Raw genomic sequence first — 72,089 nt, 5'->3', positions numbered from 1 at the left:
GAAACTAACTCTATATGCCAATTTCAAGGTTAAATAGACGATGGTGTAATTTGGTTGCTTTAAGTTTGGAGTTTCATTGGTGTATAAATAAGGTATATTCCATACATGTTAAAGATTTTTAAATTAAATTATACTTGTTAGTTAGTGGTATTTTTGTCATAAAAGTTTGTTAAATTACTCTATTATTTAATTTATGACAGATAGTTATTTCAATAAAAATGTTGAATATTTATTGTATGTTAATGGAGAGTCGCAGGACCATTTAATTAACTCAGATGCTCTCATTGTTCCTTGGAATTGTGATTGGAGAACAACAAAAGTTTTGTAAATTTCAGGTCATTTGCTTAGAATAAAAAAAAGAGTTGTGGTTGGTGTGAGAAGTGATTACATATTATCTAATGTATAGGTGAAGAAAATGAAATTGATTGATAAATTGAGGTGACAAAGAAAGGAATTTAGGGTGAAGGATTTTGTTGTATGTCTTTTTTTTTGGTGAGACAAACATTATCTTTTTTTTATGTTATATTGTTAAACTCATTTAAGTTTAAGTCTTTTGCCTCATACAACAATTCAAACTACTTCACATAATAAAAAAAAATAACTCTTAAATTCAATTCAAAAAAATCTAATTATGTTTAAAATGTAAGTAAATATTGAGTATACGTTTGTCTACTTACAAATATTTGATTTAATTAAAATTTAGTTAGCAAAATTATTGAAATATTGTTAAAATATTCAATGGTTAAATAAAAAAATATATAACTAAAATTATTAAATGAGTGACTCTTTCTGAAATACGTACATTATATATAATTTTATTGATCAAAATTTAAATTAATGTGGTGGATCTGGTATTCACATTTTTTAAATATTATTATAAATTTATACGGTAATTTTTTTTAAAAAATATAATCATATAATTATAATCATAATAATATACACTACAAGTTTATTATCCACACTTTTTATTTTTATCATTAATATATGTGTATCCACATTTTTCAATTAAAATCAAACTATATGCATATCATTACAAGAAAAAATGGTTTTAACGAAAGTTTTTTTTACGCTACACAAGGTTAAAACTTTCATTAAGTCATTTATCCAGGGTTACAGTTTTCCTAGCTAAATCATCCTGAGGAATGTGTTTCCCGGGTTTCTTTAAACCACAGGAAAGGTCTTTTAAAACCCATGTTAATTATCATGGGTTTAAGAACCTCCGTAAGATACCGTAGGTTTCAAAACCTCCGTAAAATATCATGGGTTTCAAAACCTTCATACAATACCGCAGGTTTTAGAACTTCCATAAAATATCATGGGTTTCAAAACCTCCGTAAAATATTTTAGGTTTCAAAACCTTTGTAAAATCTTTCAGAACCTCCGTGAAATATCACAGTTTCCAGAACTTTCGTGAAAAAAAAACCATAGGTTTCAAAACTATGAAAATTTGTTATTTTTATTCATTTATCATTTAGGCATTCATGTGTTTTTTAAACCATAATTATTTATCTTCTATTGTATTTATTTATCTATGTTTGTTAACAAATAAAACAAATAAATGGATATAACATTCATCAATTGACAAAATATTGATAAAAATATACCAAAATATATCAAATAAATACATTGAAATTCAAACTCAAACACAAAATATGAGTTAAAAAAATTACGAGAAAGCGATATAAGACGAATAGTACTATGAAGTACTACAAATGAAAACATAACAAAACACAAAATAGGTCAAAAATCATTTCCATATTATACTATATTCTTCAACAATCACATATCTCTCGATGTCCAGAATTTGTTGGCACACTTTCTTATTCAGAAAACTACAATATAAACATGCATCACACTTAGAAACGTAAATATGAAAAATAAACAAGTTATTTAACGTTTTAACATTATCGATGAAGGATTGAACATAGTCAACTCAGGAGACAATTGACCTTGAAAATTTTGAAAGAAATAATTCATCATTGCCTCAAATATTTTTTTAGTTCTTCATATATTTTATTTTGTTCATCCAATTGTGAATTTAATATAATAACATATATTAAAACACAATTTATCATGAAAATGAGTGAAAAAACCATAGACATTAAAAAATAACCAATCTATCAACAAAAGTTATACTACATTTGCTATAATTTTTAATGTTGACCAAATAATATTCAACATAACATTTCCAATATTGGCATGATAATCTAAAGTAAACAACACCAAATTGCTACATAAAAAATGCATGTTCAATAGCCTGATTGTCCAATTCTCTATAAGAAGAAGTTGAAGATATCCCAATGCGAGAATTCTTAATTAGTATATCCAAACACGAGAAGGGCAAGGTTCCAATCCCATCCCTTGAACACGACCACAATGTTCTTGACTTTCAAAAGCATGAGCTAGTGAATCTTCAATTGATATATCTTGTGAGAGGGGATATGTATTTGACTCATATGCTTGATTTTTTTCCTACAAATAATGAAAAAAAGTTATAAATGAAGCTCACATCCAATTTGATTGAGTTTTCATCTTTACAAAAATTATACTTACCCTAGTCTCTCTTATCACAAATTCTCCATTAACATGTTTATGTGTTGCTACCCAAACTTCTCCCCTACTAACTTTGTGACCAAGCTCTTTCTCCTATAAAATATAACAAGGTATATGAATGATATATGATATAACAAAAATTATTAGAGAATCAAGTTACCTCATATTTTTTTCATGCAATGATCTTGAATCCACTAATATGAAGAATTGTTTGCTTCTTTTTATTATCCTGGTTAATTTTGACAATTTCCTAAGCATAGTAAAATAATTAAATATGAGTAAATCAACACTTCAAAGAATAAATTAATTTTGACAACAATGTTCTTTCCAACAAAACAAAAGACCACAAGCAGGTGGTTTATATTCAATATGGTGTATTCAATATGGTGTTGGTATAGGTGTTGATAATGTTCATGAGCATCGAAAGTGTGACAATAAAGCTGCAACTCTTGGTGAATGACTAAATTTTTTTTTATGTTGTATTGTTGAATTCATTCAAGTTAAAGTCTTTTGCTTCACACAACTCCCTCGTGTCGCTCGCATAACGAATGGAGAGCGAAACGCGAGCGAGATTATCAGAGATGTGAGCGCGATGACGTGAGTGGTGGAGACCGGAGCCATGAACGATGAAGATGTGAGACGCGAGCGACACGAGTTGCAGAGACCGGAGTTGTGAGCAGCGCAAATCACCCTGAATGTTGTGAGCGAATGAATTTTGTAAATGAGAGGGAAGAGGAAATAGGGAAATGGTAGGTTTATGGAAAAGAAAAGAAGAAAGAAATAAAAGATGAGAAAAAAATTAAATATAAAATAAAATTTAAAAATAATTTAGTTATTAAATATATTAAATTATTATTTTTAAAAAAATTGAAATATTGTTAAAATGTAATACATAATGAATATTTTTTTATACGTACAATATATATATATATATATATATATAACTAGCAAAAACACATACGTGACACATATAGTTGGTTCGGGCCGAAATTGAGTCAAGTTGGCTCGGGCTAATGTCGAGTTGAGGCGGTTCGAGTCGATGTCGAACTGAGTCAGTCCGAGTCGATGTCGAATCGAGTCGGTCCGGGCCGATGTCGAGCTCACATCGGTAGCCAAGGCTCTTGTCAAGCCGAGTTGGTCCCAACTGATGTTGAGCCATTATCGTGCTTAGTCAGTCCTGATTGATGTCGAACCGAGTCAGTTCGGGACGAAGTCGAGCTGAGTTAGTTCGAGTCCATGTCAAGATGAGGCGACCTGGGCCCATATCCAACCGAGACGGTCCTAGCCAATATCGAACCGAATCGGTCCTGATTGATGTCGAGTTGAGTGAGTCCGAGTTTACGCACTTCTCATAATCAATTATGAACAAAAATTGAACCCTTTATTGTTCACTCTGACCACCAAATTATATTAACCATGCACATATACATCAAGATGAAAAATGTAAAAGTACCACTTTATCCCAACTTTCTACTCTCTTCTTCTCGGTTTAAGGAGGTGTTTCTTCCCTCTCCCTCTCCTTTCTTTTCATGCATTTCATAGTAAAAACACCCAACCAAACTTGAATAGTAGCACCAATATATATGAGCCTGAAAATCTAGTGCAAGAGTACATACACCCAACAAACATAGCACAAATAATAAGGGATTCAAAGGAGTTGTTGGTAGGCAATTAGTAGTGTCTAATGAGTAGCAGACAACCAACTTTTTTAGAAGGAGACTTTAAAGGGTAGGTTGTAAGGGAAATCTCCGGAATTGCGCCAAGAGTAGGTTAAGTGGGTCATGCCAAAAAGTCTCTTGAGTTGGCGCTGGACCTGTCTTCAAAGAAAAACAGACCTCATGAGGAATGCTTATTTTAATTTTCAGGAAAGAGGACATTCACACACACTAAACTTTATCACACTCTCAAGCTTTTAATTTGTCCTCTTCAGTTTTCTATTCTCTTAACATGAATCAAATGACTAATAGTGAAATCACTTCTTGATATTTCTTTAGTGTAAACCAACGGAAAAATGGGTGTCAGTAGAAACCATCTTCTATTTCTTCATACATATCCCTATTTAGCTTCCCAAGTAACGATGTGTTATGGTGGAAGTTTTAAATATCCAATGTTTTTCACAATCCATCATCATCAACTAAATCTTCAGTACTATTTCTTTAGGCTCCTGATTCCTAGGATTCCCGATTTTGACCAATTGTCCTGTGTACTTTCAAAAGGTACCTACCTGCTATGTGCTGCAGTTCTTTCTTCTTTCCTCTGAGAAATGCCCCATTTGGTCACTCTAGTATCCACTTTGTAAAGATTCACACCTTTGTTTTGTTACCTACGAGAGGTTTCAACTTTTTCAGGTATGTCATTGTGTTTTTATCAAAACAAATTCTTAAGTTTCAATCAACTTTTTCAGGTATGTCATTGTGCTTTTAGCAAAACAAATTCTTATTATCTGTTATGTTTTAAGTGAGATGGTAGACTTTCTTCTTCATATTTATAAAAAGAGTTAAAGATATTTCTAAAGTGTTTTTTTTTAAGTAAGTTATTTTTTATTGATAAAAAAAGTTTCTTTTTAAGTTTGTCATTCAAATTATTGGCACAACCACGTTCTCTAAGAAAATCACGTTCTTTTGTTGAACTGAGGCATAGTCTATTTTTGTGTAATGCAGAAGCTACCAAGTTTTATATTGGTTAGTTTTTTCTCTTTCAAGGAATTTATATAACACAAATTTTCATATATCTCAAAAGTATAGGTTCAAAGTAGGTAATAACGCATGAAATTGTAGATTTCATTTAAATTTTATGTGCACTATAAGTACACTTTATTGGAAGTTAATTTTAACAGAGTGTCAAGTTTTGTATATTATTAACGGATTAGAAATCATTTAAAATATGAATTTTAATGTAACTATAGTATAAATGTTTCTTTTATATCTAAGAGATCATTAAAAGGTAAACTAGTTTATGTTATTAATTAGGGTTAACTTCAAATGGTTAAAGAATATAAACAACACTATAATAAAAAGAAACGATAAAACTTTGCATGGAAATGATCACTTGAGGTAAGTTCTTTCTGCATCTTATAAATTTTGTGACCTGAATCCAATGCATCTCAAAATTAAAACATATATTCTGAAAAAATAAATCTAAAATAGATTTTTGTGTTATGAAAATGAAATTTCAAAATAAAATTGGAAAATCAAAATTTCATTCTAAAAAACAATTTTAAAATACAAAAATTACAATCCAAAAAAAAGTCAAAAAATTTCTTTTAAAAGTAAATTCAAAAAATTCTGAAAACTAGAAAAATATTCCGAAAATTAAAATCCAATGTTCCAAGAAGGAAATTCATAATGTATATTGGTTAGTATCCTTCTATTTAAGAGATTTTTGTAATTTCAAATCAAATTGGTTACAGAAAGAAGTAATTGTCTGATTGCGTTTGTAGCACCAAATATTGTGATTATTTTGGTTCCTTGATTGGTAAGTTGTTTGAATTCAGCTACAATGTTAAATTCATTCCAAACATTGAAGAAAAAAAAAGTCCTTTAAACAATTCACTTTAAATAAATAATTTTAATAGTTGACCAAAAAATTGCAATGACATGTGCATGTGTAATCACTCATTCATCAAACATAAAAAAAAAAACAATAAAATAATTAAAAACGGTTAATATATTGAATTCTAATTATTTAAACACGGCGGGAATTAATTTAATGCTTGATAAAAAATATTTTTTCTTTTATTCTTTACTTTTTTCATTAAGTCAAATTATTTTTGTACGAAATCTTAAAACATTATAGATGATGTTGGTAAAAAATAATATCAAAGAATGAAAGAAAAAGAAAGATAGTGTTATTAATTTTATAATAGGTTAAATAAAAAGAGAGAAATAGTAAAATAGTAGCTACCATTTCCCCATCTTTCTTCCTTATTAATAATAATGATAAATAAATGGGCATGTTCTTTCTTGTCCTCCATTCCCACTCATCTAATAATTTATTGTTTTTGAACTCTTATGGTTTGGGGAAATACAAACTCTTTTTCATGTCCATGACCATGATCATTAGTCTGACTTTTTAAAAAAGAAAAAAAAAATGTATTGCCAAACAGTTCTTAAGTATGGTGGTGTATATATAAGGTGATTCACAAACATTGAGTCCATTTAATCAGCAGTGAATTGTGTTAATAATTACAAGACCGACAATATAATGCAAGATTATTTGGCTTTTAAGGATGGTGAAGGTTGCTATCAAACAGCTAATGTTGTTGGAAAGAAGCTAGGCATAGTCTTTTTTGATAATGACACATATTGCTCCAACCATTAGAATTTTCCTTCATTATATATGCTTTTGCTTTATGTCCTCTATGTTTCATCCAAAACCTAATACAACATTTAATCAATGCCATACATGCATTGGAACCTCACTCATATTGTTTTCACTTACCTACCCATAAAAAAAAAATTGTTTTCACTTTCCCTTACAATTAAATTTGAAAAATATCATAACTTTTACCAAATTCCATATAAATTACTCAAATAATTTTTACTTCATTCAGTATATAATTTTAAGATTAAAAATATGAAATCACAATCATCGAATAAAAATCAATTTTAAAAACAAAAAATAATTAGTTGTTATATTGACTAAATTAGATACTATTTTAAAAAGTAAAAAAAAATATTGGTATCTAAATTAATTTTTATAATTGATAAATAGTTTCTAAATTAGTATCTAATTAGTTATCAAATATCTGATTAATTGGTAAAGAAAACTTTAGTAGCTAATTATATATCAATTTAGAAATATTTATCAATAATAAAAACTAATTTAGATAACAATAAAATTTTTAATCTCTAAAATAGTATCTAATATTTTTTATTTTTAAGATTGATTTCTATTTACAAATTTTCTAACATTGTATGTAATATTTTGTATAAGATTTGACACATTCTGGAGTATCTCTTTTTATTTAAATTGTTTATTATTGATAAAAAAAAACTAATTTAATTAATATAGTAATTATTATTATTTTTTAAATTAATTTTTATTTACTAATTTTTTTTGTAGTGGTTAGATCTATATATTAAAAGTATATATAAATACATAAAGTAATTATTAAAGGTGGTTGAGTAATTTCATTATTTCAAGCATTTTGTTTGGCACCTTGATTTGAGGTGAGTCAAGTGCATGTGAGAATTGAAACAAATAGAGGATGCATGAAGGCATGAAAAGCCCCACCATTATTTTACTTTCCATTTACCCTCATGAACATGAAGGAGCCCACAGTTTCGTTTTTGAGCACCATATATAGAAATTGAAGCTGTGTTCTGGTCCAGATTTAAACATCTTTGGATGAACAACAACGACAAAAACCTTATTGTTGGTGGAGACTTCCAAAGGGATCGCATTGATCTAATTCTTGCATTCCCATGCAGTTCTGGTTTTTTTAACCCTTTTTACTGCTTCACTGATTTGGATCATGCGATCCCTTAGGAATTTTCCATCACCCTTAAATTCTTTTTCTCCATCCAATCTATGCATGCATGTATCATCATCCACAACATAACATGCATCTTCCTCTCTCAATCTACTCCAGGTAATTTGTTCATCTTCTTCTCCTTCTCTATCAGTTGGAATTTTACTTCCTTATCTCTCTTCAGAGCAAGTTTTTAATGATGCTGTGTTTCAAATACTTTCATCTTATCTTTATCATTTAATTTCAAACAGTGTTAACTCTGAATTTCTTAAGATTCGTTTTGTGGTAAAAGTGAATGCTGGATTCGAATTAATTTAATTACCAACAAAAGTTAATATATGAACTATTAATATTTATCCATAAAAAATATATAATATTTACCCAGAAAAAATATGCATATACTTTAAGAGAAAAGATCTTTTAACAAATAATTTTTTTTGTGAGATTTGGAATCAATTATCCATTATTAGTTCTTTTTAGTTAAAGGAACAACGCTGTGTTTTTAACTTAAACCAAGTTAACATCTCATTTTCTTTGTGATCAATATTCTGATATAGTGTGTAAGATGATTAATTTGATTTGTGAAAATTAAATTGAAGAACAGTGTTGACTTTGTTAATTTGAAGAAATAAATAGATTTGAAAACACAGCATTGAAAAAATAACCGAGATGAAATTTGACAAGAAAAAATGAGAAAAAGAGCTTTTTTAGTAAATGGTGCATGAAGTTGACAAAAAGCTTTGAAAGTAAAGTTTGTAGAAACGTAATGACCTGAAATGTTGTGGGGAATGTAAATGGAAAACTTGAAAATATGCAATAGGTCAAAAGCAATTGAAAAGTAAAGTACAAAAAGTAAATGACTTAGATCATGAATCAAAAGTAAGTGTAAATGAAACCGAATAAAGTGTGTAAAATGTAGATTGTTGACAAAGTAAATCAAAATTTAAAGAAAAGATATAGAAAGAATTATTTTGGGATTTAAGAGAAGATAAGATAAACAAAAAAAATTGAAGAAAAAATCGAACATTTGAAAGAAAGTAGTTTAAAAGAAAACGGTAAAAATCGAAACACAGAGACGAAATGACAACAAAGTAAAGAAATTGTTTAAAAAGTGGGTTGAGAAATGTTAGTTTTTCTATGAGCAATCGACCTAATGAGTATGAATAAGATTTAGTGTAGTATCTTCTTTCAATGTATTTATTAAGTGTTTGGATAGCAAATTTATGACATTTATCCTGCCTTTTTTTTATAAACGTTTAATATAGGAATATTTTAGACATTTATTTTATTTTTGAGAAAGGCTACGGTATTTGTGTGAATAAAAAATAAAAAGACAAAGAAGAGGGTTAGATATTAGGTTTTTTACTTAAAATATCTCACATATTTAAGGGAAAAAAGGTATATACAAATTGTTATTTACTTCAAATCCTAAGCTATATAAGATTGTTGGGTGCATCAAAAAATAATATACACACTATACAAAAAAAAAAACATTTTGGCATTAGTTATTTTTTACATTCTATATCTTTAGAATATTCATATGAATCCCACCAATTTAAAAAGTAGGATATGGTGTATATCGGTTTAAAAATTGATTTAATTAGTGTAAATAATAACATGTTTGTGAATCATTACTAAAATCAATAAAATCAATAAATAGAGATCAATTTTAGAAAAAAAAATAATTAGTTACTATATTGATTAAATTAGATATTATTTTATAAATTAAAAAATTATTGGTATTTAAAGTGATTTTTAAATTGACATCTAATTAGTTAATTGGTATCTAAACTAAGATTTTAACTATCAATTTTAGAATTTAAAGTAATTGATAACTAAAGCCTTAATTAGATATCAATCTATAAACTAATTTATAAATTTTAATAATAATAGAAATTACTTTAGATACCAATAATTTGTTTAATGTATAAAAAAGTATCTAATTTATTCAATATAGTGACCAACTATTTTTGGTCTATAAATGTAGTTTCTATTTGATAGTTTTCTTGTAGTAAATGTTGATCGATGTTACAATCCTTTGATCAAAACTAAATGCAGGAAATGACTTATTTCATCGATTATAGACAATAATTGATATAATATGTTTATCTGTGCAACCAAAAAATGCAAAAATTGATGCAACATAAATTATTAACATAGAACCTGATGAGGTTGTTTGTTTCACAATGGCACGATCAACGACTGTGATGGAAAAACACGGTCTATACAAAGAGGATTGTTAGATGACATACGACATAGGAGATTTGCAACGACATGGAGAACAAAATTTGTTAGGCGCGAACACTAAAGAAGGAAAGCTTTCAAAGGAGTTGTGGAGGCGACGACACAACTTGTCGTGTTGCAGCACCCGGGACGTTATTCAAGTTGCTAAGTCAATAATTAGACTTCTTATAGCCCATAAAACATAAGAGCTCACATAGCACACCATCTCCTAACTCATAACACATGTAAGTCCATTAACAAAAAAAGTTTAAAACACATTATATAGCACAAATCTCATCAATATTGCAAATAAGAAATGTCTTTACACCCATCTAGTGTAACTAATGATCGAAATGTGTCACTAGGGTTATTATTGTCCCTTTTCCTGTGGATTTCCTTAATGACATACATTCTTGAGGAGGAAAAAAAATTCTGTTCAAACAACTTCCTTTATTGAAGGTTCTACATTTTCTTATTTTGTTGTATCTTGAACAAAGTGGGGGAAAATGATCACGAGTAATGTCAATAACACATGTGGAAATACATAATCCTCTTTAAAAGAAAAAAAAAATCTTAACTATATATCCCTTTTCAAAATCGACATCTTCAAAGAACCAAACATTTCTTGATTCAAAAATCAACTTAGTTATGGAATAAAAAATGTGTAGCCCCTAAAGCTCCACAAAAGAAACAACTATTGCCTTCTTATTCATTTTATTTCTTTTGTTGTTTCCTTTTATGTGCAATTGCAACTTCCTTATATTTTTTTAGTCTTTTGCCCTTATTAATGGAAGTAGATACAAATGAATATTTTCTATTCCATTTTTTTTCAATCTTTCCTCTTCCTCCTATACATAATGTGAGACGAGCTTTATGGAAATTATAACTCACCTTAAATTGGCCAAATTGTGTCAAAAGAGAAATCATGACTAAATGAACCAACAATTTCAATAAAGTTCTGCTTTAAGTGCATTTAGTTTTGAAGCAATATTATACATCTCCATGATGTACTTCCTGACATTGCTATTACATATATATTTATCTGAAAGTAGGCTTATCAAGAGTGTACTTATCTCAAACTTTTCATTCTTAACAAATCACTTTTCAATTTTTGCAAGGAACTCCTTAGTTGTATCTATGTTGTGCCCCAAAATGCTTATGGAGTGACCTTTTCCATAATCATTAGACTTATGCAATTTGACTTCTACCACAGTCCCATCTTCGTTTTATTTTCATATGTAGTCTCATGTGCAAGAGGTTGGATGAGTTAGTTTATCTTTAATACAAAATTAATATCCATTACTCCAAAAACTATTAAAACATTGTCTTTCGAGGATTCTAAATTAGGAATAAAGTTGATATTAGTAGTAATATTATCATAATCATTCATCACTGAATTGAGATTACCAAACACAAAATACATTTACCCTAAACTAAAAAACAAATAAATCTCAACTCAAAACATTGATAATGCTTTAATATTTTATCTTTAAATAAAAAATTTAATTATTCAATTATGTCTTGACATAATGATAAAATGTTACTGAATATTTTAATAAAAAATACATACAAATATTTAAATATCATTATATTACATCAAAATGTGTATGAAAAAACATGGTAATGCCCCAATTATAAAATGTTAATATATAGCAGACATTTATTATTAATATTTTTAATATGTAATATAATTATTTATTATTAATATATAGCGGACAAATGTTAGATTAAGGTTGTGTTTGCTTTTAGTCATGGTCTCTATACGCGGATTGATGAGTGGGTGGGTTGTCTGTTTGGATCAAGTAATTTGAAGGTGGATACATGAATGGACGAGTGAGTGAAATTACTTTTTTGTTCTTCTCTCATATGCATTGATTTAAGATGGTCTCGATGTAAATCGAAGTTATTTATTGGCATACCCTTAACTACATTACATTGAACCATAACTCTAAGACACTAAGGTTGCATGAGGAATAAAATTTGATTTTCATACATTAAACATAATCACAAAAATCGGTGTATGTTTGTTGGTACAAAATTGATTTGACCCCTTTTAAATTACATGCAAAATCGATTTTGGTGGATGTGAACTAAGAAATAAAATCGATTTTATTTCTCTTCATCAAACAAGCAAAATTGATTTTGCCCTAACCTTACTAACAACTAAAATAGATTTTCTTCCATGTTTATTAACAAGCAAAATCGATTTTTTTAGTAACTTGTTATGTTTAATATTTAAAAAGTTATTTTTGTTATGTTTTATTTCTCTTCCTGCAATGTTTTTTAAACTTGAAAAATATTGTGTTTTGTATTTATATAAAATTTTATTTATTTTGCAATTTTATATTATATGTTTTAAATTTTAACAAATTACTTGAACTTTTCTTTTTTATTTAATTTGTTGTTGAGTTTATATTAATATATTTTGTGTATAATTATTATGTTTAGAGTTATAATTTACTTTATTATATTTTTTTATTTTGTTTATATTTTATGGTTGTATATTATTTTGTACTGTTTGCATTTTTTTTATTGTTATGTTTAATATTTTAAAAAAATTAAAAAATACTGTTGTTATGTTTTATTTCCCTTACTACAATGTTTTTTAAACTTGAAAAATGTTGTGATTTGTATTTATATAAAATCTCATTTATTTTACAATTTTATATTATAAGTTTCAAACTTTAACATATTACTTGGAATTTTTTTATTTTTTTATTTATATAATATTAGATTTACTTTTCAATTTTATAGTATATGTTTAATATTTGAAAAAAATGCTTGATATTCTGTTTTTATGTATTTTATTGTTGTGATTATATTAATATATTTTTTATATAATTATTATGTTATGAGTTAAAATTTATTTGATAATATTTTTTTATGAAATTCTTTTCTAATGTTAGTTAGATTATATTTTTTATATTTTTTTTTATTATTACATGCTTTTTAGTATTAAAAAAATAATATTTTTATTTATTTTTCAATTTTATAATACATGTTTAATATTTTAATAAATTACTTGAATTTTTTATTTTATTTTATTGAATACATATTTTTTTTAATTATAATTTTTAAATTATACTTATTTATATTTAATATATATTTATTTTCTAATTATAATTTTTAAATCTACAAATATTTAAAATTTATTTATTTTTAAATAAAAATAACTCATTTTATTATTAAATATTTTTAAAATCCAAATTTAAATTTATAAAATAACATGAGTCACAAACTAAATTTAAATCCAAATTTAAAAAAAAAAAATTCTCTCACGATCATCACATCACTCACAAACCCTCATCAATTTTTCTCACACATCTAGTTTAACATATCTCAATCTAAATAACATGACTTTTCTTCGCACTTTCTTCTCACACAATCTAAATAACATGACTTTTTTCTCACACATCCACCCTATCAAATTCTTACGCATCCTTCCCAATCCAAACACACCATTATCATCAAAATTTATTAAAAGTAAATTTGTATTTTTACATTATCTTTTCATGTATGCATATGTAGGAAGGTGGAGATATACGTGTGTGACATCAATTTTTGAGCACGAGTTACCCATATGACATAGGTAAACCCATCAATCAAACATGTCGGTTAATCAGATTTTTGTTCGCACGGTTCTCTTCTGTTCATTCTTCATTATTATCCTGTCTCCACTCTCTACTTCACACTTGTACCTTTCAACCACAGAGACCATGCACGTGTGCTGCTGCCACTTAATTTCATGCCCCATAATTTCCACAACAAAAAAACAACGGAGAAGAAAGCTCGAAAAACTATTCCAATTCAATAATATACATTTTCCTGTTTGTTTTATTTTTATCACATTTTTTAGGATATTTATTATACTCTTTTTCTTTCTGACTACATTATCTCATTCTTATCTCAATGATGGGTAGGTGTTAAAAATTACATGCACGATGTGCTGGAACAGATATTGCACAGTGAGAAAGCATAGTTAAGCACAGTAGTAGGGCTCTGTGTGTGTGTGCAGTAACGTGAAAATCTACCTCATCTTTTTCTCCTCTCTCCTTCAATTTGTGCAATTTCACTTGTCATTTCTCTGATTTGTTTCCTTATGTAGTCACAGGTCAAATCCAACCCTAGCAAAAAGTAATCAAAATCTTTATTTTACAAATGTATGTTTATGTTTGGATTGAGTTTACAAAAGTAATCAAAATCTTTATTTTACAAAATATTTTTTGGAAAAGTGGTTAATAAATATCCTTTAGAAGTGGATTACAAAAGTTAAACATAGTTACATTAACATTTACTTTTAAAAGTTAAAGTTCAAAGTCTTTATTGTGGTGTGTGACTGGTAGGAATTTGATTGCAAAGGTCAGTTCACAGGTATATTACTGTGTGCTAAGTTTTATATTCAATGTAGTTAATTTGCATACATATAATTTTATTTGGTTTTATCCTGTTGTTTCTTATATTGAATAATAAAAGATATATAAGAAAAATTCACAGGCTAATTATAAATGGTTTGATTGGTGGAAACATTTTACAAGGGAGATTTAAAATAATAAAAAAATAAGTATTAATAACATTTTTTTTTTTATATTTAGTGTTTTTTTAACCCGGTTTATAATTTAAAAGAAAGAGGATAGAAGGTAGAGAAAAGGGAGAAACTATTGGTTGAGAACAATTATACATGGGAGAAGGAGACCAATAGTGGTGTGGAACCTACTTTTATGCAACCACCTGTTTGACTACTTTTGTGTTCTATCTTTTATATTATGAATGACTAAATATTTCCTAGCTATAGCTATAGTGTTTTAAATGAAATCATTTGATTTTTTTTGTTAATTTGATTGTTTTATCTATGTTATAATTGTTTATTTATTTATGAATATCACATTTGGAAAATTAGAGATTAATTTCACATTTGATTAGTTTTAATTTGAGATGATTATTGCTAATTAATTCTATCAAATTTATAAAATTATATAAAGGATTTATTACTTAGGGTTCAATAATAGTGTCTAAAAAATTATGAGTAAACAACTCTTGAAGGATATTTGGAATACTTGTACCAATTAACAATAATAAGAGCATATAATAAAAGAATACAAAATCAATTCTCTAACTCTTTATAGTATTTGAATTTGTTCTCTATAATTGTAGTTATTTTTAATTTTGTTAATTTTATGATTAATCATTCTTATTATGATTAATGTTACCAACAAACTAATACTCAATAATTTCAACTCTGAGTGAACAATATTTTTATTAAAGTTTAGGGTTTAAGATTTTTATTATTATTAAATATTTTTATTACTAAAAAGAAATTATTAGTACACTTGTCAGTCTCTAGTTAATTAGATAAAAAGAAAAATAATATTAGTTTGACTTTTCATGTTAACTCACATGTACATAACCCTCTAATATCGAGTCAATTTGAAGAAAATACTAAAATAGTATTGATCCCATCTCTTAGGTTAGTGCATGGTTTAATGCCTTTTTCTAATATAAATGTAATTTCATTTTAATAGTCAATATTTTATATTATTTTTTTATCATACATCATTATTCATTGTCATACACATACATATTTTCCAATAGAAAGAAAAGGAGGAGTTTCATTTATTTATTATCCTTCTCTTTCTCTATACTGCTAATACATTTATATTTGGAAGAACATGTTGATTAAATGATTGGTGTGGATCACGGGTGACAAATAAAAAAGTAACCACTATCATAAAAATAATTAAATAAAAAATATTTTTAAAAATAAAAAATAATTAATTATTATATTGATTAAATTATATTTTACTGTAAAGACAAAAAAAAATTATTAGTATTATCAATAAATTAAATATTAATAATGTTTTTAGTCTTTAAAATATTATTTAATTTAGTTAATATAGTAATTAATTATTTTTATTTTTAAAATTTGTTTTTATTTAATTTTTTTTTAGTGATATATGAAACAAAAGGAACAGTTAATGTCGGTGTCTAAAAAAAATTACCAAATAAATACTTAGAATGAATTTGGAAATTTTGGTACATCCATCTATTTAAATTGATATTTTTATCTAACATTAAAATTAAAACAATATTATATATATATATCACCTTTACAATTTTATCAATATATTCTATTTTATTATATATTTAAAATATTTAAATTAATTTTATAAAGACTAATTTGGATAAATGAGTTTTACTATAATTAATATAATAACACGAAATTATATCATCGAGTAATATCTCATTATTTAAATCTTCAATCTCAAGGTTAAACCTTACTACAATTTCAAATCTTAAATCTTTATTAAAAATAATTAGTAAGAAAATTGTATATGTAATAATTATTTTTATATAGATGAAAGTATAAAAAATAAGAAAACTATGAGAAGAATAAAATATTTATTTCCTTAGTATTGTTGCTTCTTTGGGGTTGGGAAAGAGAGACTATTGGAGGAGGTTATTATGGGTTCCTTCTCTTCTGTATTTCAGATGCTCATTGTTTTTTAAAAGTACACAAGCGTCTTAAGAAAGAAGAAGAAGTAATCTAATAAAATAAAATTTGACAACAAAAAATAGTGCAATTTTGCATTAGACTTCAACAAAAATGTGAATAAATAAACACCATTTCGTATATTGCAATTACAAACATATTGTAGGCCCGAGAATAGGTAATAAACAGACATCAAAGTGACTGAAGTGGCTAAAATCAAAACAAGTTATATAGTGTGAACATTATTAGTAGCCTTCTTATTATAAGGGATGAAAAAAATAATTGGTATTGACTGATAAAATTTGTAATGGATTAGTATTTTTAATGCATATATCGAGTAATGAATATGCGAGTTTTAATCATTTCTTTCACGATGATATGGATTTAAATATTATGGTGTTAAACTATCAAGCTATAGTTACTTTTATTTGGTTATTTTAAAAAAAATCGAATTAAAGTTATTGATGATAAAAATATTATTATTGAAGAAATTTTTAAAATTTAATATATATATATATATATATATATATATATATTCCATCATAGGGTCCATAACTAACACTATAAATAAAACCCTCTGCGGAGGTGTAAGATACGTTTTTCACATTCTACTATAATACACTTAAATTATAACACTGACTTGAGCGTCAGAGTGCAATCGCAAGTACCCCTTCAATCGACTGAGTATCAGCCTTAAAGAGAGGAGACTTGAAGTAAGAAACCAAAGGATTAACGACACGTTAGTAATTGTAAAACCAGTTTCAGGTACTATATGGACCCTCTTTGTCCATACAGGTACAAAACTTATTTAATTTTATTTTTTAAAGATTAAATTTATTTGTATTAATATTCTTCATGTAAGTTGATTTGAACTATACTTTATAATTATATTTACTTGAGTTTATATTTTTTTAAAAATTAAAATAATTTTAATTAAAAATTTAAAATAAATCTAGGAATATTTTTCAGGGATATAGGACGAGTTGCGAAAAAAGTAGGGAGAAGACTTTTTAAGACGGATTGGATAGTATATTCATCCCTATTTATTATCAATATTTGAAAGAAATATATTTAAATGTTTTTTTTCAAAATATTAAATATAAGAAAATAAAGTATTAAATAAAAATAAACACACAATAAAATACGTAAAGAAATTATCACGAATAATATGACTCCACTGAATAAGTAAATCAAATTATATATACAAACTTTCGGTTAATTGGAAAGCATGAATTTAAGTTTTGGATACAAATTTGGCTACAACAAAATTATCAAATAGAAAATTAATTTTTAAATACCAAAATAATTAGTTGAAATAATAACTAAATTAAAGATCATTTAAAAAAAATGGTTTCTAAATTAGTTTCTATTTTGTTAAATAATTTTTAAATTGATATCTAATTAGCTACCAAGGTTTTAACTACCAATTATTTATATTCTAAATTTGGTAGCAAAATTTTTTATTGTTAATTAGATACTAATTTAAAAATCATTTAACAATAATAGAAACTAATTTAGAAACCAAAAATTTATTTAGTCTCTAAAATGGATTCCAATTTAGTCATTATAGTAACTAATTATTTATTTTTCTAAAATTGATTTCTATTTCATGCATTTATCATGGAATATCCATACATAAATTTTATAAATCATATTTATTAAAATATATTTATAGAACATAATATTTTTATTTTAAAATATCAACAATTAAATAAAATATAAATTAAAATAAATAAAAGTTATAAGAAAAACTCAAAAATATAAATATCTAGAAACAAAGACTTTGTTTAGATTGGAAGAGAGAGTAGAGAGAAGAAGAAAAAAAAAGAAAAAAATGGAAAATGAGAATTTCTAGATAGAAAAAAATTAGTAAAATTAACTGAAAATTTTATAGATATTTGATTTACGAAAAAATTAAAAATTAAAAAATATTTTAATATAAAAAATAATTTTATAAATAAAATATTTTTTAAAATTTTATAAAATTTTAGTAAAAATTATAGTTAAAATAAATTTTACATAAAAAAATGTTATAAAATTTATATTTAATTGTTTATTTTAATTGTTTATTTAAAAAATGAAATTAGAATAAAATATTAAATATATAATCAATTATATTTATTTATAATTAATTATATACCCAATTGTTTGTAAACTGTGGAAAGTATAGACTGATTATAACTTAAAAAATACTCTTTCTTTTTGCTTGTTTTTTAGTTGTGGAAGAATCGTTATAATAAAGTTGGAGCATTCTAAAATATTTTATATTTTTTTAGTAATGATAAAAGAAATTATATACCTAATTCATCATAAATCTCCTCAACATTGAAAAAAAAAATAAAAAAAAGTTTCAAGCATGTTTATTCTCTCTTGATGTTCTTATAGTAAACCTCCTCCTTTGAACAACAAACACAGTGAAAGTGATAGTTCCACGTGTTGAGAAAGTGATAGTTCCACGTGTTGAGACTTGAGAGCATGGAGAAAGAGGAAGTTTGAAGAAGGTAGTTACAAGCACACTAATTTTTGTCTTAGTCAACTCATAACTATGCCATGTCTTCCAAATTCTTCCGCAGACAGCGCTGCCAAATTCATTTCAAAATTTTCTTATGTTTCAAACATCATCTATTCTCACCTTCATAACATCGCTTGCTTCATGAGTTATGATCCACTTTTACAACTTTAGTTAAGCCTCCTTAATTGCAACTAAATAAAATGTAACATACCCTATAATTTTAAGTTTACAGCATATAATGTTTGAGACACACATATTTTATAAGGATTATGTTGTCAGTATAATTAGTTTTTCATTATGGAAAGAAACAACAATGGAAATTTACTTGATGAAAATTTTTAAATTCAAGTATTAATTAAGTATATGGATGATTTATTTTTGTTTTGTTTTGAAAATTTTCTTTAATATTTTAATGTTGGTTGTTCTTTAAGTATATGAATAAATTATTTTTTAATGTTAAAAATACTTTACTTAAGTCATTTATATTTTGATACCCAAAAAACGTGTTTTGCAGTTGTTTCTTTAATCATAATAATTTTATATTAAAAGGGTTTTATAGTATTATATTAATGATACAAAATTATTTATGTATAATCATTTAGGTATAGAACTTATTTTGTGCATCGCAATGTTGAAAATATTTTTGTGTGATTATATTAATATTATAAATTATATCATTAATATACATTTATAATTCTTAAATTAAAAACATACTTGAGGAGGAAAGATTCTACTAAAACGTAGTGAATTAGATTTTCAATAAAAATTAATCATCTACAAAGTCATTAAATATATAATATCAATAACACAATTAGTATTAAAAAATATTAAAATTTTAATTTCTGTTAAATTAAATTAAGAAAATAATGAAAATAAATGGTAATATTCCACATTTTTCAATTAAGAAATAATATTTCTTTTAATGACCATGAATTCTACTTTATATTTTAGCATTAGTCTCGAGGATATATGCATGCGCACCATTTTTTAATTTTAAAAATAATCTCTTGATACTCAAACTATTACTTAAAAAATATGATAATTAAAAAAATAATTATAAAGAGAACTAGAAGAAGAATAAAATAGTATGTATTAATTGGTTGTATGAATTTGTTGAAGTATATACTACTAAGTTAAAATCGTAGTTGGTTATGAACAAGATCAAACAAACACACTGAGACTTAATACTTAAAATGATAAATTTTTCTATATTGCGGGACATCCACTAGTGCAGATATGTAAAACAAATGCGGCTATTTTCAATTTACAAATGCGGTTATAGAACCGCATTTGATCAGCACGCATTCGTAAATCTGGAATTTACAAATGCGGTCCTATGACCGCATTCATAAATCACATTTACAAATGCGGTCATTTCAGGTAACCGCATTTGTATATTATTCTGAATTAGGGAGTGGGTTTGGGGTTTAGGATTTATGAATGCGGTCTTGGTAAAAACCGCATTCATAAATCACTATTTACAAATGCGGTCATTTACCAAGACCGCATTTGTAAATAGTGATTTTTTTTTAAAATACACTATGTTTTGTGCAGAAACCATATATTTATATAACCTGCATAATGATCAAACCCAGTCAGACAAATACATAAATGTAGTGATCAATTGAAATCATCAAAATGTACATTTACAAGTGATCAAATTACATATAATAAAACCACTATTGTTTACCTATGCTAGAGTTATAAAAATTAATGAAATATGTGGACCAAGAATCTCTAACATATGAAATGCCTTCCTCACTCATTGGTGTTTCTTCTGTGAATAACTGCATTGCAAAGTTGACATAAATTAGTTTCTAGATATATATATGTTCAAGAATTATAAAAATGATTTAACATATACCTCTTTCCAACCAGTTTTAACACCTAGTCTTATAATGGTAATCATCCATTGCATAATGTAATAGCCACACTCATAGCTTCCTGGTTGTTTATTACACTATAATTCAATAAAAAGTAATATGTTAGTATATTGATAAACAATGATAATAGAGAAAGAAAAAAATTACAAACCTTTACTCTTATGTAGTTCAAATTATTTGAACTGGATCGACCTTTTAGGATGTTATATCCACGCCATGAACTGGTTAATACAAAAAACCTCGTTAGTAGATGGTTAATTAGTAACATACAAAGTTAAGTTTATACTATACTTACGTATCAATGATATCCTTAAATTTTGTGGGCATCTTCTTGTGTAGGGAACAAAACCACACAGCAGTCTTATCAATGGTTGATAAGACAAGTAACTGTCAATGATGCCTATATGATCATTGAAAAGAGTTAGTAAATATTTAAAACATGAAATAATAATAATTGATGACATATAATTAAACTTACTCATTAATATAAGGGCATAAATAAATTTGTTTTCCCTCTTTTTCCAGGATGTTAGTGATGTAGGCTTGAGTCTCAGTTGAGTTTGGTCCAACGGGATTAGTATATGCAGGATCTAAGAATCCATACATATTTTCCTTCCCCTCAGTGATACAGACTATATGCAAAAACCTACAAGTTTTTAGTTAAAGCATAATCAATAATAATTTAACATAAAGTAAATTGAATAATAGGTAAAGATACTTACATCATAAAAAATTGAATTATACTTATATTGAGCTCCTGTTTCCCAGATATAAATTCTGATAAATCTTTGTTGTAAATCATCAGTGGCAGTTCAGTGTTGATTTGAAAAAATGTATTATCCCACGGAACTGGAAAAGGATCATTGCCAATCTGACTAGCAATGAGACGTAGGGAAGCCATAGGATCGTCAACTGGAACCTCACGCTTCTTTTTCGGACTTGGTGGCTGAAAAGGTTTCTACAAGATAAACAACATTTGTATTAAATTATATGTAATATATAAATATAAATAAAAAATAATATAATGAAACGAAATTATTACATGAGGTTCGGGCATAGATCGAATGAGCTCTCTGGGCCAGGCAACGAATGTCTGAAATGCATCGGCCACAGTGGTTACCTCATCTGAAGGTTGTGGAACACGAGCATCAGGAAATCGTACTTTTTCAACTGTTACCTTCGCCACATCAGGGGAGAGAGGAACGTTATGTAAGGTGGTGGCGTTTTTATAGACTTTTCCAAGTGCCACCACCCGAGGAAGTTTGCCGCCCACTACCAGTAGCTCACAATCCTCTGTCTGCCCATTGATATCATCCCCTGATGTTGGAGGAGCCGCACAACTCCCCTTTGTGCTCTTGGGAGTGGGACTAACAAGGGGTTCAATCGGCTCAGCACAAACTTGTTGCGATAGAAACTCTTGTCGCATTCTATCATTCTCCTTTTTCATCTCCAGCCACATCAAATCAGTCTCCTTTCTCATCTCCTCCATTATTTCTTCACGTAACTTACTCTTCTTGGAGGAGGAGGATGGTTGTCGTTCTGAAACTCCAAAATAAAGTTTAATTCCGACCCCTTGTCCAGCGGCACGAACACGACCAGAGTGTTCAGGTCGTCCAATTGCTTCAACCAGGATATCGTGACGACCTTCAGCAACAAATTTACCGTCGGATTCCAAGGAATCCTGCAAGAGTACACAAAAACCATATTTTCAATCATTAATATAATTAATGCTTTAAAAAAATTGAAAATAACAAAAATAACTTACAATTTTTTCGATTATAACCCCGGATTGCTCAGAACTTGGTGCACCCGACTTCTTAATTCGGGTCCTCTTCCATTTTACATGGCGAAAAGGTGGTGATGGAGGAGAAGTGACCCCTGTTTCCACATTCTCAGACAACGTCCCCTGTTGAGATTTCTCCTTTTCCACCATCAGTGTTTGCTCAAGTTTTCTATACCCCGAACGAGACATAACGTGCGGGGTAAGATTCTTCAAAGCTATCTCTTGAGCTTTCTTCCGACGATCCTGTCATAATTGAAATAAACAAACTGAAGTAAATAAGATAAACTTATTAATGTTATATAAACAAAAAAGTTACTTCACTTACCATCAAAGCCTCATTTTCACGGCTTTCTCTAAAAAGACGCCATGTCTCTTCATCAATATGTTGGTACTTTAAACATGGATTTTCGTCTTTAAGGTCGCCAAAAATGTATCTCGAAGTCAGTCTTGACTTAAAGGTACGAAATTTAAGTGCGATATTGGATAATATCTTTGATTGAAGCGGTTCCACATCAGGAAAGTCAAAGTTTGCCTGGAAAATAACATCATCAAATTAAAATTAATTAATCAATATTAAAAAGCATTATATGATAACAATAATAATGTAAAGCTTACCAGAACATCCTCCCATAGCATGTTCCGATCAACCTCTGAAACCTCATCCCATGAATTAATCAAAATGGAGAGCCTCTCACGAGAAATAACTCCAAGATAGCTCATAAACTCATCTGCCTTAGGACCAAAAGCCACTCCAGTGTTGACATCAATGTCAACATGTGTCTTCTCACCAGCAGCACGTCTCAATGCAAGACGCTTCAATCTAGTAGGTCCTTTATTGCCTGATAAGTGTCTAATTTCAGTAATATTTCATATTAAAATATAGGCACTTATGAGGATTTATTGCTAATTTACATATAAAATAATCCCTAATTTATGAATTTATACCTTTTTACATTTTTTATGATCTTTATTTGAATAAGAGTATTTTATTTCCAAATTTGGTGTTAATTGCAGATTTCTAAGGAAGATTGGAGATTTGGATTAAAGATGAATGATTTGAGCCAAAAAGATAAAGATAGAAGGTCCCAGAATGAAAGAAAAAAAGAAAGAAAGAAAGATTGGGCCTTTTTATGTTTTATCATTTAGCCCATTAGCGCGACACAATAAACAACCTAACCCTAGAAAACTAGGATAAATAGAGGGCTAGAGGCTCAACCTTGGTGTGCCAGATTGAGAGGAAAACACCATAGAATGAATTGTAACCCAATTGGGAGAATGGAAGGTGATAGAAGTATGTGTGGCTAATTCTACCCTTTGGGATTGGGAGTAATCTGCTCAAACTCTTATGTATTGAGGTGATATTTTATATATTAATATTCAGTTCTTGATTGATTATTGGTATTGTTGTTTTACTTTTAATTCTCCGTGACAAATTGAGAATCTTAAATCTGACCGGGAGGTATTTTTAGGGTTCGGACCTAAACAACAATACTTAACATATTTGAGTGCTAGGAATAGACTTGAAATGTTAATTGCTATTAAACGTCTGAGCTTCGTTCTAAGTTGTTCTTATAAGTATGCGAGGGATCGATAGTTAGGGAACATTCTTAAGGATTTTATATGCGAGGAATCGATATAAATGATTTTTATACGGGCATCAATTTCAATTAAAGAACTTAATATTAACATGCTAATCAAAATACATGAGAGTGAGAGAGATGAAACTTAATCCCAATTTTTCCAATTGAAGCAACTAATTCTTTGTTTGTTTTCTTATTGATCAGTGCCAACATAATCACTTCAAACTCTTTTTTATTGTTCTGTTGTTATATTTAGCGAATATTGTACTCGATAATTCACTGTTCTTTGTGGGATCGATATCCGTCCTTAGGGACAATTATTACTTCTGACAAAAGCCACTCCAGTGTTGACGTCAATGTCAACATGTGTCTTCTCACCAGCAGCACGTCTCAATGCAAGACGCTTCAATCTAGTAGGTCCTTTATTGCCTCGTCCAGATCGAGGTCTGTTTGGAGTCTGGTCGTCATCCATGTCTCTGTTAAAAAAATTAGGTAACAAACATTAGTTAATGTGAATCAAATTAAAATCATATAAAAATAATACAAAAAATTCTAAATGTTTATTTACATGTTGCATGTGGGTTGAATGTTTATATGTAAATTCCTTCACTGTGGTCTTTACGGGTTGCATGTACATCATCAAGTACATCGTCATCTTTATTAGTTATCATTGGTGTGAATGAACGAGTTTCACCATATTCAATATCATCTATGGCTTCCCCTTGTTTTTTCCCGTGTAAAACGACATACCAATGTTCTGACGTAGGATCTTTCACATAGAAAACCTGAGATGCTTGTTGAACCATTGTAAATGGCTCATCTCGATACCCTATCTTTCGAAAGTCCACTAGTGTGAATCCTGATTCATCAATTTTAACCCCACTTTTATTGTCAACCCATTTACACTTGAAAACTGGAACGGAAAACTTAGTGTAGTCAATCTCCCATATCTCTTCTATAAACCCATAGTATGCCATTGATCCAAGTACTGGATTTGTATCTTTCGAAGTCGAAAACTGCATTGACTCGGCTTCAAGAGTAACACCAGAATTTTGAACTGTACTCTTTTCATCCATGGACTTCGTGTAAAATATACAATTATTCACTTCGTACGCTGTACATGAGATGACATCAAACTTCAATCCAGCAGCCAACCAAGTCAAGGTCTCTGATGCCGTTGAATCCTTGAACACCTCATCTTTAAACCAAGGCATGAAAGTTCTATTATGTTCCATCAAGACTCATTTCTCTGCTTGTCTTGGGTTATTTGCCTTCACAATGGCTTTATGAGCTTCTATGTAAGGTACAACTTCATCTGTGTTATTCAATATATACAAATGTGCTTGCAAGACTTTTGATCGAGATTTGCTTACAATATTCACACCACGTAAACATTTAGTTGTAGAACGCATGTGGTGCCATGAATTAGCTGGAACACCTATTGGATTTGCTTTTGTCATGTACTCTGAACAAAATTCAATACTTTCTTCAGCTATGTACCTTTCAATCATTGAAGCCTCTGGACGATAATGATTTTTCACATAACCTTTCAAAATTTTCATATACCGCTCAACAGGATACATCCATCTTAAGTACACTGGTCCACACAATCTAACCTCTCTTACCAGATGCACCACTAGATGAACCATGATGTCAAAAAAAGACGGAGGAAAAAACATTTCCAATTCACACAAGATAACAACAATTTCATTTTGAAGTTCATCTAGTTTTGAGGGATCAATGACTTTACAACAGATGGAAGAGAAGAATGAGCACAAACGGGTTATGGTGTGTCTAACATTTTTTGGTAAGATCCCACGGATAGCTACCGGCAACAACTGTTGCATCAAGATGTGACAATCATGAGACTTCAACCCAATTAACTTCAAATCTTGCATTGACACTAGGCTCTTCACATTTGAGGAATGTCCTTGTGGCACTTTCACACCCTTTAGACATTGACAAAAACTAATTTTTCATCTTTTGACATTGTGTAACAGGCTGGGGGCAAATATGTACGCTTACCCATTTCTATGGGTGCTAACTCGCCGCGTATGTTCATCTCAATCAAATCTAAACGAGCATTTAGACCATCCTTCGTCTTCCTGTTAATGTTAAGAAGTGTACCAATTAAGCTATCATACACATTCTTCTCAACATGCATTACATCTATACAATGTCTGACTTCTAACCTCGACCAGTACGGAAGATCAAAGAAGATTGATTTCTTCTTCCAAATATTTGTCACAGATGACTTTTTTTTGGACTTACCGAAGGTGTGGTCTATGTTATTTACCTTTTCGTAAACCTCAACACCGGTTAATCGAGTTGGTGGACCACTACCCTCTTGGTGTCCATTAAAGGCTTTTTTCAACCTCCGGTAAGGATGATGACTTTTAAGAAACCTCCGATGCCGAAGATATACTGTTTTCTTTCCTTGTTTCAATTGTTGAGAAGCAGTGTCTTCTTCGCATATTGGACACGCTTTGTGACCCTTAACACTATAACCTGATAAGTTACCATATGCCGGAAAGTCATTGATGGTGCAAAATAACATGGCATGAAGCTTGAAAGTTTCATTAGCAAATCCGTCAAATACTTCGACACCCTGGTCCCACATTAACTTCAAATCTTCAATTAGGGGACTTAGATAAACATCAATATCATTCCCTGGTTGTTTCGGACCGGATATCATCATAGACAACATCATGTATTTTCGCTTCATGCACAATCCAGGAGGTAAGTTGTAAATAACTAGTAATACAGGCCATGAACTGTGATTTGTACTCATATTACCAAACGGATTCATTCCGTCTGTAGCTAAACCAAGTCGGATATTTCTTGATTCTTTACCAAATTCTGGAAAGTCATCATCAAATTTCTTCCATTGAATAGAATCAGCTGGATGTCGGTACATGCCATCACATTTCCTCTCATCTGCATGCCATCTAAGATTCTTAGCATCGTCTGGGTTTGCAAACAAACGCTTCATCCTTGGAATGATGGGAAGATACCACATAACCTTCATTGGGGGTCCATGCTTTTCCATGTCATCAATAGAATCATCATCTTTTTGTTTCAACTTATAACGTGATAACCCACACCTCGGACAACTTTTCAACAATTCAAAATTTTTCCGGTATAATATACAATCATTAGGACATGCATGTATCTTTTTGTACTCCATACCCATTGGACAAAGAATCTTTTTGGCCTCGTAATTACGATTAGGTAGACTATTTCCCTCTGGAAGCATATCCTTCAACAGCTGGAGCAATTTCGTGAAGCTTTTATCAGTCCATCCGTTTATTGCCTTCAAATTCATCAATCTTAACACCGCCGACAACCGTGTGAAGTTAGTTGATCCAGGATACAAAGGAGTTTCTGCATCTTTTGACATACTTTCATATCCATGCGCTTTTGCAAAACACTCAGCTCCCACATCACGAATCATGTCCTCCAATCGATCATCATCTCCATCATCGTGTACTGCTTCATCCATGGTAGAACCCACATATTCCTCAGTTACGGAAACACGTGGTAAATTTAATAATTCACCATGCCATGTCCAAGTTGTATAAGATCGAAGAAATCCATCACACAGCAGGTGTTCCCTCATGATATTCACATCCAGTATCCTTCCATTCAAACAGTTAACGCACGGACACCTGATCTTTGCTCCATCATGACCACTAATAATCGCGTTACGCTGCGCAAATTGTATAAATTCCTCTACTCCCCTTTCGTACTCATCACTTATACGAACAACATTAATCCAACTTCGATCCATTATATATTCTGGAATATAGTTAGGATTTTCTAATAATTAGTATTCTATTCAATCTCACACATTTGCCGAGGGTCGAACACCCCCGGACTCAATCCAAACACGATATTTCTATTCTAAAAGTAACAATAACTAACATAACATAAAACTTTTATTAAAATGTAATTAACAACTAACTAAATATATAATATAAATTTAAGAAAATAGAAATTATATAATACAAAAATTCAAAATACACACAAATATATAAATTATTAGTTATTAGTTATAAATTTCAAGTTGTATTAGTTATTAATTAAATATATATTATAATACAGAAAAATAACAATTCAAAATATTAAATATAAATTCAAAATATTAAATATAAATTAAATACAACACCAACCTTTAGGTTGATGGTGATCGGAGTGGCAGAGGCACAAGACGAAGACGAAGACGAAGGCGCAGGCAGTGGCGGAAGTTTTCGACTATGACAGTGGCAGTGACGGAGCAGAAAAAACCGGCGAACCCAATAGAACAGTAACCACCTATATGACAAAAACGAGTTAGGAAACGAAATGACAATGCCAAGGAAATGAATAATGACAATGACAAAAACGAAAACAAACGTTGAAGCGGAGAGAGCTGAAACTTACAATGCAAAGGGAGAGCTGAAACAGAACGTTGAAACGAAGAGCGGAGAAGACGAAAGTGAAAGTGAAAACTAGTGGCGCGCTTCAATTCAGAATGATTTACAAATGCGGTCATAGTAAAGACCGCATTTGTAAATCATTCGAATTGATTTACAAATGCGGTCTTACCATAGAACCGCATTTGTAAATCAATTTAATTACAAAAATGCCACCGCATTTTTTACAAATGCGTTTAAGCGCAAAGCCGCACTAAATAAAGGGTCGTTGTTTCCATATTTTGTACTAGTGATCTAAGATTCTCTTGGTCAATTTCCTTCACATTATAGATTAAGTTAATAAATTAGATATTGTACTGTTTAATTTGATTTAATAAGAACTTCAAAATATATTTTTAATATAAATTATTTTTTCAAATTTATTTATATAATTAAAAAAAATCATTAAATAAAAACTATTTTTAAGAGACAAAAAGTAATTAATCATTATATTGAATAAATCATTAAATAAATAGAAACTTGTACTCCAAGATTAAAGAAAAGAGTTTTAGATTCCCATGAACGATGTCAATATTTCGACCTTAACTATGTTGAGATGACATTACTAGGATCAATTATCACATTCAAGATATTGTTTGTTGTAGAGCACTACAAGAAAATCATAAAATAGAAACTAATATTTAGAGACCAAAATAATTAGTTGCAATAGTAACTAAATTAGAGACCATTTTAGGGACTAAATAAATTTTCAATTTCTAAATTAGTTTTTATTATTGTTAAATGGTTTCTAAATTGATATCTAATTAGCAACTATTGGTAGCAAAAACCTTAGTTGCTAATTAGATATCAATTTAGAAACCATTTAACAATAATAGAAACTAATTTAGAAACCAGAAATTTATTTAGTCCCTAAAATGGTCTCTAGTTTAATCACTATAACAACTAATTATATTTGGTTTCTAAAATTAGTTTCGATTTCATGATTTTATTGTAGTGAGTTCGAAACTCTGTAATGGTTTTATCCTTAAAAGCGACTCGATGAATTAAAGAAGAAAGTGTATGTAAATTGTTATTAACCTTGAACTTCTAAGTAAGATGTGAGACTATATTGAACCAGAAAAAAATTAAAAAATTAAAAAAAAAATATATATATATATATATATATATATAAAATTTGTTGATATGTTTTTAATGTATTGATGACATATACATATGTTACCGAGAAGGTGGGGAAGGTGTTTTCTTTTGATGCAGGAAAAGGGAGGACAACAACTAATATCTTTAGATATTAGAGGAGCATGAGGAGTGGTAGTGATAAGTTAGTTGATGGAAGGTGGGGGCATTGGGAGAACAAGCTCTTATCAATTCTAATTGATGTATCCAGTGTGTGGTGTCCTGTGTGTGCTCATCGTTAGTTGTTAGATTTTTGGAAACCAAATCTACTTTGTGCAGTAGGCGAAGTTCCTTTTTATGTTGCATTGTAATGTCAGATTGTAATAGTGGTTTTAGGGGTGTGTTTTTTATGTTGTTGTATGATTCTAAGGTTGTGGGGTTGCATAGTTTTGTTAGCTTGCTGTCAGGTTTTTTATAAGTTGCTGTAAGAGGGCAAGTTCTCTTTTGTTTGTTTTTTCTTCTTTCTTTTTATAGCCCATTTTTAGTGGGTTTTGTATAAGGGTTGGGACACCCCTAAAGTGTTCCTTTAATTTATTAATTCTTTGCTGGAAAAAAAAACATATAATTAAAACAAGTGAAATGATAAAAGAAGGAGCAGAAGAAAATAAATAGTATATCAAACTTTCATTTATTTAGCAAGTATACTATGTCCGAATCAACATGCTAGTAATATATTTTTTAGTTAAGTGATAATATAGAAGAAGTGATATTGAAAGAAAAATTAGGTTAAAAAAGAGTGTGAACCGAATTACTAGAAAATTGTAATTTTGATGGTGATAGCGTTGATAGTTGGAAGGAAATAGTTGGAAGGAAGTTGTAGGTTAGATGTGATGTGACAGATGATGGTGGAAGAAGGTAATTGTGGAAGCTCCGCCACTGATGGCGCTATTCTTTGACTCTTCTTCAAACTTCATTCCTTCAAAATGAATCATTCATCAATATGCAAGAAGTTTAATGAGTTTTTAAACACTTGGAAACAAATTACTTTTCAAATTTCAGACATAGAATATAACTCTTACGTTTTTTTTACTTCATATCTGTATTTGGTAGGTTTTAGTCTTATAAAATTTCTGTTTCTAATTGTATTTTGAACTAAAAAACAAGAATGAAACAAAAACGATGGAAAGCATATAGATGCATCAGTGGTTTGAAAGTTTGAAAACAGTTAAAGTAGTCTTCATTTGATGGTTCCTTTCTTTCCGTCAAAACCCACAATTCCTATTAAAAAATCCGATAATTCCGGCACAAAACCCCATTATAAAATGCACTACCCATCAACCCTCATAATAACATTCCTCCAACCTTCATTTCCCACACAGTTTTGGCCACGCTTCTCCCTTAACCCATAATGGCCTCTAACTTCAGCTTCAGAACTTTCATGGTATTTTTCCTTGCATTTTCTCTCACCCTTGAAGCCACTCTTGGTAAGTGAATACCTTAATTCTCATATTTCTTTCCACGTGATTGTTTTTATCTACATGCATAGTATTGGGCAGAAACTTGATACTGTAGAGTATGTGATGGAAAAATGCAGGAGGAACAGAATGTGAGAATCTGAGCCATGAGACGTGCTCGTTTGCTGTGTCATCTGGTGGGAAACGGTGTGTGCTTGAGAAGCGCGTGAAGAGGAGTGGTGAGGAGGAATACACATGCAAGACATCAGATATTGAAGCTGAGAATCTGAAGGATCACATTGAAACAGACCAATGCATAAAGGCCTGTGGATTGGACAGAAACTCCCTTGGAATCTCATCAGATTCTCTTCTTGAGTCTACCTTCACACACAAACTCTGTTCCCCTCACTGCTACCACTTTTGCCCCAACGTTGTTGACTTGTACTTCAATCTTGCAGCTGGTGAAGGTATACAAATGAATATATAACATTATTCGTAAGGTTTTATAATGCTGTGGAAAATTACAATAAAATTATGTTACGATATATATGGTCACAAAACTAATGTCTGATGAGGTTGAGGAAATTTATGTTGTAGGTGTGTTTCTTCCGAAGTTGTGTGAGGTAGAAGGTGTGAATGCTCGTCGAGGAATGGCTGAACTGAGAAGCTCTGGCATTGTGGCACCAGGACCTGTGCACTCTGTGGAGTTAGCAGCTTCTCCTCCAATTAACCCTGTGGAACTCTCTGCGGTTGCCCCATCACCAAACTAAAAAGTGTAGTTTCTTGGAAGATGCAAAGAAATTGAGAGTAACTCAGGTTACTGTTGTAGTGTATGAATTGAGAATGTCACACTATGTTTTGATTGTAATAATGAAGTTGCACCTAAAAATGTAGGACTTTTCGAATGTAAGAGAAAAGTGATGGTGTTAAACTATCCCGTATTAATAAGGTGTAGCTTTCACTATATTATAAATTATTCATATAAATTATAAGCAGTTATGCATCAGTTTTACCCTTTAACGATCTCTGAATCAGAATTAAATAGAAAAGGGATGTGATCTTGTGTGGTTGGGGAAACGCGCTTTTGCAATTTTCAAATTTCTTAATTTTTAAAGGACTTTTGAAAATGTCACATATTCATGCTTGCATATCCTCCTCCACTTTCGTAAATTCTCGTGGCAAATCACAGTGAGGGAAAAAATATTTAATTTAAAAAATATATATATATATATTCTGAAAATTTTAGACTTTGTATTTATTTTTTTTCTACTCACACCCTTGATGACAGAATTTAAATTTTAAAACATATATATATTCCAAATTACAGAATTTGCAATATTTTAGAATACAAAAATACCTTATAGATTCTATAATAATAAAAAATTGGATCATTCATTCTAAAATGAAAAACATCAATAAAATAAATGATATCTTAAGAAGTATGGGTGTTACAAGAAATTATGGAAATGTAGAAAGAAGCAGTCTTGCACCCAATATGTTTCAGGCCCATTAGTGAAAGCCCTAAGTAATCAAAATAATTTATACATTAATAAAGTTAACTTTTGGGTATATGTTTTTTTATTTATATATCTTTTTTGTTAACAAGTCTTAAACGTATTGTATTTCATAAGTTAAAAAACTTATCATATTTAATATCTGTATCTATCATATCCTATTGGAATCATGTTGAGTATTGGGGCTTTACAGACAAATACTAAATTAAACCTTCGTATTGTTGACTGTAGTGTAACTTTTAGTATTCTTATAATTACTTGTTTAAAAATGTTACTGTGTATTCACAGCACGAAACAATTTAGAAGTGTACGAATTTTTGTACTACGAGGACGAAAAATATTTTAAAAGTTTCTAATTTCTATATAATTTTTTTTGATTAATCCTGTTTAACAACTTTTAGAAGATATTGAGTTTAGACGGTTGAATGATGCGTTTGATTGAAATGATAAAAGTAATACAAAGTTATTTATTTGATGAAAAAAAGTAGAGAATATGTAGTTTTTTAAAATGGTAAAATTGCATCCCAAATATTTTTATTTATCTTTTCTTTAAACTGATCTTCCGCAAAATACTGATAACTTTTACTTTATTTTTTACTATTTTTGTTTATTATTTTATTTTCAGCCAACTAATGATTTATCTTTTATATACTAATAAAAATTATTTGATCTCGCAACTTTTCGTTAAGAAGATAAATGAGGAGTACAAATAAAAATGTTGGCAAAGGCATAAGACTTCACATGTCATTTTTTCAATGGAGAAAATTTTACTCCAATGAAGGCATGCCACTTGTCACTCTCCCAATGAAGAGATTTGCACCAATAAAGTGGTGACACGTCACACTCTAATTGGAGAAGTTTTGATAGACTTTCACCTATAAATAAGAGTCTCATGCACATGATTTTTAACTTTAATTTGTGTAATTAAATGTCTAATTTGATACACTTTTACTTGCTCAAAGTTCTCTCTCAAGTTGTTTTCTTACTAGACAATTTTCTAGACTCCTTATATTAGTGTTGGCTCAACCTTACTCTAGAAACTAAGTGTTGACCTAATCTTACTTCAATTCACGTTCATAATTTTTATCTCTTTCAAATTTATACAATTTTTCATACTTTCACAATAGTGTTCATCATTCGTAAAAGATATTCAAATCAAAACAATAAAAAAGAAGACGTATAAATAAATATGTAGGTTAGGATTTGATCTTATACCGAAGACAGTAGAAGAATGAATTTATTAGTATTTTTTTGGCTTTGTTTAAAAAGGAATTTAATAAGTATGGAATCTATTTAAATGGTAAAAATAAGCCACTTCCTCTATCTTTCCTTGTTCCTGCTTTTGTGTCCACATATTTATTTCATTCCCAAGTATTTTACCTTTTTTTTATACTCTTTCCAACAATGTCCAAATTCCTTTATGGAAATTCTTCCTCACCCCATAATTTCTTCTAGCAGCCCATAATTATAATTATGTAAACTCCAAAATACTTTTATGAATTCATGTTTTTTTTTAAGAATATAAAAATTTGGATTTTATGTATTTTAGATTATACAATTTGAAGTACAAAATTTTATTTGGATTCTAAACCCGAAATAAAATTGTGTATTTTAAATTCTAGAATTCAAAAAGCTTATCTAGATTTAGGAATACGTTTTTTTTTTTTTATGTTGGATCATACAATCCATAAACTAATTCTGGTTTAAAAAGTTGTATGTATTATAGCGTCTAACATGATGCATTATGGATCGAAATTTGTTTAGGATTTTTTTTTCTTAGTGTAGGTTTTTCTTGAAATCTCTCACAATAGACCGTAAAAGCTTGATGACTAACAAGTGGTATCTCTCTACTAGACGATCATCGTTATCGAATTAGACGTTCAATCTTGTTGCGTAGACGTTGACAAAAATAACAAACACTCTTCTTATTCACTATAGATGCCCCATCTTATCATGATGTGTATACTTTTTATATGGTTATTCAGGATTTTCAAAATGAGAAGATGGAGATAATTGGAAAATTATTTTTTGTTATGGAGTTGAGGTGAATGAGAGAGCTTACCTGACCATTGACATATAGTGAAAGATGAAAAAGGGGTGCTATGAGTTTATTTATTTATTTTTGTAAAGATAAAATGGAAATTTTAGCACTCCTGTAAAGGTGCAGGAAGAAATCTCATGTGGGAAAGAATCCCTTCCTTTCTAACCAAAACCTATCAAATCCACGTCCTATTATTCGTTTTTAAGGAATGTCCTAATATTCGTATTAATTTATATCTCCTACTTCTTTACTTTCTTTTTCTTTTAATAGTTACTGTGGAGAACGAAAAGGATTGATGTTCCGTTTTGGTACAGTCTCTACATAATCTCTTTTTGTTGTGCACCTCACTTTATAATTATTCTCTCGTTACTAATCAAAAGAATAAACATAACTAAAGTATTTATTTTCCTTCAATATCATACATCAGATTATTAAATAGAAAGATGTAATAGTTACTACTCCAAAGGAACTTTTCTGGATGAAACATAGGTTTTTAGTCAAGTGGCTAATAATATTATTGAAAACGAAAAACAAAAAGAGAAGTTATTTTTTTAAAAAAAATTGGAGATTTATTTGACTTCTTGAACATATGTTATTCCTCACTTGAGTAAATTTCTTCGTAATCCTTTTTTATTTATTTGTTATATGTCTATTTTTAACTATGGAACAAGATAGATGTGACAAAGAAACCACAATAAATTTTAAGATGGAAATATCAAAACGTGAGAATTATAAAGATAGGTCAGTGTTAGAATACTTTTAGTTATAATCTAAAATAAGTGATATATATATATATATATATATATATGTATATACTTTAATTAAATCAAATCAGTACAGAATTTGTATTAATTTTTATAGAGTATTTTACCATATAAAAGTAATAACTTAAAATCAATAAAAGTAAACATTATTAATTTAAATCACAAATTTATTTCTAAAAGAATTATACAAATATATCTTTTATATTATTTTATAGAATAAATTACACTAATAGCTTTCGAGATTTTTTTTAAAAATTACACTTGTACACTAGTTTTTTTTAATTCTTACATAAACTTATCATTTCTTTTAAAAACATATACTTACACATTCTTTTATATTAGAATTCGCATCCTTACGTGCTCTAAAAATAATTACAAAAGTATGGTATGGGAACTCTTCACGTTCACGGAACAGCCACCTCCTCCTATATATATATATATACTCTCAGGTTTCCAATGCGAATCTATCACATCATAACCACACCACACCACAATGCCAGCTCCAACAACACTCACCGGATTGCTCCACCGCGTCGCCGAAATATTCCATTCCCACCGTGCCGTCTCCGTCTCAGGCAAATTCCACCTCACACACTCCCGCCTCCACCACCTTGTCGAACGCGCTGCCGCACGCCTCCTATCCACCGGCATCAAACCCGGCGATGTCGTCGCACTCACCTTCCCCAACACCGTCGAGGTCCTCTCCTCCCTCACTGTTTCATTGCGAACACAAAGAAAACAAAAACTATTTGATCTTTCATTTACATTTATTTACTCTTATTGTTTCTAATTCCTTTTTTAATGTTTTCAGTTTATAATAACGTTTCTTGCCATCATTCGGGCGCGAGCTACGGCGGCGCCGTTGAACGCGGCTTACACAGCGGAAGAGTTCGAGTTTTATTTATCTGACTCCGAGTCAAAGCTGTTAGTAACGTCCAAAGAAGGGAACGAGCCGGCTCAAGCTGCGGCTTCCAAGCTTAGCATTCCGGTATCAACAGCTTCGCTCGACGAAGCCGAAGCCGAAGAGCTCAGTCTCTCTCTGAGTTACACCGAGTCATCGACCGACTCGATTTCCGGACTCGTTAACGACGCGTCCGACGTGGCACTGTTCCTCCATACTTCCGGCACCACAAGCCGTCCCAAGGGCGTGCCGTTGACGCAGCACAACTTGGCCTCATCGGTGGAGAACATCAAGTCCGTGTACAGACTCACTGAGTCTGACTCGACTGTCATCGTTCTCCCATTGTTCCACGTCCACGGGTTACTCGCCGCGTTGCTGAGTTCACTCGCCGCCGGAGCATCCGTGGCGCTCCCGGCGGCGGGGAGGTTCTCCGCCTCCTCGTTTTGGAGCGACATGTTGACGTACAACGCCACGTGGTACACCGCAGTTCCTACGGTGCACCAAATCGTTTTGGAGCGTCATTTGAAAACCCCGGAACCGGTTTACCCGAAGCTCCGGTTTATTCGGAGCTGTAGTGCCTCGCTTGCACCGGTTATATTGGAGCGGTTGGAGGAGGCGTTTGGGGCACCGGTTTTGGAGGCTTATGCTATGACGGAAGCGTCGCATTTGATGTCGACGAATCCGTTACCCGAAGATGGGCCTCATCGGGCCGGGTCAGTTGGAAAGCCCGTGGGCCAGGAAATGGCAATATTAGACGAGAAGGGTGAGATTCTAAAGAATGATGTGAAAGGTGAGGTTTGTATCAGGGGACCCAATGTGACCAAAGGGTATAAAAACAACCCTGATGCGAATCTTTCTGCCTTTCAATATGGGTGGTTCCACACAGGTGATATCGGGTTTTTTGATTCGGATGGGTATTTGCACCTCGTGGGTCGCATCAAGGAGCTTATTAACCGTGGAGGTAATATTTTTAATTTTATCAACTGCTCACTTTCCATGCCACATATTAACAAATATACATGGCCATAAGAAAAATCGTTATAATATTTTTTTCCTTTTTTTTTAAAGAAATAATGCATTTGTTGTGTGTAATTTGTATTGGAACGTAAAAAGGATGGCAAATTGTTATTTGAGTCATAAGCTATGAGCTTCAGACACTTATCTTAAATAACATATTCGTGTTCAAGTGTTCAATTCAAAAAAATATTTGTTGGAATTTTTAAAATTCTAGCACGGTTCTAACACAATTTTAAAAGGTATAAATACAATAATTTTCTAAAAAATCAAATTTATTGTATAAATTTTTATTATAATTATAAAAATAAGCAATAAATTCTTTTGATCCGGTAATGAAAAATATCTTTCTTCTTCCAAAAGAATCTGAAATATACTTTTGCACATAAATATTTATTTTTAATTTATATAATTCAAAATTATATAATATATAAATCCATGTCTCTGTTTCCTACATTTTAAATATTATATATATCCATATACGTGTCGGACATATACGTGTCGGGTCGTATCAGTGTTAGTGTTAGTGTTCGTATTCCGCACTTTGGAGCATGCAAGTATGAGTAATATATGGGTAGCGTTCTCCTATTTATGCATTTTTAACATGCAAATTATTTTTTTTTTAAGGGGAGAAAATATCACCAATAGAGGTGGATGCTGTCCTTCTATCTCATCCAGACATCGCCCAAGCAGTTGCATTCGGAGTTCCAGATGATAAATACGGCGAAGAGGTATGTGTTCTTTGAAAGAGACTAAGAAAAAACTTCTATAAAACCAGTTTATTTCTTAATCAGTCTAGTAAAAAGTACTTTTGTGTTAATGAGTTTATGACACATTTTAAACTAAATCAGTTGATACCCTTAACTGCTAATTTTAATGGAAAAAAATCATTTAAGAATTGTTCTCTTTATTCCTTTATCTTTTTCAAAGTTTGGTCTTAATAAACCTTTCTTATAGAGAATGGTTATAAACTCATAACAATTAATCTAGCTGGGTCTACAAAATACACCTTACAAACAAAGAAAGGTGGCATGAACTCATGAGCATATGTTGTATACAACGAAGAAAACAAAATTCAGTTCCATTGTACTTACTAAAGATGGATTTAAATAAATATTTATAAGATACAAAAAATGATGGAAATTTTCTTATCAATGTTATATTTATGGAACTTTTATTCATTTAAAGTAATTCATTACTTCTTCTTCTCGTGTCACCCAAAATTATGTCCATAGAATGTAAGTTACATGATGCAGTAGCATAACTGCTGTCTGAAAGCCAAGTGGAACACTTCTATGGTACTGATTTTTATCTTCTTTAAACCCCGATCCAGGAAAACTTTGTTGGTTTGTTCACAACAACTTCTTGCGTACAAGAAAACACATGCCATCATTTTTCTTGTCTCTTTGTGTTACACTCTAAAAATACGCACACAAATATTCTTCAATATTCACATGTTTTATCAACAAACTATACTAATTTTGAGGTTTCATATTTTATTCAAAGTGCAAAATTAACTTTTATTGGCTGAAAAGGCCAAACATTACGTAAACATCTTCACACGTGTGACCGTTGCATTTGCCATCTTTTTGTTTGCAACTACTAGAGTATATCAAACAAATGCATCTTAATGTCACAAATTATTTTCTAAATTTTATATAAAGAAATTAGCATTTTGGAAAGTCCTGGGAAGTACGACATCACAATAGAAAAGTAATACTTTCATATACACTTTTAGTACTTTTTTTTAGAACTTGTGGAAGTCTCGTATATCAAATTTTTTCTAAAAGTATATCCATTTTTAAATAGTGAAAAATAGTTCAATTCTCGATGTGCCTACTCCCACTTATGAAAAAGAGTCGAAATTCAATTTTGGAGGAGCTGAATTTGTCGTGATTTTCTTCAAATTTGTGTGAAAATTGGAAAAATAAGGGAAGTGAGAGACTCTTTCACGCTGAGAATAGACATGTCTAAACCCTAAATCCGATCAGATATTTTTTTTAAATTAAAGTAAAAATAATTTTATTTAGATAAAAATATATATATAAGCTTGGAGAAAAAAATCACATATACTATTTTATAGTTTTATTTTATTAATTGATTGAAAGTGACTAGATTACTAAACACGATTTTATTTACTTTTAATTATATATGTGTATGTATGAGTAAAAAAATTAAAATTAAAAATATATTTGTAATTACGACTTCTTATATCGTAATTCTTAATATTACCTATATTTCTTTTCAAAAACAAAATACCTCTTTCAATTAAAAAAGTCGTCAAATAAAAAAAAAGCAAGGGAATGGATAGTACAAGCATGTGAATTAAGGTAGCTCAGAATTTTGGAAACTTACTACATCTGCAAGGTTTGTTGAAAATTTGTGCTGAAATCTACTCACTGCATCTAACATTTTAACAGATAAATTGTGCGATCATCCCAAAAGAAGGATCAAACATTGATGAGGCAGAGGTGCAGAGTTTTAGCAAGAAGAACCTTGCAACCTTCAAAGTCCCTAAAAAGGTCTTCATCACTGATTCTTTGCCCAAGACCGCCACTGGGAAGATTCTTAGGCGTCTTGTTGCAGAACACTTCGTTTCTCAAACTTGAGCGGCTGAATACTATGTGGAGCCCAAATACACATATCTTGCCAATAAAGTTTTAAATATTATTCTGGAAGTACACCAACCATAAATTTTAAACATTGGGTAAGTTCCACGTTCCTTCCAAATAAAGATTTACAGATTAGTATAATATCCATACATTTCTCATCCCTATTTCATATGGATATCAATAGGAATAGTTAGAAAAAAACTGTAGTTTCTCAAAGCAAATGTGAGATAATGAATTAGGGTTGAGCACCAGTCAATTATGACGACATTCAAGTTCAAAATTTTCAAATTGAAACAGACTCATATATTTAAAATTTGGATTTATATTTCTGCTGTTTCGTCTTTCGGTTAAAAGGGTGATGGATTGATTGGTGCGTAAATGTATTGGATGGATTATTTGCTAATGCTTTTAATCGCAAATTATCATATTCACTAAAGAAAAATTATCAGAACACTCTTCCCAACAATATCACACTCTTATGTAGTCCCCAACCAGACTTGAAATCACTCTTCCCATTGTTTCTTCCTGCACCTCCCTCCTTATGTTACCCCATATAAAACATAGAAATATTTTTTTTCCTTTTTGTGTCACCTCCATATTTTGGATTACATAATCCAAAATTATATTCTGAATTATATAATTTGGAAGTTTAGATTTAATAGTAGCTTCCGGATTATGTAATATAGACATACATTTAAAAAAAACTTTTAAATTATATAATCTAAAAACTAATCATACATCGAAAAAAGATTTTTGGATTATGTAATCTAAAAGTCAATTACAAATTTGAAAAATAACTTTAGGATTACATAATCTAGAGTATTATATAAGGATATTTTTATAAATATAAAAATTTATGAAGGTGAAATAAGAATATGATTAATTGATTAATTGAGTCAAAGTGGAATGTGCACAAACAAATATCAACTTGTACTATTCCTCTCCTACAGAGATTAATTTTTGTTGTTATCTCTCCTTAAGTACGCGCCCAAAAAAAAATGGCACTAGATAGAGACTTAGTATTTCACAAATATGAGAAAACTTCATTCATTCCTAACAGTACCTTCAATACCTTTACAATTCGTATGGCATATCACAATTTACGTATAGAGGTTAATGATAAGTAGGACTCCAACCTAATTTAAGCAAGTCTTCACTCAAACTTGGGGTTGTGTAGTGATAAGATAAGTAGAATTTTAATCTACCCAGTTGTTCAAGATTAATTAGGAAAATTAGGATATGGTTACTAACAAATAAGTTGGAAAATATCCCTCTCACATAAATATAGAGAAATTTTATCACAATCAAACCAAAATAAACATGGAACATGGAACAAATTTGTTGAGCAATATAATAACTAGGACCAAAATAATAATTAATTCAAGAAATTAACGATAATATAAGAAAAAAAACTAGGTGGATCTTGCTTTTACCTAAAGAATTATAAAGTCCAAGAATATATGTAATTATAAATAAGGTTGGTAAGATCTACGAAAGAAGACACATTTAGTGCTCTAGCAAAAGAGGTTACCATGTCTATCATGAGACTGATAAAACTAGTTTTGCGTCACTTTAAATTATGACGAGGGATGCGTGAAAAATGGAATGCAGTTGTTAAAGTGGAGGAGTTTTCACAACAAACTCTCTTCAAAATTAATTAGTCCATATTGAATTAGAGGGGTGACAGAACAAGCATATCGCTTGAATTCAATTGGAGAATCATTATAAGGAATTAGCATATATACGATTTCATTACATTTAAGTTTAGGATTTAGGTTTAGCTTTTAAGTTATTGTTTAAAATAACATCCCTTTAATAATGCATAAATCGGGGAACGGTGGTCACATTGGAGATTGGACATTGCATCTATCAGTGAGAGTAAAAGGATAGAATTTGGAACGGAAACCAATTTTCAGGAGAAGTGTATGTATATGGGAGAGAAAACGAAAGTTGACAGAAGTAGAAACTCATTTCTTCCATATTTTCATGAAGTTTGTCTGGATCTTCATAAATAATTTTAAAAAATTAAAAAGATTACTTAGTAAACTAAATGGATTTTAGTTGCGAAGTTTGTAATTACCCTTATCCTGTGTAAAAGAAACTATACCCTAACACATTAAGTTTTCAGTTTCTTGGTATTTGAGTTCCATGTTCTCCCATCGAAAAATTCAACAAGACACCATTTCAATATTTAAACAAAACCTTATCCCAACATTAAATAGTCCCGGTGGCTTAACCCTAGTTAACCATGTTAAGGCTCAAACCAGATATATCTGTTACAAAAACAAAGGAGACTAGAATGAGTTCAACTAAAAATACTGCAAACAAAAATGAGCTACCCTTTTAAACCAGCAGCAGCTATAACACATAATAAAGTCAATGCAGCATCTCTTCAACTCCTTTGACTCTTAGCTTCATCTATTTTCTTTTTCCGTTGTTTAATGAGATCAGACTGAGCTTGCTTGCGTTTATTAGATATCTGAATGACATTTTTCAGAAACAAAAAAGGGGTGAGAAAACAGAATTCAAAACACAGACCTTCCAAGTCTACAGATTAAATTTAAACACAATCTGTCACTTTGCAATTAGGTCGTTACTTAAGAGAAAATAATGATACTATAATTGGAAAAGAGAACAAAAATATATTGTGCACGAGGAAAAAGAACAAAACTCACATGCATGGCTTCCAAGAGCTTCCTCTTTTTACGTGACATCATAAGTTTACCCATGTCATCATCAGCATTTTCTTCAACATGGACAACTGATTCTCCAGTCTGTACCTCTCCAGAAGTTTCTTTAGAATCTGCTGAAGTGTATGTAACGCCTTTAAGTTCCTTTTTCAAATCATCGTGGTATTGCTGCTCCAGAATCATCATCTGCATTGCATTCATTCAAAATTTTAAATACTTCAGTGTCAGTAAACAAAAAAGGATCACCGTTACGATGCAATGCAACCTTTTTCTTCTCAGAACATCCATACCTTTTGCTTTCTTTGAGCTGCATCATTAGCCTCCGCTCGGCCTTTAATACCTTCAACCAGAAGATTTTGAGGATCTTCCAGATCTTCATTCCCAACACCTGGAAGTGGAAGGACGTCCTTTTTAGCAGCAGCTTGCAAGTGTTTAATTGTCTTTGCATAATCTGGAATGTATGCTCCTTCTTCGTCATAATTAATAAAAGGTGACAAGTGTGGTGGAGGGATCCTGTTACCAAAAGAAACACATTAGCCATGAAAGATAAGAAAATCAAATAGGCTTTCTTTAGCATACATATACTTTTCTTTAAATTTAACACGTGTCTGCAGAAGTGTATGAAGTTTTAAACTAATTTTATACTTTACATAAACCCAGCAGATAGAGGCTTCATTATTAATTAATTAACGCTCATACATCAAATGAGAATTAATTTTACTAAACTACACAATACACCCCTATCATTTTAATACAAATCACTCTTTCATTGTATACAATAAGTTATTCATCCAAGTTCCAATATCACATCAAATAAGAATTAACATAGATCAGTTTTCTAACTTAAAAGTAATTTTATCACTTTTTTTTTGGTACATCAGGGGAAAAACACTACATAGCTAAGCTGAGCCCAACTTCCTACTAAAGGTAATCAAGGCTTTCATCATGAGGATTCTGACTAAAAAGATCCCAAATCTGATTTGTAGACCCCCACCCAACAAGAACATCAGTCAGAGCATTATCATCCTGAAAAATATGCATCAAAGGACAACTCTAGTCTCTAAACATGAGATCTTTGACACTTTTTAATTATCTACTTTAGCAAAATATAATTCAAATAATAAACATAATGCTAGCATATAGACACTCTTACAAGCTAGTAAATTCATTTTTTAGTATACTCCTATTAAATAGAGGCTAAAATGCAATCCTGCCCATAATTTCTTCTAGCAGAAGAATAATTTTGAAACTTCAAAGTAACTATTCACTCGTAAATATGTTGGGACCTATCTATTTAAAGAAAATAAAACACTACAAATTGCAAAATCCACAAGGTTTATGGCAGAAACTGGGAGTGTGACTACACATTAGAAAGACGCATATGTGGTTTCTATCTTCTTCAAATTTAGATAATAAATATTTTAATTAGGATCAAATTCATCAGACAGATAATAGATGGAATGCCAACATAGATAAACATGGTTCCGCAGAAAGATATCATGATCCCTTGTAGAGAAAACTTAATTTCCAGAGACAGATAAAATAGCACATTCCTACCAAGACCATTACTACAACCAATAAGGGTTCCACTATGGACCAAAAAACAAAAAGATGCAGAGATAACACAACTTCGATTACTGAAGCATAAAGACACAGAAACTCGTTTTCTGACGGGTAATAATATTAAAGTTGTATACATTGTTAGAGAGAAGTTGTATTTGTAAATTACTACCATCACCACCAAACAAAAGCTTTATAAGAAACAAAACTGGATTAGAAATTACCTTCCCACCAAATAATTATCAGTTGGCAAAATAATTTGTGCATTCACACAGTCATATACCCACTGTGGTTGAACGTAATCTCTTGAGAGGAACCTATGTCCTTGTGTTTCCCTGTCAACAATCTAAACATATGAAAGTAGTAGCTTAGCAAACCTAAAAATAGGAAGGCAAGAAATATAAAACATAAGGACGCCTAGAAGATGGCAGCTTAATCACAAACCTGATGAGTGATGCTCTGATCGGATTCCCCAAAAGGTGCACCTTCTCCCTCCCAAGAAACTATGCCCCCAAAAGCAGGAATAACAAAAAGCAATGATTCCCTTGGTACCTGAATAATTAGACCAAAACAAAATGCAGGCAACGTCAAAACTACACAACCACTTCCAAACACTCAAACCGGAAGTTAAAAATCAAGCAATCTAGAACCAAAGTCCAATAAGAAGTATTGTGCTATATGCATATACATGGATCATATGAGATCAATCTAAAAAATATTAATAAGAAAAAATATTATATAAATTGTCCAAGAAGCAACACAGCACACAAATTCACATTATAAATCGTAACAAATGTCAAAGTATTTAAGAAATAGCTCCTTTGTTTCCAGCAAAAATAAAGCGAATTCTTTAAGAGAATCTCTGTCTTGGTAAGTTTAGGAGAGAGGAGACGCTCTAGCAAGGGTTTGAAATGGGTACAAACATATAACTTTCGTCCACTGAAAGTCCACTAGTAAGAACCAAACCAAGGAACTTGAGAACAAAATTTCAATCTTAAAGATTGAGACAGTTTGAGCCAACAACCTTACTGTCCTAATTAAGACAAGATTTACCCATCATACTGTCATCTAATAAAAAACAATAGCCATTTAAGTTCTAAGACAAACTTCTATTTGATGAGGCAATATTCCCCAACTGTTTTACGAAAAGTGAATATATGCATGTCTGTGTGGAATTACTCGAGTGAGAAACTTGGTTGTTGCAAGAAAAGAGAATAATGGATATATTTGATGTTATTAGAGCCTCTTTTAAATGATCATGTTATTCCAACTTTTAATCTTGACCATTGGCACAAAGTTCTAAGGTCCTATAGTGTATGTATGGTAACACAGAACTCAGTGATTTTCTGAAGCAACAAATTGTTGCTTTTGTGATGATTTCAACATGATTTATCCTAACTCCAATCCAAACACATCAATAGTTCTTACGTTCTTAAAGTGAAAATACATTATGTGTTACATGTTATTAGCTTAGTTTAACTGCTCAAGACATGCTCCCAATTATTACCATCACTAATTTCTATCTCTTGGGTACTATTTATTTTATTTATTTTTTGGGAAAAAAAATTGAAATGTTATTTAGTACTATGAGCACAAATTCCCAGCTATTGACCGAATGTACATTTAAATAGTGGTGCTAAATCCATCACAAGGTCTTACCTCCCTGCTTAGGAAGAATTTCACATTTTTAAAGAGCTTTTTACATTCTTTTGTATTTTGATCCTCCTCGTCTTCACCAGTAACTTCCTCAACAAGGTGCATTAGAGCACCAGGTTCATTAGAAGGAAGTTGATGCTGAAGTTGAGCAAGTCTTAGTTCAGATTTTTCCTTTCCAGTCTCTGCCTCTTTTTGCTTGGTCTCCAACTGTTCTGATTCAGCTTGAGAAGCTTCAGAATTCACAACAGAAGGTCCAGTATTGGCACTGACATACCTTGACAGAGCATATAGATCTGCATGATTTGAAGAGAAATTTGATTACCAGATACAATAAATAACTAATTAAAATTTTCCATAATTCCATTTAAGTTGAGAAAAATGGTACCTGCAGCCAGAGCTTCCAGCCGAGGATCAAGTATTGGGGGGTACTTCAAATTTATAGAATGATAGAGGCGAAAATTGACAAAACTAAGAAGAGGCTGCGTCGATATAGAAGATTAAGAAATTAATAAAAGTCAGTATAACAAATATATGGATGACTATAAAGGCTTACGAGAAGCATGTCCAGATAGCTAAATTTGGTTTTGGTTAGCGCATGATGCTGACACAACACCAAAACTTATTTAAATTAAATATTACATGATTAAAATATACAGACCTTTAATCCTGTTAATTGGAATGACAAGAAATATGTAAAAAAGAATATGTAACTAACCTCATATAATTGCAGAAAGTTTAGCATGGTAACGACGTCAACATCATCAGTTACAACCTGTTGTAGTGAATGAGGAGTTAACCATGTTATCATCTGACCCTCGACCTCAGCCTGCACAAATAACAACATCAATACATAACATACAATTAAGACTAATGAACATTGATAACTGCCAAAATTGGTACCTGGTAGTATATGCCTTTCACAGATACAAATGTTTTTCTTAACTTATGAGTTCGAGATATGAATGCTTGCCATTCATGTGCCAATCTGCCAAACCAGTAAGCAATGAGAATAAACACAGAAGATAAAAATCCTGTAAGCATAAAATGCAAGAACACACTGAAGACATTTAGCAGAATCTATTCCTCGTATCTTTTAACTGCTTATTTTCAAAGGAAAAATAAAGCCACAGAGGCTGCTTTCCTCATTATATATTAATCCTTTGCTTTTCAATATTCCAAGTTCGTACCTTCGACATTTATGGACACACTCAACATCAATTTTTTTACTCTCCGATGCAGGTAGTGCTGCAAAAAGGTGCACCATTGTAAGGCAATCATCCAATTCTCCAAGGGCATCCACAAACCTCGGGTACCTATAATTCACAAAAAAAATTAATTAAGAAGGAAATTCATCACCAGTTACCATATATAAATTAAAATTAACAAAATCAAACAAACCTCTGCCGTATAATCCTATCTATCTTGGGTTTGGGCGTTTTCTCCCGCAGCCTGTTTGCACGTTCAAGGTTTTTCTTTGCCTCAGCTTTCTTTATCTTTCTCTCATGCACTCTTATAGCTCTATGTATTTCAACCAAAGGCTCATGATGAAGGAAGGCAATATCTTTCACATGGTAATAAGTCTGATGAGTTCCCTTGAACTTCTTCTTAGGCTCTCGGGGGGTTACACCTTTCAAAATACATAGTTTCCTAAAATTTATAAAAGCCAGTATTAGAATCAAAGTCTTTATCAAATCTTCTTTTCCAAAATGTTTCACAATTACTAAAGATGCAAATTCCAATGATATCAGATCTGTAAGGATAGAAGATATAAATTATCCAGACAAGATCCAGACAAGTGATTTTCATCTGAAAGGCAGCATCCTTCTCCTCCAAAGTATTGAAGGACAAAGTTCATCCAACAAGAGCAAGTTAAATTAATATACACAAGGGCATGTTTTTCTTTCTGTATAGTACCTGAAAAGGGGTAGACTGATTTGAAGCTGCTTGAGTGCCTGTGACCTGATGACAAACTTAGCAGCATTTCCCTCCTTTTTCTTCCCCTGCAAGACAAAACAACAACAATAAGCTTTTACCGCTGCTACATTCTTGATTTTGATACAAGTTTTGGATAAATATTCTCAGGAATTGTTGATTCCTGGGAATATAAAATGTTCATGCTTTCCTTGCTTCTTATTCTTAAGGAAAAAACGTATATGTATTATATTTTTCGGGGAATGAAAGTTATTTTGTACAGCAACTATCTACTACCACTCATTCATCGAAATACGAGTCCTGATATTACATCTCGAAACAAAGGCCCTTAACCAGAAAAACAAGAAAAATGTTAACTTTTTTACATAAATTTGTTACTGTAAATGAATAGCTACAACTGAAGTATTACGGATTCCAAATTTTCTCACACCGAAACAACAATCACATCATGGGTATCACCGAAAAAGAAAAAAAACACAAGCCACGAAACAAATTACGAAACGAGAAGCAAATTAAGAAAGTTATGCTAAAAAGGAGAAGAATACATTAGATGAAGGCATAAACAAATAGAGAAAGCGAAAGCGAAACGCGCAAGCAGTACTCACCGGGGGTCTGTAGTGTTTCACCATTGTTGTAGCTGCTGCGGTTGAGAGGTTGAGAGAGGAGCTGAGTGCACAAAACAAGGATGCAGCGCTCACACAATCTTAAGAATTAGGGTTTAACAAATAAATATTTGAAATATACAAATATATATAATTAGATTTTAAAATAGACACCTATTTGTTTGTGTATATAAATTATAATTTATATTTGGGAATAAAGATTTATATTGCGATACTATATTCCTTTAATCATTGGTAAAGTATTTAAATTTTAAAATAGAGAAAAACTGATTGTAAGAGATAAACCATGCTTAATTTAAAATAAATAAATACATGAATAAAGATAAAAAAGAAAAGGTCACTCTTTATGGTTAATTTTTTTAATATTATTATTTATAAAAAAAAATTATGACAGTAAAAATAAAAGAGTAAATAGAAAATAGAAAAACTTTATGAAACCTTTTTTATAAATTAATTTCTATATAAGAAAATTATAAATAATGAAGAAATTTATTTAATTTGTTTTCTCTCCCAAAGTTTGTATGACTGAAAAAATATTGTGTTTACAAAATAAGAATTGCAGTTAAAAAATAATTAACAAAAATTAGGTGATTCTACATGAAATTTTAGTAATATACACCATTCACAAGCACACTTCTTGGTTTTTAAATAAAATTTAAAATTATTTCATTTTACTTAATAGAATTATTTTAATTAAATTTTTTATTTGTTATTCAAATAATGCATCATAAAAACATTTCAAAACATTTAAAAAAAATATTTATCCAAACGTAATATAAATTTATTCTTTACAAATTTGAAATTAATACCAAATTGATTTCAAAAATAATTGTTATACTGCATCAAAAGAATAGTTAAAATCAACATAAAAATAAAGCGAATGTTTCAAGGTAATAATAAATAAACTCTTGAATTTTAAGTTTTAAGCTAATGAACTAATTTGACAGATTATAAGTTTTTAATAAAAAATGGTCTTTTAAAATAAAAATATATTATTGCATAATTGTAAATTTTAGATATTTCAAATATTAATTAACTTAGTATTTATATTTATATTTTTAGAAAATTTTGTATATGTATATGTATTAATTTTATTTCTTATTTAAATTATTTAAACTGATTATTATTATTTAGATTTAATTATTATTTATTTAAATTTAATTTTTATTTATAATTACATTAAATTTTTTACCAATTTTATTATATGTAATTTCTTATAGTATCATGTAATAAAATATTAGTTACTTGAATTTGTAATGTTAATTATTTTTTAATTTATATAAAAAATATAAAGTATACTAATAAATTCTAAAAGTAGTATAATAATTAAATAAATATTAATATTTTTTATATTAACTTTGAAAAAAATAATATAAAAAATGTATTAAAATATAAAATAATAGTGGTAGAAAATTAAGCAATTTACAAATTCTTTGAAATATACTTCGTAAATTGTAATGGTGAACCCTACACTAAGTTATAATATAGTTAAAAATAGTTAATAACTGTAAAAATTATGTATTGTTTTCTTGAATATTTAATCCACATTATTAAATATTTGAAAAGTTTTCCACTTAAATTGATTAGACTTATATATATTATTTTATTGGTTTAAATGATTTAAAGAATGCGAAATCGTCTCCCTAAATATGACTTTTGTATAAAGAAAATAGTATTTATATGACTATTAAGACTATAAATGAATATGTCAAATCTTCTGAAAAATCCTTTAAAAAATCCATGAACAATGATATATTTTTAAAACTAATATTCTTGCTACCTTTGTCTAGATTTTTAGAGGTAGTATATGAGAGAGTTTGTTGGTGAGTCTTTTTTTTTTCATGGGTGTTCAATTAGAATTTTTGCTAAATTTATGGTCATTGTTATTAAACAAACTCAACAAGTTTGGTATTGTTGTTTATGATTAGATAGTAATTCTATCCTAATATGTCTAGCTTTTTCTTACATGTATTTATATCTGATTTCTTGGACTATACGTAATAGATAGAATACATGTTTGTTTTTCTATAAAATGATTGAGTTTAAAGTCTCATGCGTTTGTAGGAAGGATAATCATTATGTTTATAAGTTTGTCACTATAGATTTGCTTAACCAGCTTTGAGTTTGTTTGATATTCTAGTTTGTCACAAGTCTTTACTTATATTTTTTCCATAATAGGTGTTAAATCCCGATGTATAGTTTTTTCTAGGTTATAGGAAGTTATTTTGTATTATTTTTTGTATGAGTTTGGTCTAATTTCGATGTTTGTTTATTTTCCTTTTCTATCTAATGGATTGTTTCATGTGATTACAAATGATTGCTGATCTTTGGGGTGTTACCCTAGGTTTCATAGTGATGTTTAACATCAATTTTAAAAATAAACTATAGAAATTATGTTATTATGTTATAAGTAATTATTATAAATTTTAAATATTATTTATATGGTAATGTAATGATGGGAGCCCGACGAACCACTTTATCCCAGAGACCGTCTAATCGCATAGAATGAATGCACAAGGTACATTAAGAAGATGTGCGACAAATCAGGTAATTTCATTTAAGTAATGGTACACATTAAATTCGATCCATCGAGATAGTCCATACATTATAAATAAGCATGATTATACAAACATAAGGTACATTTTTATCATTATATTAACCATACTCATACATAGTACTTACTTGATCGTCAAATAGAGCCTTTTGCAAGTGCACTCTTGACCGAGAGCTAAAGAATTAACACAAGAAGAGGAGAGGAAAGGCACGGCAATAGAGTGTTAATTTTTCAGTCAATGGTAAATACTATATAGACCTTATACAAGTACAATTAATAATATTTATTTATCATAATTTATACATAAAATTTAATATTTACCATTGTATATTACTTAATCATCCAAGTCTTCTAGCATTAATACAACTTACAACGAAAAAAAATATCTTTAATTTTTTAAATTTTTTTTTGTGTGATTAAAAACAAATATATATATATATATATATTTGAAATATTTAAGAAAAAATAACTAAAACAAATTGATAAGAGATTATAATGTTAATTTAATCTTTAAGGTAGAAAGGGTATAAACAAATCAAGATTAAGTTTAGTTTGAATAGAAAAACTCAAATACGTGCCACTTCATTTAACCTAATACTTGAATTTAACTACTTAAATATTTAACAAATACTGTGTTGAAATATGCAAATACTATTTCTACAACAATACGTTCCGTCTTAATTTTCATCTTTCGACTTTGATCTTGGAAATTTATTCTCATTTCTTCATCCATTATATACTACTCTCACATTTTTTTATTTCGCTTACATAAAAAAATCTTTTATTTATTTTTAATATTGTCAATGAAGTATTTAATAAAATACAAACTATTAAAGTTTTCATAATTTTTAATCAATATAACGTTCTTCAATTATAAAAAATGCTTTAGAATTGAAACCCGTTTTCTAAATCATACAAATGTAACATGGGGTAATGAAGGTTGTTCCCCGCACCTCCATAATTTCTCTTGCCATAGGTAGCAAAAAGACCATTTTATAAATTATATCATCTGAAAATATTTTATATTTACACATTCTTAATTGTATAATCTAAATAGTATTTATAGATCCAAAAATACACCATAATCAAGAAATAATTCAGAAAGACCATTGAAATAGAATAAATCGGCGTCCATCGTGGAACAAGTAAAAATTAGTCTTGTATCCACAATATATAAGCAAGCATACTTTTGAAGAAAAAAGCAAACAACGTTATGAGGAATTTGAGACAAGGCACTCTGGAAAAGGAAGGAAGCAACACACCTTCCTTGCAACAAATCATGAAAACCATGTGGGAACTTCAACGTGAAAACATGGAAACGAGAAGGCAAGTAGACGAACTTCAGGTTGAACAAGAGTTTTTGTGCAAAGAATCATGACAGAGGAGGAGAGACTATGAGGCAAGGTCGAAATGTCCCATCGATTAATGGAGGAAGCCATGAAAGCACTATAGGATTTGCATAAGGTTAGCGAGGAATTGAGACAATCCTCCCGAGATCAAACAACGCGACAGGCAGTGGTTGACCCATGTCCAGTACACACACAAGAAGACCCCAAACCTTTATCCCAGACGATTATGGAAGAGAAAGTTCCCTCCCATTTTATGGTGCCCAAAATTACCCCCTCCTCGAGAACTAGAGACTTGGAGAGTCACCTCAAGGCGTTTCGCCCCCAAATATCATCTTTGGTGGCTTGAATTTCATTCGATGCAAGATGTTTGTAGGTACATTCATAGGAATGAACTTGCAATGGTTCATTGGAATTTCTAACGAGTCTATCACTTTGTTTTGAACCTTTGCTAAGATGTTTGTGGAGTAGTTTGCTGCAAATAAGGTGAAACCACTGCGAATAGCTGACCTTTTTGACATTATGCAACAAGAGGGAAAACCCCTCAAAGCCTATCTCAACCATTTTTGTCATATACCGGTACACATCCAACAATCAAACGAGTAGACTATTTTTTATGCTTTTGTGAAAAGACTTTGTGTGAATCCCTTCTACGAGTCCTTACTTTGTAACAATGTCGAGTCCATGACAGTGGTATGAAATTGTGCCTCTACTCACATTGAGGCTCAAAAAGTCACAAACAATTAAAATACAAGGGTAACATTCAAGAGGTCGGGTCGAAGGTCGTCGAAACCCTTAACGAAAAGCGATACATCTCATACGTGACTCAGCGAAGCAGCAAAAAAAAGGGAGAAACCTACTTACCCATCGTTTATCGTTCCTCAAAGACATCTCTTGGCCCACCTAAAGATATCTAACAAGTTAAAATTCCCTCAAATGATTGATCCCGCCTTGGTACATCATTGGGATGATTGGTGCGAATTTCATCAAGCGCACGAACATGACACAAAAAGTTGTTGTGTGCTGGTTGCCCAACTTACCAAACTAGCGAGGAACATATTCTTGAAGTATTATGTGAGCTCGACTAAAGAGGGAGAATATACTTCGAACACCCATCTTGGGAAACTTCACATGTCTCTGAGCATAAGACTCCCCATCTTGGGAAGTTTCAATACTATATCGAGAGACTTTTCGAGTGGGGGAATGACCACCTCGAGCCAAAAGTGTCATGCTTGATCGATGTTATCTTTGAGACTCGCAAATTCGACCCGACTCTAGCCGTTTGCTTTTCATTGACAAACTTGGAAGATGTTGTCCCAAACGAAGATGAACCAATAATCTTATATGTCATCACCATGGGACAATGTGCATCGGGTTATGATAGAGCAAGGGAGCTCAGTCGATGTCATGTTCTAGGAAACTTTCATGGGCCTCCAAATCCCACAAGACCAGCTAAAATTGTCTGATAATATTTTGGTAGGATTTTCAAGAGAACATGTAGAAGTCTAAGGATATGTAGAGTTGTGGACTACTTTATCGGGTGGGGAGGCAACGATAACAATTGTGGTCAACTATATCGTTGTAAGTGTCCCATCCTCCTACAACATGTTATTGGGTCAACCTTCACTAAATCGATTAGGCAAAGTTATCTATATCGTACATCTTAAAATAAAGCTTCCCACCCCAGACAAGAAGGTCATTTACCATGAAAGTTAATCAAAAAGTAGCAAGAAAGTATTATAAGAATAACATGAGAACATGTCGAGGAAGTTACACCATAGTAATTGTAGTTGAAGTTCCTAACATTGAGACTGACCCCGAGTAGCATGCAGTGAAAGATACCCTCGAGCTTGTGGAGATACTCAGGAGATAGTGTTGGAATGAAAAGAATTTCAATGTTGGTGCCTCCTCGAGTGAAGCGCTTAAAGAAATACTAATAAGAAATATGAATGCTTTTGCATGGTCAGCGGTCGACATGTCAGAGATTGATCCCAACTTCATATGTCAGCACTTGACCATTAACCCAAATGCAAAATTGGTTGTCCAATAGAGACGAAAGTTCAACAAGGATAAGCGATTGGCGATCCATGAGGAAACTAAGAAGCTTGTAAGTGTCACCACATTAGGGAATCCAATACCCTGATTGCCTGCCAACGTGGTGGTGATGGTTAAGAAGGCAAACGAAAAATGGAGAATGTGTGTCGATTTCACATATTTGAACAATATTTGCTACAAGGATTCATATCCATTGTCCACAATAAATGTTTTGGTTAATAATGCTTTAGGGTGTGATCTTCTCAATTTCATGGACATTTTTTCGAGTTATAACCAAATACAAATGCACCATGTGGAGGAGGATAAAATGGTGTTCATGGCTGAGAGTCCCCACAACTATTGTTACAAGGTGATGTTGTTTGGTCATAAGAACGTAAAAGTGATCTATCAATGTCTAATGGATTGGATACTAGGTCGGAGTATGCAGGCTTATATAAATGACATGGTAGTCACTTTTGTGACGCCTGAAAACCAGTGCTTTAATCTCAAAGAATTGTTCAAAACGATCGGGCAATATCAACTTAATCCTAACTCATAAAAAATGTATGTTTGACATCCGAGCAGGTAAGTTCATTGGCTCTTTACTAATGTAGAGGGGGATAGAGGCAAACCCGAACAAGTGTTCGACCATCATCAACATGCGATGACTTGCTAATGTGAAGGAGGAGCAACGACTTATTGGAGGATAATTACTTTATCGTGATTCCTTTCGGCAAGTGGTGAGAAGGGATTCCCTTATTTCCAATGCTTTCAGAGAAATGATCATTTCGTTTGGACAGAGTAATGTGAAGAAGCATTTCTAGGGCTGAAGCAATATTATCAAATTTGTCAGTCCTTGACAAATCCATGCCAAACCTCCCCATATACCTCTATATCATGGTCATTGAGCCATCAATTCGATGATAGTCCAAGACATTGACAAATGTCAAAAGTCAATCTACTTTGTGAGCAAAGGTGTTGAAACACGTTACTGGATGATTGAATAGGTGCTCTAGTCGTTGTCTTCACCACTCGACCACTTTAACACTATTTTTAGAGTTTCATAGTAGTAATAATGATTGATCTTCCTAGCAGGCAGGTCCTCAACAAGCTAGATATTGTAGGAAGAATGGTTAAATGAGTGGTGGAGAACCTTGGGGACCAATAAATAAAAGGATAAACATTGACCGACTTTGTTGACAAGTTAACTTTCGCACATACCCCAACTCTACAAAAAAATACAAGATGGATATTTGAAAGGGAGTAGAGCTATATAATTTTAGAAAGATTCGACGAAGTTCTACTTGAACCGTCTCTCTGCTTCTCCTTTAAGGCGAGCAACAACTAAGAATGAAGATTTGATACTAAGAATGTCACTCACAAGAAAAATGGATTTTCACCATTTGACGCCTAAAAGTGACTCGCAACTAGTGATAGGACAGAGTCATCAATGGTTTTCAAGTAAAAGACCCTAATTTGGCCTCATATCTCAAATATGTGAAGTGTGTGGCCAAGTTGTTCTCCACTTTTAAGCTCGTTCACATGTCGAGTGAGCCAATTCGATGGTTGATATGCTATTTAAGCTTGTGAGTTACCAAAGGAGGCTCGTATCATTGTCATACAAAGACGTTAAGGGCCTTGTGGGTAACCATTAGTGACTCAGAAGGGAAACATGTCAACGTTATGCAGGTTTCAGGTTAAGTACATGGATGATCGTATCATAGATGAAGAGTGTTGTCGGCAATCTCGACCTTACACATTGGTTCATCTAACTCATACACTTGTACCCTCACATCTTCCTCATCAGTCTTACTCAAGGCATGTAAATTCTCGCAATGACCTAAGCTTCTTCGCATAAGTGTACCCAAAAGTTTTCCTCAAGAAGTCCATTTTGACCCAAGGATATTCGGTATTATAAGCTCTGACCATCAAAAATGACAATAAAGACACAAGCTTTATTCAAACAACAAATAGCCCACAAAACTTCAAGGAAAACAGAGTCCACAATCACAGAATACGAAAGGTCTCCTCGTAGAGTTCTCGCTCGAAGTAATAATCAAGACCAAATGAAGAGAAGATTTGACGTACTTTCAAGAGTGAGTAAAAGATGAAGTCATTGAGAGTTACATCGTTTCCCACACTAGGAAAATGTGGCGACGAGCTTGGAAAGTTTTAGAATGTGCCTAAACATTTCATATGAGAAGTTAAGGAGGTTACGAGACATTACATAGACATCTCGTGTAAAAACAAATGAAATATATCCTTTCAAAGAAAGGCTCATGAAGCAAAGCGGTACTCAAATGACAATTCTGAAATATATCCATAGATCTGTATGGAAAGATGTTTTCTCTCAATACCCCCAGATCGATCCAGTCTGGGATCTTCAGAAATATTTTTTTATCATTCTGCTTTACTTGGAAAATCTGAGCCTAAAAATAAAGAAAAAGTTTAACGTGCAAGGGATCAAAATTTTATTTTATTTTTTTATTTGTGACTGCCTCAAAAACAGAACAAAGAATTTCATCGCACTATCCACAATAGTGCAATAAACCTTACACAGAAGGTTTGTAAAATTTGGACCACAGAAAAACGGTGCCACCACCCTTTACACAAATTTACAAGTGTAACATACCAATTCCATCGATACAAGTGATGCAATATCCAAATATTTCAAGAATTATATATCATCTAGGTTTTCAATCTTCCAGAAATTAAAGGGCACCATGTTAATAATGAGAAAACATGCAGACATAAAATTCCTAAACTACAATAGCCACAAAGACGCAAGCGCCGCAAAACAAGCCAAAACCCCGAAAAAGGTATTCAGGACAAATCACAACATTACATAACATCACAACAAACACAAACAAGATCACCCACCAAGACAGTACAGCTACTGCTTAAGATTCCTCCTCTTCCTGAGCATCTTCTTCGTCTTCATATTCAAAACCCTCGTCGTCAGCAGTTGCATCTTGGTATTGCTGGTACTCCGAGACAAGGTCATTCATGTTGCTCTCAGCCTCAGTAAACTCCATTTCATCCATACCCTCTCCAGTGTACCAGTGCAAGAAAGCCTTTCTACGGAACATAGCCGTGAATTGCTCACTCACCCTCCTGAACATTTCCTGTATAGAAGTAGAATTCCCAATGAAGGTTGATGCCATTTTGAGACCAGTTGGGGGGATATCACAAACAGTGGATTTCACATTGTTGGGGATCCACTCCACAAAATAGGATGAGTTCTTGTTCTGAACATTGATCATCTGCTCGTCGACCTCCTTGGTGCTCATCTTACCACGGAACATTGCAGAAGCTGTCAAGTAACGACCATGACGAGGATCGGCTGCACACATCATGTTCTTGGCATCCCACATTTGTTGGGTCAATTCGGGTACGGTGAGAGCCCTGTACTGTTGGGATCCACGGGAAGTGAGAGGAGCAAATCCTACCATGAAGAAGTGCAAACGAGGGAAGGGAATGAGATTCACGGCGAGTTTGCGAAGATCTGAGTTGAGTTGACCAGGGAATCGAAGACAACATGTTACACCACTCATGGTGGCTGAAATTAGGTGATTCAGATCTCCAACTGTTGCAAAACAACGACAAATGCCCAACGTCAATCATAAAAAAAATCAGAGTGAAACCCTGTATGTAACATAACACAAAATAACAACAACAAAATTGAAATGAACTCACAGCTTGGAGTGGTGAGCTTAAGGGTACGGAAGCAGATGTCATAGAGAGCTTCGTTATCCAAAACCATGCACTCGTCTGCATTCTCAACGAGCTGGTGCACTGATAGAGTTGCATTGTATGGCTCAACAACTGTGTCAGAAACCTTCGGGGATGGGAACACGGAGAATGTGAGCATCATTCGATCAGGGTACTCTTCCCTGATCTTCGAGATCAAAAGTGTTCCCATTCCAGAACCAGTTCCACCACCGAGAGAGTGGCAAACCTGGAATCCTGAAAATACAAGCAAAAATAAAATTAGCAACCTAATAACCAAATGACACACATTCACAAAATTCAGCTCTAGACAAAAATTGCTGAAAAATTTAGTTCTCAATGCACACATATCATAACAAACAATTAAATATACGATATACTGAACAGCATTCATAGCTCACCATTTCCACTAATTTCACTCTCAAAAAGTAAAACAGAGAGAAAAACACAGCCAAAATCTTCAGCAATTGGCGCAGTCAATTAAGCTAAGCAATAGTACACTTCCAAATCATCAAAAGAAACACACGAGTTTTCAGATCAAGACACATACAGCATACACTAGCTTCACTTCTTCGTTAAAAAACAGAAACCATTGAATTTAACTCAAAATCATACAGAATCAACAACACAAAACCCTAAAGGAAGTTTGAGTAAAAATACCTTGAAGGCAGTCGCAGTTTTCTGCCTCCTTCCTGACAACATCAAGAACGGAATCAATTAACTCAGCCCCCTCGGTATAGTGACCCTTGGCCCAGTTGTTTCCGGCACCGGACTGTCCGAAGACGAAGTTATCTGGGCGGAAAATCTGGCCGTAGGGACCAGATCTGACGCTGTCCATGGTCCCTGGCTCCAGATCCATGAGCACCGCCCTAGGGACGAATCTCCCGCAACTCGCCTCATTGTAGTACACGTTCACTCGCTCCAGTTGCAACTCATTGTTCCCCTGGTACCTCCCGGTCGAATCAATCCCGTGCTCAGCGCACACCACCTCCCAGAACTTCGCTCCGATCTGGTTCCCGCACTGCCCTCCCTGGATATGAAGAATCTCACGCATCTTCGCTGAAAAACACGAGTTCCGGAATACACCAACGAGGAGAAAGAGAGAAGTGGAGCGCAGAAAGTAAAGTGAACACGTTAAGCCTCGTCTGTGACGAAGAAGAAGACGAAGAGCGTTTTATAGGACGGATTCGTGACGCCGTTAAGTGGGCCTGAGCAGTTAACGGGAGATTTGACGAGGCCGTTGGATTTAAGGGGGAATTTAAAATTTGAAAAGCGTACAGAAATTTTGAATCTTCTGAAGAAATGTTCCTCTGCGGTAAAGCTTATTTGTTCGTTGTATTTATCACCGTTAGATCCGTTTTAATTCATTTTGATCCGGCCACGTGGCGAATTTTTGATTCTGTGATGCTCCTTCCTGCCGTTAAGCGTGGAGGAGTGTGCCTGCTCTGACACGCTTCGGTTCGAGACAGAGAGGTTTTAAACGGAAGAGTAACGCTCTTTGCTGGCGCGTGATGTGACGCGCAGTGTGCATGTGGGAGCAAGTGGGGTATTGTTTTGGGTTTTTCGGCTTTGGGCCAGAGTGGCACGTGATTGCGGACTGCTTCATGTGATTCGCTCTTCTTTCTTCTAATTCTGTCTAGCCCTCTCAGGTAAACATTTATTCTTAATTTAAATATAAATATTTAAAGTGGCTTCAATTGAAATATATATTCACATATAATTTCTATTCAATTACGTATGAAACATGTCTATTTGCCATGTGAGTGCTTCTTCATCTTCACCCTTCACTGGTTTATCTCTAACACTAACTTTACTTTCTTTATCGTTTTTAAATTGCTTGCTTGGTGATGAAGCAAATAATCTTCTTCGCTTTCAAAATGCTTAAAAAATTGCCCTTAGTTGCCAAGTTTCTGTTTACTGTGTCTAGTTATGTCAATCAATTTTAGGTTTATTTGCTCTGTAACACTTCTTCTGAAATTAATATTCAAAACTGGTTTCAAATTTCTTAACTGGTCAAACATAAACGTTACTCATTTCAGGTTAATTAAGAGGCAGGTTTGACTCTATAATTAATTAATAACTTTATTTTAAGTCTGTTCAGATAATATTATTAAGATTAATGATTTGAGATATTATTTTTTTGGAGTTTCAAATTCTGTGAAACAGATTTTGTTTTGACCTTTATTATTATATTGTGATTCAGAATGAGACACACAGATTGAAATTATCTGTCTGAAAAATGCAGATAAGTGATGCTATTAATTTAGAAGAAGAAAAAAACAGAGCAAGATTTTGTAATGAGAGGTGTGGCTGATCATGTGTAGGGATTGAGAACTAATATTGATGCATTCTTTCAACCAAAATGTACTTTCATGTCTGCTTATGCAGCACTGCACTAAAAATTTGGATTAGCATTTCACATATGACACAGTGAAGTTTATGACAGAAATGGACCATGTTTGGATTGACATGCTTTTTAATATTGTCCTTTGATTCCAGCTATGATAAAAATGGCAGTTAGTGTACTGGAAGTTCCACCAGGGTGTGCAAACGTTTCTTTCACTCTAGCCAAAGATTGATGGTGGAGCCATTGAGAAAACCATGTAGGGTCCTTTTTGTGTGGATTTATAAGAATGGAAGCAAAGGAGTGATCCAACAGTAACATTAAGTGAGAGCAGAGGTAGTAATCACAAAACCCTTCATCACAAAGTCACCAACTTTTGCAAACTTTTTAAATGGATCCAATGCCCAACTACAAAACAATCATTATAAGACCAAGTTGGAGTGGTTTCATAACTTTATTATGCTACTAAATTGCTTAATTGAGTCTTCCTTCTTATAATTATTTTCTATGGTTATCTTTGGCAGATACATGTGGAAGCAAAGGCAAATGAGTGATGAGACATTAATTTGAGAATCTGGTTGCACTTTCTCATCAACTCGTACGTGACATAATAACTTACTATAGACATTTTCTGTGAGCATGCATGCTTTAATAACAAGCAATGTTTCCACATTCGTTTTCAATATATGTGAAATATGGCGCTATGTCTTAGTTCCTAAATCCAATCTTGGGTCAATTATATTCAAAATTTAGTTCACATTAAATAAAATTAAATTGTATTTTTTAATAAGAATAATCTAATTTCGTTTTGATCCAAATATTATATATCTTGGATACTTAACTTGAGATTGAGGTTTGTATCTCACCATCACATCATTCTCAATTTATTGGTTTGAAAGAGTTGACTCAATGATTTCTTGACTTAAAAATTGATTTTTTTTATGTTTATAGTGTATTTTAACTTTAAAATAATAATAATCATATTTTTATATAAAAAAATGATGTTTTAGAATTGTTTTTACTTAACTACAAATATTAGATGATATATATTTCTCAAACTTATTTCTTGATATTTAAGTAACACAATCCTGTATATTAGGGAAAGGTAATAACAACTAAAAACGAATTTAAGTATTTGGATTTTTGATGCTTTTTTCTATAAATAAATATTGAGTGATTGTATTTGGATAATTCATTTTTAATGTTTTGATTTATAGTTATTTTATAAACTTTCAACTATAACATTTTGGTATTTATGGTATGATAAGTAAAATTCATCCTATAAAAAGATGATAATAATGTTCTCACCTTACAAAATATCACGAAATCATGGACAATAATGAAAAAATAATGAAAAAGTAAGTCTAAATAAAAATGAGGTCCAACTATACAGAATATGTGAAGTGAAATACTACTGTTTTTACATTAAAAAAAATACAAGTAACTTCAACACATAAATAATGAAGAGCAACAACAAAATTTAAAAAACTTAAAAGATTTATGTATCTCGTTCGCAATTATTCAAATTTAAATTCAACATGGTACAACGAAATTACAACTTTTATTTTAGATAAATCATATATAACTCAATTTCACTATGTTGCACAATCCTAAAACTTGAAAGTTTGGCAAACTCACACAAATCATTTAAAAATATGTTAGAAAAAGTAGAAGTGCTAACATATTACACTAATTCAATAGTTTGAATGATAAGTTGTTCTTATAAGATCGAATTTTTTACAGATCGATTATTTGACTCTTCGACTTTTTTATTTAATTTCTAAATTGTTGTGCGTGGATAACATATAGATATGTTCTGACGTTCAAGTAAGACAAAGTTCAATTTGTAAACACGGGGTTATATTTTACATACCGTTTGACTTTGGGTGCTTCTATATTTATAGAGTTGTCTTAGATACTAAATGTTACAAAGAAGCATGTTGGGCTAAAAAAAAACTTGGTCATAACATATTTAAATATTTCGCAAAATCTTATATGAAACTTACCAAGTTGTAGAGGTGTAATGTCCGTTAAGCAAACACTCAGTATTCTAATAATAAAAATGTGAAATATAAAAGTGTCCATATTTAAAAAAAAAACACCTTAAATAATTTTCCAGCATTATAATAATTTCACAAACTTTAAGTGTTCGAGTTAAAGATTAATTCATAAATATGCATACTACATAGATAGCATGTTTTTACATGGAAGAAAATCGTTATTATAGGTTAATAGTAAAGATTTAAAGAAATTGACTATTGAGGAAATATATTGAACGGGTTAGTATTGACGTAACTGTTTCTAGACATATATTTAATTTAACGCTTAAAAAAATGGTATTCTTTTGATACTTAACAGATACCTAAATTGTTAGTTATTCTACCATTTAATTCTCAAAATTACATGACAATTTTGTTAAACGTGTCCCTATACTTTATTAGTCTACAACTATTAATTAGTGGTCTATAATGAAAATGTGAATATATAATTCATATACTTAAGATGAAATTACTCTAAATAGTTTTTTTTTAATTTTTTTATTTCTAAAAGGTGACTTTGAGACTTTAAAATTAATCCAACTTAAGTTAAATGTAAATATTTTGAACAGTTTTGAATTTTTAAATCCAAAACTCTTCAAACATAATCCAATAATGTTATCTCTAAACCCGGTCAATTTGTTTCCAATTAGTATAGAAGATTCATTAAATAATAACTAAATTTATAGATAAAAAATAATTAGTTATTATATTAATTAAATTATATATTATTTTAGAGACTACAAAATTATTAGTATATAAAGTGGTCTCTATTATTAATAATAATTTATAAAATAGTTTTTAAATTGGTATTCAAATTAGCTACTAAAGTTTTAACTACTAATATTTTAGTTTCTAAATTGGTTTCAATTAGTCTTTTAGAGACTAATTTGGAATCTAAGATACTAAATAAAACTTTGGTAGTTAATGGTTAGATACTAATTTAAAAAAAATTACTTTATAAATTTTTATTAGTAATAGAAACTACTTTAGATACCAAAATTTTTTGTAGTCTCTAAAATGGTTTATAATTTAATCCAATAGTAACTAATTATTTTGGTCTCTAAAATTAGTTGCAATTTGATAATTTTCTTGTAGTGTATGATTAACAAATTTATTTATTTTTATTTGTGACTTCATTATATAAGCACATGTTTGTGTTTATCCGAACAGAGATCATGCCACTTTTTGTCCAATCAAAAAAATAATTTTAGTATATTTTTATTCATCCTTTTTTTTTCTTTTTTCTTTTATCTTTGTTGCATGTCTATGTTATGGTGTTTGCATGTGTGGTTTATCAGGACAAAGATGAATATATGCTAGTTAGAGTATGATGATATGTTTAGATTATAGATTGTGTATTCTTTATACAAGTTTAATTTTGTTGTGAAAATAAAAGAGTTGGGAGTTTAACCTTGAGTAAACAAGTCTTAACGTATAAGTGAGCTAGTTAAGCTTTTTTTTATAGTACCTCGTGATAGATTATCTATATGTGAAGGTGACGTGATCACACAATTTAATTTTAGGCAATCAAGGTAAATACGTGTCTAATCATAATCGATTATGTAGCCAAACATATTTGGTAAGAGCTCAACTCAAATAATTGTATGTAACTTGTTATTAAACTTTTAATTTGGTACACATTATGTTTTTATGCATACATTGTCAACTTAGTATTAACATATTCACCTTTTGATTTAATTTATGTAACATAACATACGTTTTCTAATGTTGTTTGGTTTAACAAATTGCATAATTTTATGTTGTTTTATGTGTAACCTATTTTTTTACATGTAAATTAATATTCAACAACATTATATATATTTTTTAAAATTGTTGGAGGTTTCAATCAATGTCTTGGTCGTCTTCGAAACCTAAGTGATAAAGTGATTTAACACAACAAAAGAGTAAAGAACCCGTTTAATGTGATAATCCACCGTCTCTTCCAAAATTGTCTCATTTCCCACATTTGTTGAACCATACACGCTATTTCAACAATGAAAGCACATGACAAAGTAATATGGTGATATTGAGAATAAAGTGATTGTCCAATCGAAGGTTATGTCTTTTCCATTTTTTTGTTAAGGCTCAATTTCAATTTACTCAACACTTGACATCTCATAATTTATAAATATTTCTATTGTGGAAGGTAGGTGGTATGATGACCTCATTAGAGTCTTTTATATGAATATGAAACTTTTGGACGTAAAAGATATAGTCAATGAGATTTCGAAGAAGAAAATCATAACAAAGTTTGATGACTGAGTGTATATTGGCAACTTAAAATATGAGGGACATAAGTTCGATCTAACCAAAATCCTTGAAATGATAAGATTGAAGTTTCATGGACGTAGTTGTATGAATGAAACAAATTTAACCATTGAGGACAAATTAATACATTACGTGTATGTTCATACTCCAAGTCTTTGTGGTAGTAATTAAGCAAAGCTCCTACACGAGGATATGTTAATGACGTGAGAAATCAAACATAATGTTGTCATTAATTGACCACATCATATTATCCAACACATGTGAAAATGCAATATAAATTGCATGCCCTTGTCTTATGCTTTTGTTATTACTACTATTCTCATGCATGTGGATTTCAATTTGACTTGTCAGGACGTATGCAAGTTAGTTTATACTAATTTCGTCAATGTATAAATGGTGCATGACAACATGTTCGGAGTCACCACACTGAACCTCATAATGACCCTAATGAAAAACACCTTGAAAATAAAGATGAACATTTCGACCTTGAAGCATGTTAATTTTATGTTACCCAGTACAATAGTATGTTAAACTAAATTTAGAGTGGTATTCAAGGACTCCAATAAGATATCGAGTCTCCAAATAGGTTTGATTACCTTCTCCCTATACATTCATTATGATATAAAACATGTGCATCAATTCACTTACCAAAATTATCAAAAGAAAACCCACTGATATTTTCAACCAATCAAACATCTATTGCTTTCATATAAATCTAAAATTTAATGTAAAATTAAAAATTAGCTCTCCTTAATTTAATTTGTTCTTAATCTAAAATATTTATGGTTTTTAAGAAGGCAATGAAACAAATGTATTTAAAGAACTTTTTTGTTGTCACCTACTCACTAACACATTTTTAAATAGCTTTGAACTTCAACTTTGTTTTTTTAATAACTCCGTGAAACATACACAGTGAATCCTTTAGAAGAAAAATGAAAATAAACCAAAATAAAAATTGCTATAAAAGTTCCACACCAGCTTAAAAGTTAGTTTATAAGGATGAAGTAGGTGAAGTAAGTTTTAGATTTCCTGGAGAAGAAGAATAAGTTTCAAAGAGGTGTAAAAGTATTGTTGTTTTAGAAAAAAAAAATAGTTGATTCACTAGAAGAAGTATTCATATATTTAATCTTTTTAGTATAACAGACACAAATTACAATTTTAGTACAATTTTTTAAAAATTTTGTTTAAATTCTATTAATTGAATAAATGTTGTATTTAATAATTATAATGCGTATTTTTTAAAAATAACATTAATATATAATTAATCTTCCAGAAAAATATTTTATTCTTTATTTATTTTTTATAAATTTAAAATCATTTGTCGTTCTCTTAAAGTTAATTACATATTAATGTTGTTTTTCATATAATAAATAAATACATCAATAGAGATGTGCTCAATTATATTAATTATTAACAAAATTCAAATAAAATTAACACAATTAAAATTATTATATCAAAATTGTAGTTTTTTTATTATAGTAAACGTAAAATATATTAATATTTGTTATTTTGAATCGAAAATTTATTAAAAGAAATTGATCCCTTACCCATTAAGATCTCAGTCTCATCCCTTTTGTTTCGAGATACACTTCGAAAAAAAAAGTTTTAAGGAACAAGTTAACGTAACTGGCTAATGCATAAACAATTGGAATACAATATTAGTTTCAATTATATAGTGATAATTTGTTTGCAAATATATATAAGTAGAGTATTAACTAATTTCTATTGAAATATGCTAACCTTTTAAAATATAGTAATACTAATAGTGTGGAGAATATTTAAATTATAGATTTAAAATTTATATAGATATATTTAATGTATGGTTAATATTTATTTTCTGTTTTTATGCTCAGGATAATTGTATATAAACCTAAAACAATAAATAATAATCTAAAAAAATCCTCCTCAAGAAATAAATAATAGAGAAAAATCAACTCAGCCATAATTTAAAACAACATTCATGCTAAATAAATATTAGCTAATATTTATGTTAAGAAAAGTAAAAGAGAAAGAAAACATAATTTACTTGATATATCTTTATAAATTAAGAATAAAACTAGAAAATAAAAATAAGACATTTAATCATTTTTGAGGACTGAAACTTATATAATATTATAAAAAATAAAATTATGTATGTCTTAATTTTGTATACACAGTTATAACTGATTTTTTTTTTCTCTAAACGACAAGATTAAAACTAACAAATCTGACGTAAATTACCAAGTATATTCAACAAGCTTCATAGATAAAATCCGATGTAAATATTTTTAATATTAATAATAATTTATCTCATGAGATAATAAAATAATTTGTATAAAAATTCATAAAATTTGTGAATTTGACTTTTCTAAAATAAAAAAAAATTCATTGATAGAAAACAGATTAGACTTACAAAAATAGATTAAAAATTAAAATTAATTTAAATTTTAACTATTATTTTTCTTATTAAAAATTACAAATAAATTCCAGATTTATGTCTCAAATAAACTAAATCCAAATTACTTGACAGTATACTGTGACAGTATATTAGATAAAGTATTAACGTTTATTATTTGACAAGGAAAAACTAAAACTAAAATATAAAATCTAAGCAAATAAATAAATAAATAAAACGGGAAAAATAAAAACCCTTCCCTGGAGCAAATTGTTGAAGAGTGGTAACATTGCGGCAGCGGCAGCGGCAGCGGCGAAAGGTTAGAGATGGTTAGCCAAAGGCAGCGACTGGCTCGGAAGCGATTCAAATCGGAGAACCCTGAACTGTTTCCGAAGGCCGAGCCCACACCCCCCAAAGACCCTAACAAGAAGAAGAAGAAGAAGAAGAAGAGTAGCGCGTTCAAGCGCAAAGCCGAGTCAAAACCCGGCTCCAGGAACAGACACCCTCTTAGAGTTCCCGGCATGAAGCCCGGCGAGAGCTGCTTCATCTGCAGGGCCAAAGACCACATCGCCAAGCTCTGTCCGGAAAAGACCGAATGGGAAAAAAACAAGGTATTCTCTTCCTTCGCGCTCTACGTCTCATTAACCCTATTACCACGCATTCTTCATCGTCGATTAACGTGATTTGTGTTAGGGTTTTGCAGATATGTTTGCGGTGTCGTCGACGCGGTCATAGGGCTAAGAACTGCCCCGAGGTCCAAGATGCCGCTAAGGATGTCAAATATTGTTATAACTGTGGGGAAACTGGCCACTCTCTCTCGCTTTGTCCGCACCCTCTTCAGGAAGGTTTGTCAATGTGTATCCACTTTTTTGTGTTTCTTCATCATATAAGCGTGATAGGTTGATACCTGATAATATATAGCATCGTCATTGTAAGTTTTAGAGCTTTTACTTGTGGTCTATCTGCATAACAGTTTTGTACAAACTTGAAATAGGTCAAACAACTTAAGCAGAAATCATATAAAGCAAAACTAGTAGTTATGCATTGAACAAGTGAGTGTCAAATAAAAAAGGAATAACTAAATAGAATAAGTTCACAAGTTTTCTTTCAATTCCCTTTAATTTTCGAATTTAAGCTCTCATGACCTTTTAATTTTTTTTCATGAGAACTGGTGAAAAAGTATAGAAAAAGACACAATATTTGAATCGTATTGATGATGATATGGAATTACACATTCACTCATGTATTGTAGGATACAAAGTATTTAAAATTCATCTTATGCTACGAATCAATAGATAGCCAAAGAAACTTAAGGGTTTTGTCCTCTAGGGCTTTTTACTTTACACCTTAAGATCTTATAGAATAAGTACATGTCATTTAAGTACTTACATGTAAGTTGTTTTTTTGGTTGGAGGAGAAATTTCGCAAAATAGTATTCTATACAAGTGGGAAGCTGTTTTCATAAGCTATCTTAGAGAACTTGTTAAAGTAAGGTATCTGTGAAGACTTTGTGGTTTGTTTGCTTAGTGTGTAACAGTATATTTCTGCAGCCTGTTAATTAGCTCTTTTTTGTGAATCAAATACATGAAGTTTTGTGGCAAATGATGGGATTTGCTTTAGTTAAGTATAAAAAATTAGAGTGCTTCAGTGCTCCTTAGTCAATGTTAGTTCTAAAAGTCTAGTAATATTCTTGTTTGTTTTCTCTTAAGACACAGGAAAAGTATACAGGCTCACATCATTATTTTCTCGTAATCTATACTTTTTTGTGTTGTTTTATTAGATTTTATGCTATCTTATTATGTGTTTTTACTATTGGGTGATGACCGGCTTCTCTACTATATTTTTGCTTGTAAATATGTCCCTAATTGTTTCCTTTGATAAAATCTTATCTTCTCAATTTTGATTTTGATGGTGTGCTTACTTACGGGTTCATTAATTTCTTTTCTCATGATATAATGTACATCATTGCATTGGTGATGCAGGAGGGACACAGTTTGCCGAGTGCTTTGTCTGTAATCAGCAGGGACACTTGAGTAAAAACTGTCCTCAAAATACTCATGGCATTTATCCAAAGGTATTGCTATTTTCTTTAGCATTAGACTTTGTAAGAGCTATATAGCAATATTAGTTGAATCAACAGAACTTGTCTCCTGTACGTTTTTTCTAATCTGTTGCAACTATTCTTTTATACAAGGGTGGTTGCTGTAAAATATGTGGTGGTGTGACACATTTGGCAAAAGATTGTCCTGACAAAGGAAGGCAGGGATCTGTTGCTGCTAATGGCCCTTTTGGTAGATGTAAGTTTTTTGGGAAGAAGCTTGAATGGATTTTCTACTACTATATTCCTGGTTTTCATATCATGTGCTTTATTTTTGTTTATTCTGCTTGGAATCCATTTTCATGTATTTGCTTATCTAAAAGAGGCTAATACTAGTCCTGTTTTGCTGCTATTATGTAGTTAAATTCAATATAAGTACAGTAGTTTTTTACTGTAACGTCAACTAATTACAAGTAGTGAAAGTGCACTATTTTTGTTCCTTTGTCACCTTAGGATAAATTAGAACAATTTCAATGCACAACAGCTTCTCTAAAATTAGTGATATTTTGGCTCTTTAATATATTATTCTTGTCCTAAAATAGATTTTGAACATGTGTTCTTCATACCTGACTCTGTGGTTACATAAATTTGTTGCTGGTAGACTGTACGACTTTTCTTGATTTCACATAAAAAATGTTAAAATTTATTGTGTAGGATATTAGTGGAAATAGTGTCAGTTGTGATAGGCTTGAAATTTGATTGTCATGAGGACATGGGACACTGGACAGTCCTACCTTTTTCATTTTATTGGATGCTGATCTTCAATTATTTTATCTAATTTAACTGTGCAGTGTTCTTATTAGAAGTGATCACTGCCTTTTCTGCAATCCTTGTTTGAGTTTCTCCCATTAATAGACATTGTCCTAACAAAGGGACTAATATTTGCGACTATTTAATGTCTGGCGGTGGGTTGAAGTATATTTTTAAGAAAAAAATTCTCCACCATAGAAATATAAATGAACTCTAATTTTTGCAGTGATCATGTGAACTCGTTTTGCATACTTATAGCATTCAGTTATAATTTATTTTGTTGTATTTGATTGCTATACATTTACATGGAAGAAAGGTGCATGTCTAAAATGTGGCTGATGACTATTCCTTCTTTCAGCAATGAGAATTGAAGAGAGGCCCAGGGGCAAGGTTACCAAATTTATTAGCGGGGATGATATCGATGATGACTTCATGGCAGATGACACACATAGTGCCGACAATAACAAGTCAGCAAATTCAAAAGATGGCAATGTAAAACCAAAGAAGAAGGAACCTAAAGTTGTGATCTTTAACTAACGATACTTATAATGTATTGTGTGGACATTGGTTTCCACTATCCATTTTGTTTCCTATTCTGCAAATATGCAGAATTTCTTCTAGAATGAATGTAATCGCTTCTGCAAAGTCTACGCTTCCCTAGAAGTTTGAAGAATTGAAATGAAAACAAAGAGTATCGCTTCTCATTTGCGGGTCATAAATTTTACAGTGATTTATGAGAGGTAACTGAAAATGTAACAATATTTTTTGGTACAATTGCTAGTTTATTATTTGTCTTTACTTGTTGATTGACTTTCGTTGCAATGTTTTCACCCTTACCCTTGACATTTTATATGGGTTAATGTTACTATATAACAATAACTTCATCTCACTAAATTTAGAGAAATTTTCTGTGGGACATGGGTTAATGTCATTATGTAACATTTTAATATACAAAACCTCACCTACACATGTTTTTAAAAGGACTTTGGGTGCACTCAAGCAAATAGTTTGATTAATCTTTTGTCATGTATGTATATTGGTGGCAAAACGGGTGGACCAGAACTGGTTAAAGGGCCTTTGCATCTTGCTAGCGTTAGTTTTACTTTTAAATTCTTATATATATATATATAAATTAAGATTATAATTAATTATATAAATATCTTTTGAGTTTTTAACAAATTAAGTAACCTCTTTAATCACATAAATTAAGAGATTACCATTATGATTTGATAAATTTATAATTGTAATGAAGTAGTAGAACTTAATTTATAATTTAAATTATAATATTATTTTTTAAACAATATGATTTAAAATTTATAATATTTTGACATGTGGTGAATTTGATATTGGTTGAGAACCGCAATTGCACTTTTCGATATCCTTCTTAATAAGGATTCACTAAGGTGAATTTGATCTGGTTGACAATGTTATTTCGTTTTTTAGTTCTCGATAACGATTTACTTAGATGAATTCAACTTTAGTTGATAATGTTATTGTGCTTTCTTAATTTCGTTTTTGGTAAATTTCAATCGTAATCAATAATGTTGTCGCACTTTTTAGATGTTGTTCTCGATAGGTATTCACTTAGGTGAATTCGACCTTGTTCGATAACATTGTTGCACTTTCTATTGTTGCACTTTCTAGATATCGTTCTCAACATAAGGATTTACTTGGATGAATATGGCCTTGACAAAGAAAGTTGTCGCATTTTTCAGATGTTGTTTTTGGCATGAATTCACTTGGATGAATTTAACTTTGACAAAAAACAAT

General features: G+C 30.8%; 5 protein-coding genes and 1 long non-coding RNA gene across 6 annotated transcripts; 3 read left to right on the top strand and 3 right to left on the bottom strand.

Moving 5' to 3' along the window:
* Positions 1-20,873: 20,873 nt before the first annotated feature.
* Positions 20,874-21,475, bottom strand: LOC137830128 (uncharacterized). Its single transcript, XR_011084159.1, has 3 exons — positions 21,283-21,475; positions 21,113-21,208; positions 20,874-21,035 (listed from the first exon to the last, which is right to left on the bottom strand). It is a non-coding gene; the product is annotated as an uncharacterized lncRNA (long non-coding RNA).
* A 9,880-nt stretch (positions 21,476-31,355) lies between these two features.
* Positions 31,356-32,496, top strand: LOC137828903 (uncharacterized). Its single transcript, XM_068635650.1, has 3 exons — positions 31,356-31,506; positions 31,617-31,943; positions 32,074-32,496. The coding sequence occupies exons 1-3, from the start codon at positions 31,431-31,433 to the stop codon at positions 32,244-32,246; spliced, it is 576 nt and encodes a 191-aa protein (XP_068491751.1). The 5' UTR covers positions 31,356-31,430; the 3' UTR covers positions 32,247-32,496.
* Positions 32,497-36,197: 3,701 nt separating this feature from the next.
* Positions 36,198-40,647, top strand: LOC137827465 (oxalate--CoA ligase). The gene is made up of 4 exons (XM_068633619.1): positions 36,198-36,492; positions 36,607-37,657; positions 38,338-38,441; positions 40,131-40,647. The coding sequence occupies exons 1-4, from the start codon at positions 36,289-36,291 to the stop codon at positions 40,317-40,319; spliced, it is 1,548 nt and encodes a 515-aa protein (XP_068489720.1). The 5' UTR covers positions 36,198-36,288; the 3' UTR covers positions 40,320-40,647.
* A 1,842-nt stretch (positions 40,648-42,489) lies between these two features.
* On the bottom strand, positions 42,490-48,904 carry LOC137827464 (pescadillo homolog). Its single transcript, XM_068633617.1, has 13 exons — positions 48,766-48,904; positions 48,143-48,228; positions 47,627-47,875; positions 47,416-47,541; positions 47,129-47,213; positions 46,944-47,054; positions 46,614-46,707; positions 46,232-46,521; positions 45,017-45,124; positions 44,797-44,918; positions 43,303-43,525; positions 42,998-43,198; positions 42,490-42,801 (listed from the first exon to the last, which is right to left on the bottom strand). The coding sequence occupies exons 1-13, from the start codon at positions 48,787-48,789 to the stop codon at positions 42,715-42,717; spliced, it is 1,806 nt and encodes a 601-aa protein (XP_068489718.1). The 5' UTR covers positions 48,790-48,904; the 3' UTR covers positions 42,490-42,714.
* Positions 48,905-57,367: 8,463 nt separating this feature from the next.
* On the bottom strand, positions 57,368-60,122 carry LOC137828889 (tubulin beta-1 chain). The gene is made up of 3 exons (XM_068635632.1): positions 59,107-60,122; positions 58,414-58,683; positions 57,368-58,303 (listed from the first exon to the last, which is right to left on the bottom strand). The coding sequence occupies exons 1-3, from the start codon at positions 59,498-59,500 to the stop codon at positions 57,618-57,620; spliced, it is 1,350 nt and encodes a 449-aa protein (XP_068491733.1). The 5' UTR covers positions 59,501-60,122; the 3' UTR covers positions 57,368-57,617.
* Positions 60,123-67,710: 7,588 nt separating this feature from the next.
* On the top strand, positions 67,711-71,117 carry LOC137828906 (uncharacterized). The gene is made up of 5 exons (XM_068635658.1): positions 67,711-68,082; positions 68,175-68,316; positions 69,454-69,545; positions 69,666-69,768; positions 70,678-71,117. The coding sequence occupies exons 1-5, from the start codon at positions 67,798-67,800 to the stop codon at positions 70,854-70,856; spliced, it is 801 nt and encodes a 266-aa protein (XP_068491759.1). The 5' UTR covers positions 67,711-67,797; the 3' UTR covers positions 70,857-71,117.
* Positions 71,118-72,089: the final 972 nt, after the last annotated feature.

Source organism: Phaseolus vulgaris, chromosome 7 (genome assembly GCF_000499845.2).
Source record: "Phaseolus vulgaris cultivar G19833 chromosome 7, P. vulgaris v2.0, whole genome shotgun sequence".
Lineage (NCBI taxonomy): Eukaryota > Viridiplantae > Streptophyta > Magnoliopsida > Fabales > Fabaceae > Phaseolus > Phaseolus vulgaris.
This window is presented reverse-complemented; position numbering and strand designations above follow the sequence as displayed.

What these genes read in the sequence shown, in the direction of transcription:
- LOC137828903 (XM_068635650.1), top strand. Translation starts at nt 31,431, where the DNA reads ATGGCCTCTAACTTCAGCTTCAGAACTTTCATGGTATTTTTCCTTGCA. An exon ending in CACCCTTGAAGCCACTCTTG is followed by an intron (nt 31,507 to 31,616) that starts GTAAGTGAATAC and finishes GGAAAAATGCAG; the next exon opens with GAGGAACAGAATGTGAGAAT. An exon ending in CAATCTTGCAGCTGGTGAAG is followed by an intron (nt 31,944 to 32,073) that starts GTATACAAATGA and finishes TTTATGTTGTAG; the next exon opens with GTGTGTTTCTTCCGAAGTTG.
- LOC137827465 (XM_068633619.1), top strand. Translation starts at nt 36,289, where the DNA reads ATGCCAGCTCCAACAACACTCACCGGATTGCTCCACCGCGTCGCCGAA. An exon ending in CCTTCCCCAACACCGTCGAG is followed by an intron (nt 36,493 to 36,606) that starts GTCCTCTCCTCC and finishes TAATGTTTTCAG; the next exon opens with TTTATAATAACGTTTCTTGC. An exon ending in GGAGCTTATTAACCGTGGAG is followed by an intron (nt 37,658 to 38,337) that starts GTAATATTTTTA and finishes TTTTTTTTTAAG; the next exon opens with GGGAGAAAATATCACCAATA.
- LOC137827464 (XM_068633617.1), bottom strand. Translation starts at nt 48,789, where the DNA reads ATGGTGAAACACTACAGACCCCCG. An exon ending in ATCAGTCTACCCCTTTTCAG is followed by an intron (nt 47,876 to 48,142) that starts GTACTATACAGA and finishes TATAAATTTTAG; the next exon opens with GAAACTATGTATTTTGAAAG. An exon ending in CAGCTCAAAGAAAGCAAAAG is followed by an intron (nt 43,199 to 43,302) that starts GTATGGATGTTC and finishes AATGCAATGCAG; the next exon opens with ATGATGATTCTGGAGCAGCA.
- LOC137828889 (XM_068635632.1), bottom strand. Translation starts at nt 59,500, where the DNA reads ATGCGTGAGATTCTTCATATCCAGGGAGGGCAGTGCGGGAACCAGATC. An exon ending in AAACTGCGACTGCCTTCAAG is followed by an intron (nt 58,684 to 59,106) that starts GTATTTTTACTC and finishes TTGTATTTTCAG; the next exon opens with GATTCCAGGTTTGCCACTCT. An exon ending in TAAGCTCACCACTCCAAGCT is followed by an intron (nt 58,304 to 58,413) that starts GTGAGTTCATTT and finishes GTTTTGCAACAG; the next exon opens with TTGGAGATCTGAATCACCTA.
- LOC137828906 (XM_068635658.1), top strand. Translation starts at nt 67,798, where the DNA reads ATGGTTAGCCAAAGGCAGCGACTGGCTCGGAAGCGATTCAAATCGGAG. An exon ending in CCGAATGGGAAAAAAACAAG is followed by an intron (nt 68,083 to 68,174) that starts GTATTCTCTTCC and finishes AGGGTTTTGCAG; the next exon opens with ATATGTTTGCGGTGTCGTCG. An exon ending in TCCGCACCCTCTTCAGGAAG is followed by an intron (nt 68,317 to 69,453) that starts GTTTGTCAATGT and finishes TTGGTGATGCAG; the next exon opens with GAGGGACACAGTTTGCCGAG.